Raw genomic sequence first — 72089 nt, 5'->3', positions numbered from 1 at the left:
GATTCAAATATTACTACGGAACCAAATGCTGAGGTGCAATTTTTTATGTATAGCTTCTTAGCCTTAAAGCTGACATATAACTTCTGTATGCTCAAGTAAATTGGGGATTAAATCAGCAAATCTCTTATGGTTATTTGAGGATTAAATGGATCAATACATGTAACCTCATTATAATTCTGTTTGTTACATTTAAAGTACCTCAATAAGTATTAGCAATGATTAATATAAGGAAAATGAAAATATCTCCAAAGGTGTCCTTTAGGTATTGCTTCCTGAGGATATTTAAGATCTGAAGATATATATATATTTGCATTTTTTTATGTTGGGTAATTGCAATGTGGACTTTTAAATCCTGAAATTTATGTCAAGAAATTAATATCCAGAGATTGTCTGGCTCACCTTTCAAAGGCAATACACCTCACACTTCTCATACATACACAGAAACAATATAAAAATATGTATCATTATAATGATTATGATTTTAAAAGAGATTTGCACATCCACATCTTTTTCACCTTTTAACAAGTCTGTGATGTATGTAATAGGATTTTCATTACCCATTTTATTGATGAGACAACTGAAGTTCTGAGACATTAAGTAGTTTGCTTAAGGTCTTACACATGGAAGAAGCAGAGAAAGAACTTTACATACCTGTCATTCTTAAGCCTTGAACCTCCAACAGTAAAACATATAGAGGGGTGGGCAAATGTATGTTGATAGCTGTTTGTATGGAAAATCTATAATGATAAAAGCATAATACGCTAATTAGACCAGACAGCCAAACAACCTTCCGGATGAAGCCGGGGATGCGAGGGCCGAGCCCCTTGCATGAATCTGATGCATTAGGCCTCTAGTAATACAATAATAATATAAGAATAATCTCTGTGTTGCATACTCACAAATTATAATAAAAGTTACCCTTAGGCAATAAGGAGAGAAAATATTTCTTCTCTATATATTTATACTTCCAAAATCAAGGTCATAACAGACACTCTCTTATCTCGAACTGATTGTTCTTTGGCTTTCCTTTCTCAGTGAAGAATATCATACTTCATTCCATTTAACAGGTCAAAACTTAAATGTAATCCTTAAGCCTTTTTGTCTAATCCACCCATTAAATTCATGATATTTTCTTTCTAAATATCTTTTGATTCTGTCTACTCCACGTTATCTCCTCTGGCTCTACCTAAGTTAACACTACCAACATTCCTCTCAGATACTGTTCCAACATCCACTGATGTCCTTACATCCATTGTGCCCTTTCTCCAGTCTGCAGTCGACACCACAATGGAGGTCATCTTTCACAAAGGAACTCCCTTCATTACACTTTTCAACTAACATGCTTCATGTACCAGATTTAAAAAAAAAAAAAAAAAAAAAGGAAGTCTCTAATATGCCCTCATGGCTCTGCATGTTTATGTCTTCATCTAGAAGCTTTCTCTATCCCATTCAGATTAGACTACACCATGCTTTTCTCCCTCTAAGCCCAGCACTCTTTCCAATTTGAACTTCCCATCTGGAACTCATTACCCTGCCATACCTGCTGCAGGAGCCCCCAAATCCTACTTAAAAATGTACCTCTTCTGCCCATCCTTCAGATGCCAGCATAAGCTCTGCTTTCTTGGGAAAATCACTTCTGATCCCCAAAACAAGGCCAGATCTCTCTATTACCCTTTAGCACATTTTACTATATCTTCATTGAATTTGTCTGTTTGAAAATATTTATTTTACTGGTTATTAATATTTAATACTCTCATACTAATACTTGAGATCAGTGTTACTTTTTATTGTTTTTACACAAGGCAGCAATATTGACAGGTAAATGGGTATTTAAAAGTATCTGTTGATTGAAAGAATGAGTAAATGACTGAATGAGCCCTTTATATTGTTACATTTTATCTAATTATTTACTGCTCGATATTTATTTTTTATTATAGAGGCTTGATTTCAGAGATGCTCCACTGTACTAGTAAGATTAACAATCTAAAAGATTTATTTTTAGAACCAATTATTTATTAAGAGTAGATGTAGCTGTAACACCTCTAATTTTATATACCAGAAATGACTTTATGCAAACATTTGTGTAGTAAATGGTTTCACTAAATCTATACTAATAAAAGGGTAATATGCTAATTAGACCAGATAGACCAGATGTCTCTGGACAAAGCCATGGTGGTGGGAGTCAAGGCAGAGCAGTTTGGGGCAATCAGGCTGGCAGGGGAGCAGTTAGGGGCATCAGGCAGGCAGGCAGAGGGGTTAGGGGCTATCAGACAGGTAGAGTGGTTAGGGGCGATCAGGCAGGCGTGCAGGTGAGGGGTTAGGAGCCAGTGGTCCTGGATTGCAAAAGGGATGTCCGACTGCTGGTTTAGGCCCGATCCTTGTGGGATCGGGCCTAAACCAGCAGTTGGACATCCCCCAAGGGGTCCCAGATTGGAGAGGGTGCATGCCGGGCTGAGGGACACCCCCCCACGTGGTGCACACATTTTGTGCACCAGGCCTCTAGTATTACATAATTATAAACATATGATATCTGAGAACTTCATTTTATTAATCAATGGTATTTAGTGTAACTTATTTTAATTTTTAGAGAATATAATTCAAATTTACTCAAAAATATAATTAGAATTTAACTTAAAATATGCAAAATATGATTTCAGGTTTTCTGGTTTTCCATAAATTAGGTCTTTTTTTTGTTGTTGTTAGTTTTAAAAACCTCTCCAGTGGATGATGTGGTTCAGAATATGAATGGCTATCTACTAGGATGTTGTTCTTTCTCAATTTCCATGAGATTTCAAACAACTTGAAAAATTATAAATCAGTAGGCAATTAAAAATCAAATAAAAGCCCTAACCGGTTTGGCTCAGTGGCTAGAGCGTCAGCCTTCGGACTCAAGGGCCCCAGGTTCAATTCCAGTCAAGAGCATGTACCTTGGTTGCGGGCACATCCCCAGTAGGGAGTGTGCAGGAGGCAGCTGATCAATGTTTCTCTCTCACCTGATGTTTCTAATTCTCTATCCCTCTCCCTTCCTCTCTGTAAAAAATCAATAAAATGTATTTAAAAATAAATAAATAAATAAATAAATAAAAATAAAAATCAAATAAAAATTTTAAAAGAATTAGGTATTAGATATCTGAAATGAGAGCTATTAATATTGATACAGAATCAAACTCTGAATAAATATGCCATTTTATGTTTATATGGCTCTTATTGCCCTTACCAGATTATAGAAAAAAAAGAAAAAAACTTTAAGAACATAAATGAACTTAACACTTCTTTCTGACATATTTCTGTATTTTTAGAGGATTTAAGATCCTTTTAGAATCTTCAGTTCTATTATTGCGAATATTCACTAAAATTCCACTTTAGATGGAAGAGAGGGTCAATTTCTGTGTTATAGCTGTTAATAGGTCATGGAAAAATAATTTACTCTCATTGACCTTACAAAGTAAACATGACATTCATCCCTTTTATTAATAAATATAACAAAACTTAGAAAATTTGATTAAGATTGTTCCCATTATTTAACACCTCTTAGTTCTTTTCTCAAGAAATATCCCAATGACAGCTTTAATATGTTTCTTAGTAGAAAAGTCAGTGCTTGGGATTATGTCCAGAATTTTGACAGCTATATATATCATAGAGAGGTTGAAAGGTAGGAGACAGCTTCCAGAAATAATGAATACCTAGATATCCGATAGTCATCTTAAAACAATTTAGTTATACAGAGTTGGGAGGCAGCCAGGAAATGAAATTGAAGATGCAAAAATTAATGGGATAAGATAAGGGTTGTAAATCAAAAAAATTTGCAAGCTATTGGTCTTATATAGCAAGAAGATTGAACAATGATTGACAAGATGTAGATATTAACTTGAGGAGATCGAGATGGAGATAATAGGATATGGTCACTAGATTAAATGTATGGAATTAGAATACTAAAATAGATGTAAAGCAAAAAGAAAAAAAAAAGGACCCAAAAAAGGTTATCTTGACGTAATATCTTGAGTTTTGATATTCTATGTAGATAATCACCATAGAATACATTGAAGAAATACAAATATATAAAGTATGATAAAGAGTTTAATTTTACCACATTTCTTTATCCAGTTATTCATCAAAAGACCCTTAGTTTCCACTTCTTGGCTATTGTGAATAATGTTGCTATGAACACAGGGTTACAAATGTTTTCACTCATAGTGTTTTCAAAATGTTCGGGTAGATACCCAGAAGATGGATTGCTGGATTATATGTTAGCTCTATTCTTAATTTCCATACTGGCTGTACAGGTTTACATTCTCACCAGCAGTGAATGAGGGTTCCTTTTTGTCCACAACCTCTCCAACGCTTACCATATCCTATGTTTTGGTTTTGTAGTTTTGTTTTTTTTTTTCTTCTGTGATAACTGCTTTCATTATTGTTATCATTTTCAAGACAGTACCCTACAGGCCCAGAGAGAAAAAGAGAGGCAAGGGCTGAACAACAGCTGCCATGGAGGCTACACATCAGACCCTGCTTCTCTCTCCAGGCCTGATCCGCAGCCCCCTCAGCAGTCAGTGCTGGGTCACCGCACCCGCAGGGGCAGCAGTCAGTGCAGCGCCACGGCAACCAAGCACTGACTGTAGGACTAACTTCCGGTGTTCAGTCAAGCCTTTATTCGTTATGGTCACTGCCTTTTTATATATATAGACTAGAGGCCAAGTGCATGGATTTGTGCACAGGTGGGGTCCCTCAGCCTGGCCTGCGCCCTCTAGCAATCCAGGCCCCCTCGTAGAATGTCGGCTGAAACCGGCAGTCTGACATCCCCTGAGGGCTGTAGTAGTGCACAAAGTGGCAGGTTGCTGGGCACCGCTCCCACTCAGTAGCACACTGCTGCAGAGGCCAAAGAGGCTTGCGCCGCTACAGTGGCACTCGCCAGCCTTCAGCCCAGTATCTGGCTCTAGTCAGTCAGCTGAGCAGGGCTTCTGCTGTGGGAGTGCACTGACCACCATGGGGAAGCTCCTGCACTGAGCGTCTGCCCCCTGGTGGTCAGTGTGCATCATAGTGACTGGTCAAATGGTTGTTCGGTCGCTTAGGCTTTTATATAAATAGATGAATTTTTGAAGAGTTTGTTCTAGGTCTGTGAAATGTTCCATTGGTATCTTAATGGGGATTGCATTGAATCTATAGATTGCTTTGGGTAGTATGAGCATTTTAACGATGTTGATTCTACCAATCCATGAACACGGTATATTCTTCCATTTGTTTATGTCTTCCTCTTTTTTTATCTCTTTTTTTCAATGTTTTGTAGTTTTCCCAGTACAGGCCTTTTACTCCTTAGTTTAGTTTATTCCTAGGTATCTTAATTTTTTTGTTGTAATGGTAAATGGGATTTTTTTTTTTTTTTTTTTTTTTTTTAGTTTCTCTTTCTGTGAGTTCATTATTGGCATATAAAAAAGCCATAGATTTCTGGATGTTAATTTTGTATCCTGTTACATTGCAGAATTCATTTATTAAACATAGTTTTTTGATGGAGTCTTTAGGGTTTTCCATGTACAATATCATGTCATCTGTGAATAATGACACTTTTACTTTTTCAATTTGGATGCCTTTTATTTCTTCTTGTCTGATCGCTATGGCTAGAACTTCCAGTACTATGTTGAATGGGCATGGTAAAAGTGGGTATCCCTGTCTTGTTCCGGTTCTTAGGGGAAATGGTTTTAGTTTTTGCCCATTGAGTATGATGTTGGCTGTAGGTTTGTCATATAAGGCTTTTATTATGTTGAGATATGCTCCCTCTATTCCAACTTTGCTGAGAGTTTTTATCAAGAAAGGATGTTGGATTTTGTAAAATGCTTTTTCTGCAGCTATTGATATGATCATGTGATTTTTGTCTTTCAATTTGTTTATGTGATATATCACATTTATTGATTTGTGAATATTGACCCAGCCTTGCATCCCTGGAATAAATCCCACTTGATCATGGTGTATGGTATTTTTAATATTTTGCTGGATGCGATTTGCTAGAATTTTGTTGAGAATTGTAGCATCTATGTTCATTGGGGATATTGGCCTATAATTCTCTTCCTTTATAGTGTCTTTATCTGGTTTTGGAATTAGGGTGTTGCTGGCCTCATAATAAGAGTTTGGAAGTGTTCCTTCCTCTTGAATTTTCTGAAATAATTTGAGAAGTATAAGTGTTAGTTCTTCTTTAAATGTTTCGTAAAACTCCCCTGTGAAGCGTTCCAGAACTGGGCTTTTGTTTGGTTGTAGTTTTTTTATTACTGCTTTTATTTCATCAGTTGTTATTGGCAAATTCAGGTTTTTTGATTCTTCCTAATTCAGTTTTGGGAGATTATATTTTTCTAGGAATTTGTCTATTTCATTCACATTGTCCAGCTTGTGTTGGTATATAGTTGTTCATAGTATTTTCTTACAATCCTTTGTATTTCTGTGGTGTCAGTGGTTACTTCTCCACTTTTGTTTCTGATTTTATTTATTTAGGTCCTCTCTCTTTCTTGATGAGTCTGGCTAATGGTTTATCAATTTTGTTTATCCTTTCAAAGAACCAACTCTTGGTTTCATTGATTTTTTGTTTTGTTTCTTTTAGTCTCTATGTTATTTATTTCTGCTCTATTCTCTATTGTTTCCTTCCTTCTACTTTGGGCTTTTTTTTGTTGTTCTTTTTCTAGTTCTTTAAATTTTACAGTTAAATATTTTATTGCTGATTTTTCATGTGTGTGGTTTTTTTTTTTTTTGTTTTTTTTTTGTATGCCTGTAGTGCTATGAACTTCTCTCTCAGGACTGCTTTTGCTGTATCCCAGAGATTTGGAGTTGTTGTGTGTCCATTTTCACTTTCACTTGTTTCCAGGAAGTTTTTATTTTTTTCTTGATCTCGATAACCCATTCATTGTTTAATAACATGCTATTTAGCCTCCATGTGTTTGAATGTTTTTTTGGGTTTTTTTTATTGTGGTTTATTTCTAATTTCATTCCACTGTGATCTGAGAAGATGCTTGATATTATTTCAATCTTCTTGAACTTATAGAGACCTGATTTGTGTCTGAACATGTAGTCTAATATTGTGAAAGATCGATGTGCACTTGAGAAGAATGTATATTCTGTTGCATTAGGGTGAAATGTTCTATAAATGTCAATTAAATCCATCTGATCCAGTGTGTCCTTTAGAGTCTCTGTTTCCTTGTTAAGTTTTTGTCTTGAATATCTATCCAGTGAAGTCAGAGAGGTGTTAAGGTCCCCGACTATGACTGTATTGTTGTGTATCTCTCCGTGAAAGTCCTCTAGAAGTTTTTTAATATATTTAGGTGCTCCAATATTGGGTGCCTATATGTTTACCAAGGTTATATCCTCTTGTTGGATGGATCCCTCTAGTATTATGTTGTCTCTTGTGATGGCCTTCCTTTTAAAGTCTATTTTGTTGGATATGAGAATTGCTACTCCAGCTTTTTCTTTTCCATTTGCATGGATTTTTTTCCCATCCCTTCACTCTCATCCTGTGTGGGATACATGTTTTTGTATCCATTTAGCTACCCTATGCCTTTTGATTGGAGCATTTAATCCATTTACATTTAGGGTTATTATTAATAGGCACTTATTTATTGCCATTTTAATTCTGTATGGCTAGGTTTCTCTCTCTTTTTTCTTCTCATTACAGCATTCCCTTTAGCATTTCTTGTAATGTTGGCTTGGTGGTGATGTACTCCTTTAGCCATTTTTTGTATGGGAAGCTCTTTATTTGACTATTTTGAATGATAGCTGTGCTGGAAATAGTAATCTTGGTCTCAGATCCTTGCTTTTCATTACCTTGAGTACTTCATGCCATTCACTTCTGTAGAGTTTCTGATGAGGAATCAGGTGTCAGCCTTATGGGAACTCCTTTGTAGGTAAAGCTTTCTTTTCTCTTGCTGCCTTTAAGATTATCTCTTTGTCTTTAATTTTTGGCATTTTAATTACGATGCATCTGGGTGTGGGCCTGTGTGGGTTCTTCTTGTTTGGGGTTCTCTGTGTCTCCTGAACTTGTGTGACTTTTTTCTTTACCAGGTTAGGGAAGTTTTCTGCCATTATTTTTTCAAAACCTTCTCTATGCTTTTCTCCCTTTCTGCCTCTTCTGGCACACCTGCTATTCTAATATTGTTACATTTCACATTGTTCCACAGCTCCCTTAAGCTGTCTTTCTTTTTTTAAAATTGTTTTTCTTTTTGATTCTCTTATTGATATTTTAAATTCTGTCTTCTAATTCACTGATTTGATCCTTAGCGTCCCCTAATCTGCTATGTATTCCTTCCAATGTGTTCTTTGTGTTATGTCATTCTTTTTCTCAGACTATTCTTTTTTCATAGTTACTATATCTTTTATCATGCTGTTGAGAATTTTTGCCATCATTACTCTGAACTCTGTTTCAGATAAATTCATTATCGCTGTTTTATTTATCTCTTCTTCTGGAGAATTCTCTAGTTCTTTCATTTGGGGTTGTTTCTTTGTCTCCTCATTTTAGCTTTCTTTTTGAGTATGTGACAGTATTAGGTAGATCCCCTACACCTCTCAATCTCTAGTGCAGGGCAGTGTTAAAGGCTGTTTCTAATTAGATCAGGCATAGACTCAAAGCTTCCAGAGACTGCTTCTGCCTACAGACTGATAGGATTCTGACTTGAATTTACCCCCAAACAATTATCCTCAGGTGTGGCCAAGAGTTTTTTTTTCAATAATGTGGGACAGTTGCTTCTGCCTGATGGCTAATTGTTATTTTTAATCTTTTAAGTGGCCTCAGGGCAAGGGGTTTTCCAATAGGGTTTGTCAACTGTCTTCCCCCCATGCAAGGCAAATGTCTATGTGGAAAAGATGTCCTCTGAGGGAATAACTCAGTCCAAGAAACTTGAGGTGTCTGCCTTCTGAGCTCTGTCCCCCAAGTCCCTATTCCTGGCTTCTGCTCTCAAGTTCCTCCACTTTACCCTCTCTTTGCTGGAGCACAGGGTGAGTGGCTCCACAGGGAATTTTTTACTTTGGCCCTTTAAGAGGGTGCCTAAATTTTCAGCTGTTACTCCCTGGCAGACAGCACCCTGCTGCTTTTCACAGTCAGATGTTATGTGAGTACCTTCCTCAGTTTTGGTGCTCTCTGCTGGGGGGCCCAGCTTGGGGATTAGATCCCAGAGTTCTCAGTGGCAACCCCCCACAGCTATCTCTCCAGGACTTCAGTTGCTGTCTGTGAGCACCACCCAGCCCTTTCATGCCTCTGTCTCTCTTACCAGTCTCTATGTGGTCTCCACTTTCAGTCTTTGGGTATCAGGGTTCTCTCCTGTGAGACTTCCCTTGAGTATTCAGTAAGGTTTTCTGTATTTTAGTTGTAATACCAGTTTGTTCCTGGGAGCATGTACATGCAGCTTACACTAACTCTGCCACCACTTTTAATCTCCTCCAGGAATATTCTGATTGGACAAAAACCATTGCTTCTCCACTTCAATAAGAGAGATAGGGGCGGGACTGGTAGTGTTTTGAAAGAAAGTGGCCAGGGTGAGGACAAAACTGAGACAGCCAGATGGAAGTGGGCAGTTGGTGATAGCAGCAGCCTCTAGCCATATCTTGTGTTATTGATAATAGCCATTCTAACAGGTATGAGGTGGTAGCTCATTGTGGTTTTAATGTACAATTCTCTTATAGCTACTGAATTTGAACATCACTTGCATATTTTTGTTGGCAACTTGTATGTCTTCCTTGGAAAAGTGTCCACTGTCCATTTCTTAACATAATTGGTTTTGTGTTGCTGTTGTTTGAGTTATACAAGCTTATTATATATTTTGGTTATTAGCCTTTTATTGGAGGTATCATTTGAAAATATTTTCTCCCATTTGGTTGGCTGACTTTTTGTTTTGTTGATGTTTTCTTTTGCAGTGGAAAGCTTTTTAGTTTGATGTGTTCCTATTCATTTCTTTTTCTTTTACTTTACTTGTCTTTGGTATCAAGTTCACAGAAACTCATCTGAGACTGAGGTCCATAGTTTAGTGCCTATGTTTTCTTCTATGTATTTTATTGCTTCAGGTCTTAAATTCAAGTCTTTAATACATGTTAATTTGTGTCTATGGTATCAGCAGTATAGTTTCATTCTTTTGTATGTGGACTTCTAATTTGTCCAATACCATTTATTAAGGAGACTGTCCTTTTTGCATTATATATTTGTAAAATTTATATAATTCATTTTTAAAAGAAATCTCAGAGGTTGTTAGATTCAGACTAGCTCAGAATGAGTCTGAGACATTTTGTTTATTAAATACATTTACATAGTTATAATACCATTATTTTTAGGATTACAATAACATTTAATGGTGGCTGGATAAGTTTTCCAAGCTGCCTTATAAAGCCAAATAATTCAATAAAATATAGGAAAGGAAGTGTGAAGGATTTATTTTGAATTCTGTATTTCTCACACATTATATACACGTTTTATAAAACTGGAAATACTTCCAGTTATCAAATTGATAAGATACAGATTTATATTTTGTGCTCCATCTGTTGATTACATGCTGTTGTTTGCATGCTACTTATTCTTGGTGTCAAGCAGGATAAGTATACTTTTTTTTTCTTTCTTCCTAAGAAGAATATAAGAGGGAGGTTGAATAAGTGGGAGAACAACACTATATATTGATTCACTTCTCTAACTTCAGTGCTTGTTTTATTCTTCTTAAAATGATAGACTCTTGATCTTTGATAAATGGCTGGCAAAGTTGTTTGGTTCCCTATGCTTCTGAAATAGTACATAGAAAGGTTCTCTTAACTGATGGCGAGCTCCCTGAATCAGAATATGTTTCTGTACTTTCCACAGTACTGATACATTTGTTTTTGTTTTAAGTGTAGCAACAGATTAGGACAATAGTTTTTTTTTGTACACTGAGACACAATCAGGACAGGCAGAATGACGATCATGTAACAATCCCTATCTGTTATTTGTGAAAATTTTCCACTTTTCAGTCCAGAAGAGAGATGATTCCAAATATAAAACATGAAGCAAAAAGAAGATAAAAAGCAAGCTGTCAGTGTGCAACACAAAAATGCTTGTGCATTCTAACACTAAGTTTTTTAAGTACAGTCATGCCTTGCTTAATGATGGGATTGGTTCTGAGAAATGCATCATTAGGTGAACATGATAGACTATGGTACAGTCTACTGGTATAGTCTACTATTTCTAGTCTACAAACTGTGCAGCACATACAGCCAAACCTGCTTTGTTTGCAATGTTAAAAGTAAAGGCTAGCCCTAGCCAGTTTGACTCAGTGGGTAGGGTGTTGGCCTGCAGACTGAAGGGTCCCAGGTTTGACTCCAGTCAAAGGCACATGCCCAGGTTGTGGGTTCAATCCCCAGTGTGTGGCGTGCAGGAGGCAGCTGATCAATGATTCTCTCTCATCATCGATGCTTCTCTCTGTCTCCCCCCATCTCCATTCCTCTCTGAATATTATCATGAATGTACTGCTTATATCTGGATGGTAAACTCAAGTGTCATTGCATAATATGAAAGTGAGTGTCTAGTCTGTGAGTGCTGATGTGATAGTGTTACCAAGCAAGGTCCTCTGCCCAATGTGTATAAGAGCCAATCTCTGACACCAGCTTTTGAGGAAAAGAAAGAGCTTTGCCAGGCCAGCATGGCTCAGTGGTTGAGCATCGACCTATGAACTAGGAGGTCAAGGTTTGATTCCTGGTCAGGGCACATGCCTGGTGTGGGCTCGATATCCAGTGCAGGGTGTGCAGGAGGCATCCAATCAATGATTCTCATAATTGATGTTTCTTTCTCTCCCTTCCTCTCCGAAATCAATAAAAATAGATGTTTTCAAAAGGAGAGCCTTTATTATTTGTGGGTTGACCTATGAGTAGACAGGAGATACTGCTCCAATTTGCCTACCTGATCCAGGGTAGGTTTATAAGGGGTTAGGAAGGAACAGCTATGCGGAAGTGCTGGCAGGGCAAGTTGTGATTGAAGAGTTTTGGAACTTGGCCATTTATGAATTGGCCATTTATGAAGGGGCTTTAGAATTGGATCTTCATGGATGGCGGACCCTTCACTTCTGAAAGGGTTCATGTGTTCAAGTGCAAGTCATGTCGCCAGCCTTTGGTTCAGTGGGGAAGGGGAGGCTTTGGTTCCTGGTCTAGCTGATAGATACACAGCAAAATAACTCAATGATTGTATTAACCATGGTTCTGCTTTAAGGGAGTACAATGAGTTTTGAGCTGGCCAATGTGATTTGTGTGCTGTTTCAAAAGCAGCTAAAGACTTTTTGGAAACTACATAAGCTAATTGTGGAGGAATATTACTTATCAGTATTCAGTTGGCCTCCTTATGGATAAAAGTCCTTTGAGGCATTCATTTCCAGAATAGGGAATTTTCCTCCATACTCAATAGGATGTCATTAGGCAATAGGGATTTTTTTTTTGCTTCATTATAATCTTATATGTGTTCTCTCACTGATCAAATGTTATTCAGCTCACAACTGTATAGTGTAAGACAGGACAAAAGACAATAAAAATATTTTATGTAGTAGCGATAGGAAAGAACTTTTAAGAATAATGCATTCTCAACACCTTCATTAATGAGGTACATACCAAACAGATAATATGCAAACACGAGGGAATTCACACAAGGTGTGAAATTAAAGTGAAACAGATGTATTCCATCAGGACTCCTTGGGCTCATATAATTATAACTAAAGGAAGAGACTCTTGGCCAAAAGCAAATGGCTAATGAATCCATGATATAAAACTGCCACAGCAATATCTGCCCTAGGCTATATTCCACTACCCCAGGTGGAAAATTCCTTGGGAGGAAATATTGGATAAGAGATCAGAAAGAGCATGATGGACTCTTTGGGGCTACACTCCTGGCTTGGGTTTAGCTCAAGGTCCTGTGCTATTGCTCTGATCAGGTGTGGAACTCCAGATGATTGTCCCCCAAATTAAGGAACTAACTATATAGAAACAAAGAAGTTAATTATTTCCTTCCTTTATTCTTATTTTAGTTATATCCAAGCAATTCATATTTATTTATTAAAACTTTTTTTCAGTCCTGAAAGGAATTAAGAAGGAAAAGTATTATTTTTTTCCTGTGTGTAATGTGGAATAGAGCAATATGATGATTCTTTTCATCTGGTCAATTTTCATTACTTAAGCTATAAACTGGAACAGTTTTCTGATCTTGATTCTGATATCATCCTCATTAAACTGTGCTATTTCTATTGTCTTGCACACTTGAGTTCAGAAAACATTTAAACCCTGGTGAGTAACAGAGCTATAAGAGAAGTCAGTGTCAATAATAAAGAGAGCTTCAGCGTCACTTGACAATTCTGTAATACATCTCTTGTTTGTTTTGTAAAAAACAAGATAAACATCTTGTTTGGTTGGTAGCATTGCCTTTAAATTAAGAGTTTCATAAGTTCCATATCATTTGCTAAAACAACAGTTGTTAAATTATTTGACTTTTTCTTTATGTTCTTTACCCTAACAATAGGGAGAAATCAAAATTAAAAGCCCCTTTACCAGCAGATGGTCAAATGAGTCCCAAAGAAAGGAAAAAAAAAAAGACTCAAGCTTTCTTCTTTTAACTTGGAGTGTTTTTTGTTGCATGAGAAACATGAGTTTTTGCATATAAAGCACAGGGAGTTTCATTAATATCACATCAACATCTTATCTACATATTTCCAAAGGTCACATCATGTATTTTGAATGTCTTGCATATCCTTAAATGGAGAAAAAAAATGGTGATGTTTTATATTGTTTTAACTTAAAAGTTTACATAATTCAAATCTCTGCATTATCAAGTTTATGTGCAGCAAATATAACCAATGTTGTTGACTATGTTAAATAGGTTTCCCACCATTTCCAGGAATAGAATTTGGAAGAAAAAAAAAGTATACAGCAGTCACTTAATAAAACTCACTCATAACTTGGAATTCTTATTGCACAACATTTGTAATATTGATCTAATGAAATGAAATTGTCTTAACAGTTGTTGCCCAAGACAACATTTAGCCAAGTACATGGAGATGAGTCACACTGGCATTTTAAAGGGAATAAGAAATTTGTTAAAAATACGTTCACACATAGGACTTAAGGGATCTTATTTTGAGAGAAATTTGAAGAAGGTGTTTTCACAAACCACTTAAAATTCACTGTTGTGATGTATCATACAGTATGTTGTTTTTAGGTTATTTTGGTTTCCTTCACGTGCTTTGTTGTTATCTCTCGAGTAAGAAACTGATCTTTTCATTTATCATATTTCTTGTGTTATTTCATTTGGGAATGTTATAAAACATATTTTTATTGATTATATGTAAAAATCCATTTGCCAGTATATACATGCTTTTGACAAAATATAAGCTTAACTGTACATTTTACACTAATAATCAAATTTAACTCTACTATTATACCTCAAAACATTCTAGTTTTACTTATACATTCTCTGCTAATTTACATTTAAGCAACATACAACTAGGATATGTCCCTATTTTCACCTATTGGCATTTGTATTTAAGGCCAAAACATACTTTATGAACAAAACTGTATGGATAGACTAGGTTATGTTAACAAAGCCAATATTTCAGTTGCTTAAAATAGCAAAGGCTATTTCTTGCTTATTATGTGTGTGTGTAGAGAGAGAGAGATGAGATATTTTTAAACTGTTTAAGTTACTAACCAAACCTTATTTTTTTAAAAAATATATTTTATTGATATTTCACAGAGAGGAAGGGAGAGGGATAGAGAGCTAGAAACATCGATGAGAGAGAAACATCGATCAGCTGCCTCCTGCACACCTCCCACTGAGAATGTGCCCGCAACCAAGGTACATGCCCTTGACCGGAATCGAACTCGGGACCTTTCAGTCCGCAGGCCGACGCTCTATCCACTGAGCCAAACCGGTTTCGGCAAACCAAACCTTATTTGTGGAAAAGATTTATCCCTAATATCAAATACTCAAAATATCTTGTGTATGAGAGAGAAAGGCCATCTACCACTGACACAGGACCCCAAGGGCAGTATGTCCAAAGGACCATCTGGCAAATGTAACAAATTAATACTGTATTATTGTTTATCTTTGGTTCCAAATTTCATGCCTTTGTGAGTTGAGTTTGGACTAGCTAAACTTCTTTAACCTAGGTACGTAAAACCAGTCTGCCCCACAGTCCTCTTCTCCTCATCCCATACTCAAGCCCTTGGGTTGCCAAGGTGGGACACCTCCCATAATGGGAAGCTCAGGTTTGTCTGATTGCATTTGTCAGGGAGTTCTAAAGAATAAAGAGGGCGAGATGGATCCAAAATATCAAAAATAAAACAAAAAACAGAGATGCCAAAATAGTGAAAAGGCAAGAAACTAGAAATGTGAATTACCAAGAAAGCCAGGTTGCCATTTCCATGTGTTTTTCCCAAAAGCTACAACTGATAGCAACTACTAAATGTATGATTTCAATTAGTACAAGATCCATACCAAAACTATCTGGGCCATGCCTTCCCTGGGCCTTGCAGACTTTTTGGAATCTGGAGTGCTTGTTTAAAGTTCTCTGCATTTTGTTTGCATGAAGCCTATCATAAGCAGGGAAACCTATTTGATGTGTTACCTCTTAACACAGGGGCATACCTTGACACCCAGTGGGTTCAGGGACTCTAGGCTAAAAGGAGTGCAATTAACCTTGGAAGCTGAGGAAGACAAGAGGAGACAGAGGTAAAGAGAGAATTTATGAGCATCAAGAAAAGGACTTGAATTTCCCTGGGGGATTTAATTTTTGACTTTTCGGGATTAATTTTTGTGCTAGTACTAATTTACCAGTTAGTTCATAGACATATAGAAATTACTTTCTGGATGAAGAACACTGGATGTTTTAGATTTTTTTTTTTTCACTCCATCCCCCTTGACCTCCCATTACCGAAGTATTTTTGTTGATAATCTATGGTTTTAATCATACTGACAGGACACTCCAGGGAGTACACTCCTGCTAAGAATTTAATGGAGATCAGATTAGTGTGAGGTGATTGCCTAGATTAGCATATTTATGTAAACCACTTTGGCATTCCTTGAAATAGAAAAACAGTAAGAGTGGTTCTGAAAACCAGAAACAAGGACCACCATCCTCCCTCCACACACACACACACATCTCCCTCTACACCTCCCCAAAATATAAGTGATTTGAAGAAAATGTAATAATTATTTTCTACTAGTGACCCGGTGCATGGATTCGTGCACATTGAAAGGAAATTAATTAGAAGGTGGCTGGTGGGGCAGGACTGTGCAAGATGGGCTGGACATACCCTGGAGTCAACCTCCTGCGGTCCCTCCCTGGCCAGCTGAACCTGGGGCGGCACTGTGACTCGAAGGATCTCTGTGAAGTAAGCAGGGTTCCTCTGGCAGGTGGGGTCCCTTGGCCTGGCCTGTGGGGATCAGGTCGAAACTGGCTCTCCGACATCCCCTGAGGGGTCCCAGAGTGCGAGAGGAATCTTGAGGAATTGAGCTCCCCCTCTCTGGTTCAGGGGTGTATCACCTGAGAACCACAGCTCAGCAGCTCCCGCATTGAGTGTCTGCCCCCTGGTGGTCAGTTTGTGTCTTAGCTACTGGCCGGTTGGACTGTTCCTTAACCTTTTATAGATAATTTACAGATACCCGTTCAATTTCATATTTCATTATTAGAATTCTGAGATTTTCAGTGTATAGTGTTTTTAAATTTATAACTATAATTACTAGACTTTAAGCTGTGGGTGGTGATGCAGTAGAAAAATCAAATAAAGTTTTAAAAATCAACTTTTAATAGCAATAGCAGTTCACACAATTAAGCTAGCAATTCAGTGAACTGCATCTTTTACAAATTCCAAGCTCTGACACATCATGGGGTGACTTTATAGCCTACTGTTTTCACATCCTTGTTGATATCTTGAATTAGTCAAGCATCTGTTGCCCCAATGAAGTCAGATATCTAATTCACGGTATTTATTTTCAGCATTGAAGTTGTGATCTGATTGCTTTTTATATATTTATACAAGTGAGACATATTTTTTGAATATTTTCTCATTATTATTTCTTATTTGTATTTTAATGAAAGGTACTTGTGAGGGATTGTTTTTTTTTCAAATGGGTCTATCAAAAGACTTATTCTTTCAGTGTTTCCATTTACTTATTTTCTCTTTTTTTGCTAGAAGAATACTATGCAAGTCAAAGAGAAGACTTAGTCTAAAACATAAAGGAGTAAATTGGCAAGTCATCATTAACTGGTGCTTTCACAGTCTCATTCGCTACTATCTGGGCTCTGTATCATTTCCCCTTCAACATAATGCATAGCCCAAAATGGAAGAGTTAGGCTAAGAAATCTAGATTATCTTTACTCAGAATATTTTTAAAATATTTTGATGAGATCAAAGATCTTAGGCATACTACAAAAAACAAACCAGTTTTAAAAAGCATGCTTCCCTACTGTTAATGAAATGACTCTAATCAACATATTTTTATTAAGTTGTGATTCTTTTAATAACATAAGAATGAATGAAACTTGAATATTTTCAAATACATTTCCTAAATTCAAAGCATTAGGAAGACAGTCTTGAAATGTATTCCTTTTTATATTAAACTAAACAGTTACTTGTTGAAATACTTTAGATTAAAATTTTAAAGCTGACAGAAAAGTGACTGGTATGTAAAAGGTAATAGATATACCCTTCTTTAAATTTTGTTCACATGTCATGTGACTGACTAATGGACTATTATTTAGTGCTAAATTGTTTTTCTTAATGCTAATACCTTTTTTTCTTAATAGGGAAAATATAAAACAGATACTGCCCCTCTCCCCTGCCAAAAAAAAAGTTGTTGCATACAACCATGGGAGATTTTGAGTTTTGAAATTATTCTCTCCAGCTAAAGATTACATTAATAAAGTATTGATTGTGTAAAGGCAAGTGACTTTAAAATAAAAGCAAATACTATCCATGGTTTCTAAATTCAACAGAAAATTATCAAGATGTTTCAACTAATTAAGGTGGCTTTCTAAACAAAGTGTGATGTCTGGTATATTTTACACGACCACAGACAATTCTAAAAATAGCTACCCCCCACCCCTGCCACGTTATTTTCTGTATTTGTCTCCAAAGAGATACTAAAGGGCTAAGAGGACAGAGAGAACTGGGAAAAGTAACTGGCAGAGTGGTTAAATAATCTTATTAAAATGATGAGGATGGTATTATTACTTACAAAGGGATGAAACTCAGGCTTGCCTATGAGCACATAGTCAAACTCAGGGAGAGCTGCTACTTGCACCTGGGATTTCTGCACCTGGAGGAAGAAACAAGTGAAAGCAAAATGGATGAAAATTGCTAGGAGACTTTTCCCCTCTCCTTTCCAACTGAAGTATAGCTAAGGCAAGCGGGGAAGGAATGGAGATAACATTCATTGTGTTTAGGACTCAAAAATAAATAGGCAGCTTCTTGAAGAAGTGAAAAAAAAGGATAATGAAGGCTGGGGACCTTAAGGCTTCATTAGTCATACATGGCATGCTCCCTCTCTGTGTCTTCCGGGTTTTGGAGGAGGAGTTCAATAATCTTTCCAGTAGTTTTATTTCTTTTAGGTTTGTTGTATCAATTCCGTGTATGTATTGATTTTTGCATAAGGCAGACAGGAAGAGCCAAGGACTTATTTTGTGGGAAACACATGAATAGGAGAAATGTCGGATATTTCCCTTGTTTATTCTTACTGCCTAAGTCTAGGTTGTTTTATAAGACAAATTGAGACTAATAATATTAAAAACATTAATGCCCTGACTGGTTTGGCTCAGTGGATAGAGCATCGGCCTGGGGACTGAAAGGTCCCAGGTTCGATTCCAGTCAAGAGCATGTACGTTGGTTGCAGGCACATCCCCAGTGGGGGGTGTGCAGGAGGCAGCTGATCGATGTTTCTCTCTCATCGATGTTTCTAACTCTCTATCCCTCTCCCTTCCTCTCTGTAAAATATCAATAAAATATATATTAAAAAATGTTAAGTGTATATTTGAGCAAAGATCAATTTAAACCAGGCAGCATGCAATCTAGTAGATAAAAAGGAGTTCTGGGAAGCTGTACAAAATGAAACATTTTTATGCCAGAAGAGAATGGGGAAAGAAAGTTATAGTAAGCAGAGAAGTAGGCTGCTTATGACAAAGTTACTTTCCTCTAGTCTAGGGGATGGCGGGGGTCTATCTAGTGCTGATCAGGTGATTCCTGATTGACTGGTTAAGTCTTGGCTTTGGTGATGTGGGACTTAGCATAAGCAACTCCATTTTGGGCCTGTTGTCTTGTTTTTAACAATCCCCCTCCTTCTGATCAGATTATCGGCCAAATGGAGAGATGTGGTCAATATTTAAGGCATTGGCACTATTCTTGCTACTGATCTGGAATTCTCTATTATTTTTTGCTGAGTCTCTGCGGTATTCACAGGTAATGATGTCGGGTTCACATTTTTAAGTAAGTCATTCTCTTTGCTCTTTTTCTGATGTTCGAATCTTAGGGAGATCATCTGCTTTGTGGTCTCTGGTTTGAACATGCGTTTACAACTTTTGAGGTACCAAGGAGACTAATTATTAGAAGCATGACAATTCTCAATGTCTGAAATTCATTTCAGAGCCAAACAATTGGGATAAAGTAAGTTTTAAAAAGACCCAGTTTTAAGGAGTTACTTTCTTAAGCCAACTGGCTTCTTCTTATGTAGTTGAGTCTCAACTTCCTCAGAAGTGGCAATCCAACATACGCAGTTACCTTTCTTTCTCACAAATTTTGTAATAGAGATAACATGAGCTTATTTGACTTTTAGTAAACCTAGGTGGAATAAAGTATTATATTTAATTCTAATAACTCTAAAGACATGCCTGCTTTATTTAAGCTAACAAACTTAAACTAGAAGTTTATCTTAGATCATGTGACCTTGACAAACATTTGGCAAGATTCAAAGTCTTTGCTTTCTAGGCTGATAAAAGGTTAAAAATTTAAAACAAAAATAAATAAAACCTTTTATAATCTATTATCAAGAGCAGCTCAATAGTCCAGGAATACTTTGTCCTTTTAGCAGATGAAAGAAAATTAAGTTTTAGTCTTACGTAAGTCCACTGTTTTCATTATATGTTTTTAGTAGTTTCTATATTTCTGAGGGTATATACTTGATTTAAATAGAGCTCTTTAAAAATTAATTTTGGCTATACCATTCAGAGGTAGAAAAAAATGACCTATTTTTAACATATAAGTATGCATAGACATGCAAAATTATATAGACCAATGCAACCAGAAATCTTGTAGCTTTCATTTTAAAATCTTAGCCATGAGACAGGTACAATAATGCAAAACTCACTAGTTTAAAAAAGAACAGTTGGATCAAAACTGTGGTTCTGGCAGATGGGTAAGTTAAGGTTACTTGATCAAGTAACAGATGGCTGAAGCTTTTGCTAATATTTGTGAAGGAGATTTTTAAGGTTTTTGTTTGTTCTTGACACATATAGCAGGTCCTCGCAGAATGTTTTGTTTAACATCATTTTGTTATAACATTAATGAATTGCCCCAGGGATTTAACTATTTTTTATATCAATTAGGCTATGGTAAAATTGTAATTATTATGCATCATTTTGCTGCAGTTCCAAGAACTTATTGACATTGTTAAGTGAGGACTTTTATTCTCGTCCACAGCCTTTATAAAATTATATTTTCAACAAGAGTGCCTTTATAAGAATCTATATATTTAAAAGCCTCTTTCTCCCTTTTATTTACCTCCATCTCCTGTGATTGTGGGCAGTGTTTTACTGACCTTTTGGGGTGTATACATTTCAAAGACATGGAAAGATTTATATCTTTAAGGGACAGAGAAAAAATTAATGTTTTATCCTACAAGTTTTGGGGTATATCTCTTATAAGAAGTCTAAAGTAACTACTATTTATGTTTTTTCTTAAGAGCAGGACACTTCTATTCACAAAGTCCTGACCTTTGACAATGTCTGCAAGCATTTGAGATGGATGGGAAAGGCACATGGACTTTGAATTGCTTCTAGAGCTGCATTTCTGGTTTTGCAAATTTGGAAGATAATGATAGTTGCTTTTATTATTAAGTGTAGGTACAATGTTATGTTAGTTTCAGATGTGCAAATAGTGATTAGACATGTTTAGACCTTACGATGTTGCTTTTAATTCCTCAAATAATAGGGCTGCAGCTTCAATGATATCAAGGGGCTGACTGCCCATCCAACTACATCATCCTCAATTTGCTTCTTTTTTAAAAAATTTTTAAAAATATATTTTATTGCTTTTTTACAGAGAGGAAGGGAGAGGGATAGAGAGTTAGAAACATCGATCAGCTGCCTCCTGAACACCTCCTACTGGGGATGTGCCTGCAACCAAGGTACATGCCCTTGACCAGAATTGAACCCGGACCCTTCAGTCCGAAGGCCGACGCTCTATCCACTGAGCCAAACCAGCTAGGGCAATTTGCTTCTTTCTATCGGTGAAATCTTCAACTAAGATAAAAATCAAAGGATTCCTAGATCTAGATCTGTGTGACTCTGGAGTGTTTTAGTAAATCCTCCCACAGAAGGCTTTAGAGTGTTTGTCTTTCCCTCTGGGCATATAGAATGTTTCTCCTCTAAGCAAAAATAAAACTTTCAGATACCTTGTCAGGTTTCAATTGGGACAAACAGTAAGTATCCCTAGCATTATTAAGCAATGCAAGAGGCATCCCCAAAGAGGGTGCAAAACCCACTAACTTCCCAAGACCTAGAGCCACTTTAAGATAAATTTTAAAAAAGAAAGGATTTCCTTGAGAGCTGTCAATAGATAGTAGGACCGTAGGTACAAATGGAGTGAAATCTATATTTCTGTACAGCAACATTTTGGGGGTCCCCGATCTGAAGTTTGCCAAGGAACGCTCTCAGGGCACATGACAAGACAAACAAGAAGCCAATAGCTTTTCCTCAGAAAGAATTAACAACCAATGAGTACTTCCCAAAAAATACACAAGCTACAATGTAAAGATCTAATTTTTACTCTTTTTTTTTTTTTTTTTTTGCCAGTTGGAATTTGAAAAGAAAGGACAATGTGAAATTTTACCTTCCTCTCTCAACCAGGTAAAATGTGAAAAAACTTTCCCATGAGTGGCAATATTAAATATGACATATAAAACTTAATATTTGGATATTTGTTAGAAACTATGGCTTACATCTCATTAGTCAAAATGGCATTTGCAGATTCCTGACTCCATACTTCCTTATTACAAGACAAAATGTTTTCTTCTATACCATTTGTGTATCTACAATAAGTCTATGGTATCCAACTTAAGATAAGCATGAATATTTGATAATATTATTAGTATTACTAAAAAAGATTTCAATATGATTCCTAGCAAACTAACTTATACAATTCACATTTTAAAACTCAGACTTTGTTTTGTGACTGTTTCTTTGAGCAGGCTACTCATCCTCTCTTTTGTCCTCCTACCTATCACATGAAGAAAATAATGTATAGCAAGCATGTCAAACTCGCGGGCTGCATGCCTCTTTTATTTGGCCTGTGTTAGCCTTTGAGTTTGACATGCTTGGTGTATAACATAGTATTGCAGAAGTTATATAAGCTACTTTATAAAAGAACACAAACATAATGCCTGGTATTTCATTATTGTCCTTCTCTCTACATGTCTAAAATGCTATGGTGAACATGCTTATTAGGAATTAATTTCCAGACATTAGCAGTATCATACTTTATGGTATATAGCAGGAAATAGACAATTTTGTACTTGTCTGGTGTTATGTTATTAAGTTTGGAAACTCAGACCTGCTCATCTGCAGAGCTCCTGGCTACTTACACTTTTGTAATTAATCTCTTTGGGTTTCATGAGACCCTGTCCTTTCTCATCGTGTCATCAAAGGCAAATACTTGGGTCTTTACAAGCCTAATTCTGCTTATGCAATGTGAGAATAACATATAATTTAAAGGGAAGTTGAGGTTTACAGGAGATAATCTATGTGGAGGGGTTTATAAAAAGTATAAAGTGTGTAATTATGCTGCTATGTGGTTGCTATGATCACATTTAATGCTTAAATCTGCTAGAGACTTATCAGAATTGGGAATGTTAAACATGTGTCAAATCAGGCAATTTACAGAGTAAAGACTAAAATAAAGAAGTAAATCGAATTGCCAAAATGGTATGTTTGTAAATGATTAAGCAAATCTGTTTGGTGGAGCCCAATTAATCACATAATTCAAGACATAGGAGCATTGAGGGCCAGTGGGCAATGGGGTCCTGTACCAGCATGTACTGGTTCTTGACAGCTGATTGTACCCCTCTCTTTCCAAATTCAGTGACCACCTACTGGTAGAAATCACCCATGATGGAGTAATTACCAAAGTAATTGAGACTTGTTTTGAGGTCCAGTTGTTAAATATTTACCAGCATGCCATTGAGCAGAAGTCCTGTGTGTGTCTATGGAAGACCTGACATTTGGGGTTGATGAAACCCACTAGATGTAATTGTACTAATATATAATTAAGACCAGTTTGGCTCAGTTGATAGAGCATCAGCCTGTGGACTGAAGGGTTTGATTCTGGTCAAGCGCACATGCCCAGGTTGTGGGCTTGATCCCTAGTGTGGGGTGTGTAGGAGGCAGCCATTCAATGATTCTCTCTCTTCCTCTCTGAAATCAATAAAAACATATTTAAAAAAAAAGAGAAGAAAGTAACCTTTCTCTCACTTTAAGACTAGGTTGTTCCTGACAAGATGAGTCCTTTTATATCATCATATCATGAAATAGAGAATACAGCCAAAGGGTGATGTTGTAAAGTTGCTTAAAGAATTCTTGCTTTCAAACAGTCATTAAGCTTTCTGAGTTGATCTAATTGTTGCATAAGAGGTTTAAGGAGTGATGATTAACATCGTCATTGGTATTTAGTATTTATTTTGTACCAAAGAATTATCTTTTTACTTTGTTTGTATATCTAGCATATTTTAAAATTTTGAGGTTTAAGTTAGACTGCATATTACCTCAGGAACAATGCAATTTTATTTCTAATTCATCAGGCCTCGTGAATGTTTATGTTTGAATTTATAATTGCGAGATACTTTTGTGAAAGAAATACAAGGACTAAATTTAGCATTCATTTCCTTTCTTATATTCCAGCACACCACCAATATCTAACTTCGCCTTATCATGAACAGACTTTTTAAGGAACATTGACAGCACTAATAGAAATTATTTCACAACCAGAAAACTTATTCCAATTTAAGTGGAAATTATTTTGTATTAGTTATGTATATTTAAAAATGGCATAATAATATGACTTTAATGGATAGGAATGAAATTTGTGTTCTTTCCTAAGGGATGAATCATATTCTCCTGTACCAAAGTTATTTCCTTAAAAATGTAAGTTTCAGGGTCATGACTAGCAATTCAGTAGCAAAAGCAGTTGGTAGGTACATTAATGGAGTGAATGTAAAAATAATGTTCACTCAGAAAATATGTCCTAAGTGATTATTACATGCTGTACCAATGCCCTTTGTTTGAGAATTCATAGTATATGCATTGTAAGTATTAAAGGATCAAGAAGGAATACACAAAAGTGTGACAGGAGTAAAAAGTACAAAACTGTCCTAACTGGAGTAAAGTATGTCAGATTTCTCCATAGAAACAGAAAGAGTAGGATGCAAGAGACACTTATTTTAAAGAATTGGCTCATGTGATTGTTGAGGCTGGTACATCTAAAATTTGCAGAACAGCCTGGCCAGCTGGAGGCCTGGGGAAGAGCTGCAATTAGGATCTGAATGGCATCTACTGGCAGTACATCTTCCTCCTCTAGGGAGGTCAGTCATTTTTCTATGAAGGCTTTCAACAGATTGACTGGACCCCATCCACACAATGGAGGGTGACAACACTTTACTCAAAGTCTACTGATTTAAATGGTCGACCAAAAATTGAGTACCATGGCCTTGCCAAGTTGACAAATAAAATTAACCAAATGTATTCTTTTAACTTTGAATATTAAGTTTTTGCCTCCTGTGATGGTTAATCAAAATTGTGAATTGTAAATATATGTGAAATATTATATAGGCAATAGAAAATAGATAACACTCAGAATTAAATGGTTAGGAAAGGTTTTATGGTGAGGTAGACTCTGAATTGGACCTTGGGGTACAGGTGGGATTCTAACATAAAAGTAAGGGTATCTTGTGTAGGGTAAAGTATTAGTAATATTAAAAGTATAAACATAGTTTGCAATTATTCCATTAATGGATTACTAATCTGGGTAGGTACTACCTCCATGCCAAAGGGTGTCATCTAACTGAACTAAAGAGTCAGGGATATAAGTTTTAGAAAAGATCTATCATCTTTGAAATATATGAGTAACCATATCCAGAAAGATCAGATTCACTATCTGGTTAACTTCCTGCAAAACAGACTGGGTGACTGCTATTTCACTTAACAAATAAGAGATTATTTAGAGAGATCTGCCACTGCTAGCAGGAAAAGAGTTAACAGCAAAAGAGACTAGTAGCTCATCTATAAATTGGGAATATTTGTCTCATGGCGATTATAAACATTAAGTAGTGTGTTATATGCTAGAAATATAAGAATAAGAGAGATTATATATTTATAGAGTTAATAGACTTAAAAATATTATATATGCTGTAACATAAGAATACCTATACTATATATAATAGGTGGCATCTATTAATACAAATTTTCTTAATCTATTTTTCTTGTTCTGTACCCAGACATACACAATATGTTCACATAAACATACAAATACCGTCTGTAAAACCTCCTTGACCTCCTTTAGTTATCAGTTTCAAAGTTACTCTTCAAAGTACAAAAATATCTTCAAGCTAAATAGTCCTATTGCAGAATCAAACCTGATGAAAAAACACAAAGGCTGACATTGATTTAATACCCTATCTTGCCCTTGGGTGTACAAATCACATTGCAGTGTGTGTTTTAGAAAATCATGTAGCACATTTATGATTCAGAGGCTTTGGAGAGAGGTTTTCCCAGACTAGCAAATGTGATTCAAATAATGCAAAATGCAGGAATGACTGTGTAGAGAACATGTCCTAACGACTTCTCACTCAGACAGCTTGTGTCCCCTTGGCACACAGCATGTGGAAACGTCAACCCCAGCCGTGCGTGAAAAACACGCTGCTCCTTCCCAGGTATAGTGTGCATTGCTCCCCACTGGTTTGGCTGCACGAGGGACACACAATATAGAAGAAAGTGTTTACCTTAAGCATCTGTTGACAAACTTGGGTTTTCCCTAGACAGTTATTGTGGGGTTCCTGTGGATGTAATATAATCAGGTGAGAACTCGATTCATGTTTTGCTGGCATTTTCCAATCCTACTTCTATTAGGAATACAACTTACAATTGCATCATATACAATACCCTGACCAGTAGCTCATATGTAAAATTCACCAATGTTTTCCAACTTAAAACTTTCTCTCCCAGGATCTATTTCTAAAGCAGATGACTGTTACTGTAGATTCTGGAGCATGATGGACCTGCAGCTACTTACCCTTATGTGTTTAAGTCCTAAGGATTTGACTGCTATAGGCTTGTCACTCATTTGAGTTGTTCCTCTCACTTGAGAGCAGTGATGAAAATTTTGCTATGTAAAATGGATGTGATAATGCTGTTCACTAGGCATAATCTCTTGGGGTACATTTTATCTGCATGCATAGTAACATAGAGGTTAAGAGTATTGGCTTTGAATCATATAATATAGGTTTATATCTTGACTCTAACCCTCAGTAGATTGGAAATTTCTGTCCAATTATTTAACATATCTGAATAATTATCACAGGGTTATTGTGTTAAATTATTATATGTAACAAGAATTTAGAACTATACTTGACACAAAGTAATGTGTTCACAAAATATTAGATATTAATTTATTAGTTCTGGAACATTTTGAAGGGTTGGGGGAAGCCAATGTTTTTGTCAGACTGTACAGAGTGGGGCAAAAGTAGGATTACAGTTGTGAGTACACAAAACAGAATATATCCTTGCATTGTTTCTCCATAGGAACAACTGTAAACCTATTTTTCCTCATGCTGTATACAAACATACCCTCAAATAGGACTAAAAAAACTTATTCAGGTAAGTTTTGTTTGGATTGCATGTGAGCAGCTTGGGGTTCAGATCAGAATTATATAGATCTGATATGCAAAACACATCATTTCAAAGATTTTTCAGGTGATGCTAAGTAAAAACTTTTTATGTTAGGCTTATTTGGGGTAAATTATTCAGCAAATTGGATGTTCCCCTCAAAAAGTTTTATTTAATATCAAACTTTGTGATTTATATATGTGAAAAACTATAGTGAGTGATGTCATCATCCACATTGAACATCAAAATGTTTGTCTTATTTGCATATTTAGAAATACATTGTAGAAAAAGCACTTCTAAAATTCTCTCCTTTATAAATGCAATAAGAACAAAAATTGTGAAAATCAACTTTTTCCAGAATTCTGGAAATTACCTCCTAATTTGCAACAATCTGAAGAGTTTAAAAGTAAAATGTTCAGATTATAATAAGAGAAGTAGCTTTGTGGCATTTAAACTTGCCCTATTCCCTGCTCTCCAGCACAGGAGTATCTGTGAAAGCCAGTTAATGGTGCAGAAAGAACACTCAGCAAAACCCATTTTTTTAAATAAAAACTCTGAGCCAAGTGGAAATAGAGGGATCATACCTCAACATAATAAAGGCTATATATTACAAGCCTACAGCCAACATCATACTTAGTGGGTAAAAACTAAAACCATTTATCCTAAGAACAGGAACAAAACAGGAATGTCTGCTTTGACCACTCTTATTCAACATAGTGCTGGAAGTCCTAGCCATAGTGATTAGACAAGAAGAAACATAAAAGAAACATAAAAGGCATCCAAATTGGAAAAGACAAAGTAAAATTCTCATTAATCACAGATTACATGAAATTATACATAGAAAATCCTAAAATCTCTACCAAAAAACCATTAGATTTCATTAATGAATTTGGCAATGTAGCTGGATACCCATTTTTATACACCAATAATGAATTCTCAGAAAAAGAAACTAAACAATCCCATTTACCATTGCAACAAAGAAATTAAGATTCTTGGGAATAAACTTAAGCAAGGATGTAAAAGGCCTGTACTCGGAAAAATATAGCTTGATGGAAAAAGAGATAGAGGGAGATATAAACAAGTGAAAGCATATACCATGTTCATGGATTGGTAGAATCAACATCATGAAAATGCCCATAACTACCCAAAGCAATGTATAGACTCAATACAATCCCTATTAAAATACCAATGACATATTTCAAGATCTAGAGCAAATACTCCAAAAATTTATATGGAACCAGAGAAAGAAGAATAAAGTTGGAGGAATCACAATACCAGATATCAAATTATAGTACAAAGCCACTGTAATTAAAACAGCCTGGTATACTGGCACAAGAACAAGCATATAGATCAATAGAATAGAACAGAGAACCCAGAGATTGACCCAAGGCATTACGCTCAATCAATATTTGACAAGTACATGCAACAACAACAAAAAGAAACTAGACCATCAACTTACACCATACACAAGAATAAACTCAAAATGGATAAAATACTTAAATGTAAGTAGTGAAACCATGAAAATCTGAGAGGAAGCCATAGGCAGCAAAATCTCAGGTGTCTCTTGTAGTAACATGTTTAACAATACATCTCCTAGGACAAAGGAAACTAAGGAGGAAAAAACAATTCGACTACATCAAAATTAACCACTTATCAGATGTATCATTGGCAAATATGTTCTCCCATATAATGGGCTCCCTTTTTGTTTTGTTTATGGTTTATCTCCAAAATATATAAGCAACTCATACAACTTAACAAAAGGAAGATAAACAATTCAATTAAATATGGGCCAAGGACCTAAATAGAAACTTCTCCAAAGTAGACATACAGATGGCCAAGGGACGTACGAAAAATGCTCAAATTCACTAGTCATCAGAGAGATGCTAATTAAAGCAACAATGAAGTACCACCTCACACCTGTCAGAATGATTACCACCAATTAGTCAACAAATGACAAGTGCTGGCAAGGATGTGGAGAAAAAGGCAGACAAGCACTAAGGAAAAGTGTGGAGTTTCCACAAAAAATTAAAAATGAAACTGCCATTTGATCCAGTGATTACATTTCTGGAATATATCCTAAGAAGCCTGAATCACCAATCAGAAAGAATATTTGCACCCCTATGTTCATAGCAGCATTATTTACAATAGGTAAGATCTGGTAATAGCCCAAGTGTCCATCAGTAGATGAATGGATAAAAGCTGTGATACATTTACACCATGGAATACTATGCAGCTGTAAAAAAGAATCTCTTACCCTTTGAGATAACACAGAGGGACTTAGAGAGTATAGAAAACAATAGCAAATGGAAGACAGAAAACCTATCTAATCAATAATGCATTCAATATAAATGGGCTTTACACTCCAATAAAAATTAGATAATGCAGATTGTGTAAAAAAAGAAAGAAAGATTATCCAACTATCCTGTACAAAAGTCATACTTCAGGCTCAAATGCACAAATAGAGTGAAATGTTGGAAAATATAAACTATGCAAATATTAACCAAAAGAAAATGGATTATTGTTAGTAATATGAGAAAAAGTCAACTTTAGACAAACCTTGTTAAACAAAAAAATTGTATCAATTTTTCAAAAACGCATTATAATTAAAGTGCCAAAGAAAACAACAATGAGAAAATCTCAAGACAGCAATAGGAAAACCAATGTGTTATACACAAGGGAAAGCTCATATATTTTTCCGCAGAAACTTTGCAGGCCATAAGGGAGTGACTTGCTACATTCAAAGTCCTAAAAGAAAAACTTGTTCTTTCAAAATTGAAGGAGAAATAAAGAATATGTTAGACCACAAAAGCTAAAGAAGTTCATCACCATTGGAATGGTCTTAAAAAAAAAAAGAAAAAAAAGGTAGAGGTACTTCTTATAGCTGAAACATAAAGGCACTAATTGCTCCAAAGTTAACACATGAAAGTATAAATCTCTTTAATAAAGGTAAGTATACAGTGAAACTCAAAATAATTTCATGTAGTAAAATTAGTGTGTTAAATACTAAAAGACAAGTTAAAAGTAGTAAAATAACTAAACCAAATATTTTTTTAAGAAATACAGAAGATAAAAATGTGACTTACAACATCAAAACATGAGGGTAGTACAATGTTGAGCTTAAGAATGGATTAAAATTTAATCAATTTAAAATAGACTGATATATATATATATTTTTCTAAGCCTCATGTAATCAAAAACCTATATTTGATACAAAAAATTGAAGGTAATCTAAGCATACACTAGAGAAAATCATCAAATTATAAAAGAAGAGATCAGAGAAGGAGAAAATAACAAGGATCCATAAAACAGCCAGGAAGCAACCAAAAAAAGCAGTAAGTAAATAGCTACAAATAATAATTGTAAATAAAAATGGACTAAATATTCTAATCAAAAGCCATAAATTGGCAGAATAGATAAAAACATAAGCTACATCTATATGCTATCTATGAAACATTCCCTTCAGATGTGAGGACACATACAAACTGAAGATGATGGCATGGAAAAAAATACTCCATTAAAATAGAGCTCCAAACAATGCTGGGATAGCTAAACGTACATGAGACTCTAAGACAAAGATTGTAATAAGAGTCAAAATGAGTAAGGGGTCAATACAATAAGATGATATAACATTTGTAAATATTTATGCACATAATATTGGAACCAGTAACTATATCAAGCAAATATTAACAGAACTAAGAAAAATAAACAGCATTACAATAACTGTAGGCGACTTTTCTATAACATTTACACCAATGGATAAATAATCCAAATAGAAAATCAAGGAAAACTTGGCCTTAAAAAACACATTAGACCACATTGATTTGACAGACATATATAAAAAATTCGATTCAAGAGCAACAGAATATACATTCTGGAATGTCATTCAGGATATTTTATGTTAGGCCACATAACAAGTCTAATAAATTAAGAAGACTGAAATAGTATAAAGGATCTTTTCTAACCACAATGGTATGAAATTAGAAATCAGTTACAAGAAGGAAACTGCAAAATTTCAATATGTGTGGAGAGATTAAACAACATGCCACTCTATGACCAATAATTCAAAGACGATATTAAATTTTAAAAATGCATTGAGATGAATGAAAAGTGTATACAACATACCAAAACTTAGGGGATGCAGCTAAACCAATTCTAAGAGGAAAGTTAATAGCAATAAATACCTCAAGAGATAAGAAAATCTGAAATAAGCTAACTACAATTAAAGGACTTAGAAAAAGAACAAATAAACCCCAAGGTTAGAAGGAAAGGAATAACAAAGATACGCAAAACTGACAAACCTTTAGCTAGACTCACTAAAAAAATAATAAGTGAAGCAGAAATACAACAAATCATGAGAGAACTATGATCAATTACATGTCAACAAATTGGACAGCATAAAAGAAATATAAGAATTCCAACACTGTTATCATGAAGAAAAAAATATGAAGAAAACAATTACTATTAAGGAGATTAAATCAATAATTGAAAACAGCCCTATCTGGTTTAGCTCAGTGGATAGAGTGTCGGCCTGCGGACTGAAGGGTCCCAGGCTCGATTCCGGTCAAGGGCAAGTACCTTGGTTGTGGGCACATCCCCAGTAGGGAGTGTGCAGGAGGCTGCTGATCGATGTTTCTCTCTTATCGATGTTTCTAACTCTCTATCCCTCTCCCTTCCTCTCCATAAAAAAAAAAATCAATAAAATATATTTTAAAAAATAATTGAAAACAACCAACCACCAAAAATGCAGGACAAGAGTGCTTCACAAACTTTTAAAGAAAATTTCATTCAAATCCTTCTCAAACTCTTACAAAAGAAAGAAAGAGAGGGAATACTTTCAAACTCCATTTATGAACCCAGCAATACCCTAATAGCAAAATCACAAGAAAAGTTACAGGCTACTATCCATGGTAAACATAGATGCAAAAATACTCAACAGAATATTAGAGAATTGAATTCAACAATACTTTACAAGTATCCTACATCTTGGTCTAGTCAGATTTATTCCAGGGATGCAAGAATGGTTTGAGATCCACAGATCAATTAATAAGATACACCACATTAACTAAAGGAAAGAAGAAAAATACATATGATCGCCTCATTAGATTCAGCTAAAGCATTTAACGTCAATTTATTTTAAAAACTCTCAACAAAGTGGGTATAGAGAAAATGTAACTCAACATAATAAAGGTTGTATGACAACTCCACAGCTAACTTCATTCTCCATTGTGAAAGGTTGAACATTTTTCCTCTAAGATCAGAAACAAGACGAGAATGTCCACTTTTACCACTTTTGTTCAACAAAGTATTGTAAGTCCTAGTCAGAACCATCAGGCAAGAAAAATAAAAGGTATCCAAACTGGAAAGGAAAAGGTAAAATTGTCACTATGTGTAGATTGCATAATTTTAGGTAATTATACATAGAAAATCCCAAAGAATCCACCAAAAAAAGTATTAGAATTCCATAAAATTGTAGGGTATAAAATCACTATAAAAATCTGTTGTTTCTGTTCACTAAGAATGAACTATTAGAAATAGAAATTAAGAAAAACATTCCCATTTACAATGCCAACAAAATAAATTTAAACAATGAGTTAAAATACCTGTACACTGAAAACTATGACATTGTTGAAAGACATTGAAACAGACACTAAGAAATGGGAAAATATTCCATGCTGATGGACTAGAAGAATTAATATTGCTAAAATGTCCATATTGCAATTTATATATTCAATGCAATCCATATCAAAATCCCAATGGCAGTTTTCACAGAAATAGAAAAAAAACAAAACACAATCCTAAAATTTTCATGGAACCACAAGACCCTGAAAAAAACAAAGCAAGCCTGAGAATAAAGCCCTTAGGGATATCACACTCCCTGGGGTCAAAAACACTACAACAGTATGGTATTGGCACAAAAACAAACAGAGAGATGGTACAAAAGTGAGAACTCAGAAATAAACTCACACATCCTATATAATAAAAGCATAGTATGCTAATTAGACTGGACAACCTTCCTGACGAAGCCTGGGCTGTGAGGGAAGCTGGTGCCGGCAGCCAGGGGAAGGAAGGCCTACTCTTACATGATTTTCATGCATTAGGCCTCTAGTCTATAATAATAAAAGCATAATATGCAAATCAACCAAACAGCAGAATGACCATCTGGACAACCACACTATGACACCCACTGGCGGGAACGATGCGATTGGTCAAGGGCCTGACCATTGCCTCCCTGCAGAGGGAGGTCCAGGCCACTGGCCAGTGGGGCGATCAATCAATCGGGGCTCCACGATTGCCCCAAAGAGGGAGGTCCAGGCCACTGAGCAGCGGACTGCGGTGGGTGGGCAGGGCCTCCCTCTGTGGGGGCAATCCATCATGGAACCCTGGCTGGGTGGGCAGGGCCTACCTCTTTGGGGTGATCAATCACGGGGCTCCCAGACTGTGAGAGGGCACAGGCCAGGTTGAGGGACACCCCCTCACCCCAGTGCATGAGTTTTGTGCACTGGGCCTCTAGTGTATGAATAACTAAATTTAAAAAAGAAACAAAGAACATACAATGGAGTGAAGAAAGTCTCTTCCTTAGTGTTGATAAACTAAACCCCCCCACATGAAAAATAATAAAACTAGACCACAATCTTAAATCATAAACAAAAACCAACTCAAAATGTTGCCCAGCTATTCCATTTTGTGTATTTTCCAAAGATTAATACACTAATCCAAAATATATATGTACTCCTGTGTTCATTGGAGCATTATTTACAGTAGACAAGTTATGAAAGCAACCTAAGTGCCCACAGACAGATGAATGGGTCAGTTTTGGAACAATTCAATACTATTCAGCCATTAAAAATATGAAATCTCTATCAAACCTCATAAGGAAGGCAGGGGAGGAGATGGGAGAGATCAACCAATGAAGTCATATGCATTACCCATGGACACAGACAATAGGGTGGTGAAGGCCTGGGGTGGGGGCAAGGTGGGAGAGGTCAATGGGGGAAAGGGGACATATGTAATACTTTAAACAATAAAGTTTTTTTAAATATGAAATATTACCATTTGCAACAACATGGATGGACCTTGACGCTATTATGCTAAGTGAAAAATAACAGATGGAGAAAGACAAATACTGTATGATTTCCCTCAGATGTGATAAAAACAAACTCATAGAGGCAGACAGCAGATTGGTGATTACCAGAGGGGGCGTGAGATGGAGAGAGGGTGATATCGGTGAAGAGGGTCAATTATATGGGGAGGCATAGAAACTAGACTTTTCTTGGTAAGCACAATGTAGTATATACAAATGTCAAATTTTAATGTACACCTGAAATTTATATAATGTAAACTAATGTTATCTCAGTCAAAATAAGTACTCAAAACTCATCATTTTATACATATTTTACTATTTATGCTTTTGAGGTTATTATACCTATTATATATTCATAATAAAAATACTGCATAAATGTGTTGGTGTATATCTCTATTTAACTCTGCATTGGCTGGTATCATAATGTTAAATTTAAATTGGACCCAGCTGCAATATTCATATCATGGGATCCAGGAAATTCTACAAAGGTTCTAGTGCAGGGGTGGGCAAACTTTTTGACTCGAGTGCCACAATGGGTTCTTAAACTGGACCAGAGGGCCGGAACAAAAGCATGGATGGAGTGTTTGTGTGAACTAATATAGATTCAAAGTAAAGGAGCGGAGGGGAGAGCAAGAGAACTGGATAGAACAGCCGGATCTAGCCCGCAGGCCGTAGTTTGCCCAAGGCTGTTCTAGTGTGTTGTTGATTTTTTAAGTGATGAAGAAAATATTAATAAATCAGATTAAACTTAAATAGTTGTCATGTCTGTAATAATTCACATTGTGACTGGCACACAAATGAGGACATATTGTTTTATTACTTGGAAAGTATCAGATTTTTCTAATCTACAAACCACTATAAATATTATAGTGGTGAGACCTACAGCATTAAGTAATGTGCACATTCTCACATGGGCTATGAATAATGTGGCCAGGATTTGAATTTCAATCCCTACTCCCTTAAATCACAATACATTTTTTCAGCCTTCTTATAATGTTTTAGGTCAGCCAAGCAGGCATAGATTGTGATTGAGAGAAAAACAAACAAACAAACAAACAAAAACATTATATAGAAGACCCAAGAAAGGATCACTTCAGTGACTTATGCATATCTGCATTATAATAATCTAATTAATGAACATCTGATTCAACATAGAAGTCACTTAAGTCATTGATGAATGAATAAAATTCCAAAATACACATGAGTTGTTTCATGCTTGTCTTACTAATTAATGTGAAAGAAACTATTAACCAATATTCATGTTACAAGTGCACTTGATCATCATTTGCAACCACAAGTTACCAACAAATGCAAGATTTTAGCAAAAATCAACAAAAGCATTCTCTGAAAAATCAACAGTCTACGGGCAGATATCAATGAAGAAAATTGTGTACTTTAGTACGATCTAAAAGTTGTAGAGTACACACAATTTATAGTGGCCCAATTTGTAATAAATTTATAGTATATATTGTCTTTTAGAGATTTACCAACACATGACCCTCCCTTCACTACTGTCTAAATACAACAATGTTGCTTCTTTCAATTGTCTCTCTCTGTATATCTTTAAATTTCCCTTGTTGATAGCTTCTCGCTGCTTGACTCTTTTTTTCTTATTAATACTGGTCTCTCACTCTGCAGTTTTCATAAAAACTTCATACCTACTGATCCAGCCTAGCAATTGTTTTCTTAATTTCTCCTCTTAATCCCTATGTCCCATTTTGCAAAATAGCTAGACCATGCCTTTCTAATTATAAATCAGACTCATCACTTCCTGTCTAAAGTTTTATATTATCATCTCATCACACTTATAATAAAAGCTAAACTCTTCCTGGGGCTCATAGGGCTCAGTATAATCTGGTTCCTCCTTCTCGAGCTATATCTTATTGTCCTCCTCCCCTTATCACTTTCAGTCTTGGTTTCCTATTCAGTCACATAGGCCTCTGTGCTCAGAAGGGTCTCAATTGGGCTTAATAATCTGCTATTGCTATCTTGACATGTCTTAATACTTTTAAACAAGGGGCTCCACATTTTACATCAGGACCTACTAATTATGATCATGGCCTTTCCTCAACACACTTTTTCCATCTTAGGTTGTTTGTCATCCACCCCCACTCTTCCTAGCAAGCTTTTCCCTCAGCCATATGCCAAACTGTTTATTCTTGTCATTCAAGTCTCGGCTCCATACAACACTTTTGTGAGGTCTTACTTATCACTCAATTGTAAATAGGCAGCTCCTCAGTACTTCTACTCCTTAACTCATTTTTTATTGTCTCCATAATATTCATCCTCCGCTGAAGTGATTTAATTCATTTAATAGTATACTTGCTTATTGTTTAGCCCTCTTCATTAGAATTTTACCTAAGAGCAGAGTTTTATCTATGGAATTTAGTGCTCTACTAGTAGAAGCTTCAACACTAGGAAGCACACCAGTGATTCAATAAACATCTGCCAAATAAATGAATGAATCCATTCCTTCCTATCATCCACCATGACTAACTCCAGTTGCCTCATCTGAGAACTTTTCATTTTTGACATCATTGGACTTCTCTTGTATCAGTTCTTGCACTGATCATTCAGTGTTTGTTATAGTTTTGGGTCCTTGATTGAAATGTATATATTTTTCCCTCCAGGCATAAGTTCTGTTGTCTTAGTGATGTTATAAGGCACTCTAGAAGGCTGGAGAGGAACTTTGCCATGGTTTGGGAGAAGAGAAATGGCTCTCAAATATTGTTTCCTACCTATAGCCCTGTAACAGTGGGCATGTTATTTAACTGTTCCAGGGTTCCAGGTGTTTTTTTTTATCTATAAAACCTATTAGCATTGTGCAGATTACATGAGAATATGTGTAAAATGAATTTAGGAAATAATTAGTGGGCAGAAACTCCTCAGTACATTTGGCACTGATTCTTACATTAGATGTGTATACATTTGTTTTATTACTGGAATCACAACTGTAAATGAGAGGTGAATATCCTCACTCAGCCATAAGTTAGATCTAACTGTGACCTCACTAAATTGTTAAGAATAAAATTCTACCTATACTAGAGGCCTGGTGCATGGATTTGTGCACCGGTGGGGTCCCTTAGACTGGCCTGCAGGGATCAGGCTGAAACCAGCTCTCCAACCTCCCCCCAAGGAGTCCTGGATTGCAAGAGGGAAGTTCTCAGGTGACGCACCCCAGAATCGGGCTCCCTCCTCTCTGGTCCCAGTGCATCATCTGAGAACTGCCACTGCCAAGTTACCACAGCTCCTGCGTTGAGTGTCTGCCCCTTGGTGGTCACTGCGCGTTGTAGCTACCACCTGGTCGCTTAGGCTTTTATATATATATATAGATAGATAAATAACATGTCCATAGAGATATACATCTCTATCTCAATATAGTTTGTCCCCAAAAATGTATACATACCTTAATAGCTGATAACTTAATTTTCACTTATTTTCCGGTTTAACTGATTTGAAATAATGGGTAAAGCCAGACTATGCTTTGAACAAAGAAAATTTTTCTACTAGATATTTTCATGGGGATACATAAAAGATAAAGTTTACGGTACAAAACTGGCAACAGTTGGCAAATTGAGGGCACACAAATACTGAGGGAGATGATTCTTGATATTTGCAATTCCATTGCTTCACGTTATCAGCAGTGCCTCTATCACAATGGTCATCAGTTTGAAAACAGGTGTTAACAAAAAATTCATTTCTGTAGATTCTTTTAAAATTTTAACGTGAACTGTATGTTAATAAACACTAACTTTATAACCATGCAAAGTGAGTATAAATTATTGGGGACACCCTATGTATTCTACCCTGTTAATGTTGAACTATTTGTTTATATTTTGTTAGTCTGTATGTTCTATAGACATATGTACAAATAATATTTTAATTCAGAGAAGTTTAGACATCACTCAGCTTAATATTGCTTGTAATTATGCTTACTGTCATTCCACTTTTGTAGTGCAATTCCATTACTCTTGAGTTTGAGTTTCATATTATACCTAATTATATTTGCATACCACACAAAGATCTTCTGTAAGTAACAATAATATTCTGTAGAGATGTTTTTAGATCTATGCTATTCTTGAAACAAACTTTTTCATCACTAAGTAAGAAGCAACAAAGTAAAAACAAAACATCACATCAACTGGGTTTTTTGGAATGTCGATTGACAACAATGTCATAACATTTTTAAAAAGGAGTTGAAGAGCAGAGTTGAAATGCTGAGAGCATAGTTTATTGTAAGTGCCTGAATCAAAGCAAGCAATCAGTGAAAGGTCAACATAACAGCCCATTGATCTGTACAAGCACATTTGCTAAACCTGGTAATAAATTCCCAGGAGCTGCAGCAGCAATTCCTTCAAATGTTTGTGATATCTTTTTGTATGAGGCAGCTGACCAGAAAGTATAGCAGAATTTGCCCTTTATCAATGTTAGCACATTGTCAGTAAACTGTGGGCCACCATAAGGATTTTTATTTCTGTAAATTTAATTCTATTGAACTCACATTTTCAGCACATGCCAGTCAATGATCTATGCCCTGTGGAAATAGTACCTAACAACACCATTGATAATATACTGTCCCTGTCATTCAGGACTTCAGTCTATCCAGGTAGAAATTACATGACAATGTGGCAATTACTATATTAGATGTGTAAAAAGGCTGCTATTGGAAAACATGGGTAATCTCTATATTCTTTTCTTTTGATGGTAATGTAATTTTGTAGCTCATGAAAATGTTGAGAAATTATTTTTTAATATATTTTTTATTATTTAAAAGAGGAAGGGAGAGGAAGAGATAGAAACATTAATGATGAGAGAATCATTGATTGCCTACCTCCTGCACGCCCCACACTGGGGATTGAGCCCACAACCCAGGTATATGCCCTGATGGGGAATCAAACTATGACCTCCTGGTTCATAGGTCAACACTCAACCACTAAGCTACACCGGCCAGGTGAAAATAAATTACTTTTGAGCTTGTCTTTGAAATCTATGTAGCAAAAATCCTATATAATAAAGAGCTAATATGCTAATTAAACCGGATGGCAGAACAACCTTCTGGACAAAGCTGGGGCTGTGAAGGCCGAGGCAGTGGGGGCTGCGAGGGCCGAGCCCCTTGCAAGAATTTCGTGCATTGGACCTCTAGTACAGAAATAAACATGACGTAAAAGAGGATAGGACACACTGAATAAAGAAGAAAAAATAAAGGTGTATGGTCAAGAAAACGGAAGGCTTGCTTAGAGAATAGCAGAATTGTGATGGAGAAGTACTATAGCAACTCCAGCAGCCATGCTATATTACCCACCCCCTCACCCCACAATTACTAAGCTATTCAATAGCATTAAATAGCAGTAGTAAATGAATAAACATGTGACAGCCAACAACAAAAACTAAGTCTCAAGCCTTTACTACCCAAGCATGAATAATTTCATCTCTCTGATTAAGCTGTCTTTTATTCTCATCTCCACCGCACCTGATCATCACTCAAAGCTTTCTACCTAAGGTAAAGATTTTTTTTTTAAATATATGGCATATATTTTTGGGTATTGATAGGGTTGCCATGTAAAATATAGGACACAGTTAAATTTGAATTTCGATAGATTTTCTTTTAGTTATTAATATGTCCCAAATGTTGGCTAAACTTTTCATCAGTTATCATATAGGTAAGCTTACATTTTTATTCCTCTAGCTGCTTTTAATAACTTATCTTAACACAGTTTTCTGTAATTTGATTATATTATGTACTTGGAGTGATTTATGTATGTTTATTATAATTTACTTTGGATATTCTCTGTGCCTTCAAATTCACTATTTCTGCCTAAACTGTGTGTCCTATACAATATAATTATTTTAGAGATTGTATTTTTTACCTCCAGAAATATGAGGATAATCTAAAGGATATGGATATCCACAAAGTATCAAGAAGAAATTAGGGTGTATTTTTAGCATACTATGAACTTGTTTCTGTGTATTATGAATATTCATTATTACAAAATCCTAGTGGTCATTAAATCACAAAGCACTTTGCCAGATAATTATGGCTAGAGCTCCTCACAGCACAATGTAAAAACCCATGAAGATTGTTGGCACTAAAGGCTCAACTCAAACATTAATGCAAACATGGGCATATATTTCTGCATACATACACACAAATACAACCATATATGTACATGCATATAAACACATACGAAATATATTTTCTTCTTAAGTATGAGTGTGTACTTCTAATGGTATGTCATGCTGTGACAGTTTTTAAAAAATGCTGTGTGTACTCAGTTTTGAGGCTCCGACTAGAAGCCAATCAGTTCTTCTCTTGAAAAGCCAGTGAAGTCATATCTCTTTGGTCTCACACTCCAGGACACTCTACAGCTGGCCCTGTCCCTCAGGGCCAGGTACCAGAAAACTAGGGGCAACCCCTATACCCCCAAATTAGAAATCATAAACACTTGTTAACTAGTGTCACCCCAATAAATTCAGTAAAAAGGAAAAAAAATCATAAACCGCCCTAACCGGTTTGGCTCAGTGGATAGAGCGTCGGCCTGTGGACTGAAGGGCCCCAGGTTCGATTCCGGTCAAGGGCATGTACCTTAGTTGCGGGCACATCCTCTATAGGGGGTGTGCAGGAGGCAGCTGATTGATGTTTCTCTCTCATCGATGTTTCTAACTCTCTATCACTCTCCCTTCCTCTCTGTAAAAAATCAATAAAATATATTTTAAAAAATTAAAAAAAAATCATAAACCTCCTTTCACTGTCTCACCCTTTCCTTCCTGAAGAAACACGATAAAAGCACTTGTCCACAGTCCCCCTCTTTGCCTCGGCCTTGTGACAGGCCCCTGCGCTTTCCGGGGGCGTCTCTGCGTGGCATCCTATGTTCTCCTGAGGCAAACTGCAGGTGTAACAAAACTGTCAAACTCTTCCCAGTTTCTCCCTCTGAACTGCATCTGGCCTCCCCAACCTCCCCAAAGGCAGCATGGTTAAAACACATGGCAAGTGTAATCTTTGCCCTAAGCCTTGAACCTTTATAACCAGGCAAATGCCCAGATTCCCAAACCTTGAAATCATAATTGTAATAAAATAATACATATATGAAAAATACAGTGCACTGATAAGATTTTATGCCTGCATTTTTACATGCATATTAAACATGAGAGTATATGTAACAAAGATACATATGCATGCATTTCTGTTATCTAAAGGAGAAAAATGACTATTTTCAAAATCTCTGAAGGACACATTTAAGTATAGGATAAATCAAGGATGCAGTCTAGTTTGTTAGGTAGAGAGGACTGAGTCTAGTATTTAAAGTAGATGGAATTTACATCATAAAATTAGAGGCTTACAAAATGTTGGAAGAACAGCAGTAGGAAGATAAAGGAGGGATCAAATTAAAGAAAGTAACATCTACCTTCTCCCCGAAAAAGGAGAGACCATAGCACACTCAATAACTGTTTCCATTCAAATACGTTGTTCATTTCACTAATTTTTCATTAAAAATCTCCCTTTCGTTTTCTAGAAGACATATTATTTTAACCTCCACCAGCACACCTTATATTTATAGTTTGGGGAAGAGGAGGAGAGTAAAAGTGGTTAATATATACAAATGAATGCAAAAAAAAAATGGAAGAAAATATGCTTAGTTACTATAGACCTTGTTGGAAATTGTTAATGATGCCATGATTGTTATTAATATTTTTTTTCATCTAATCCCTCACTTCTCAGTTGATTTTGATTCATTATTTTAGGAGATGATAAAAAATCTTTTTTTTCTGGAGAATCTGAGTCAAGGTCAAGATTCCTACCTTCATTACTTTCTACTTATTTATAATTCTAGAAATTACTGCCTCCATTTCTTCCATTTATACAGGATATGAGTATATGAAAAGGTGCCCTCTCAAGGTTCCAGGCATATCCCTCCATCACCATTCTGAAGCAGTGCCTATACTCCCACTTGATAAGTTAGGTTTAGTACTACAAAGTCACAGCTTTCTGCCCAGTGGCATAGAGAGATAAAGATTATCTAGTGTTTGCCCTGACCAGTGTGGCTCAATTTGTTGGAGTGTTGTTTCATACACAAAAGGTTACAGGTTTGGTTCCCCATCAGAGCACTTATGGAAGGCAAACAATCGATGTTTCTCTCTCACATCAATGTCTCTCTCTTTCTCTCTCCTTTCCTCTCTCTAAAAGTCAATTAAGACATATCTGCAAGTCTAGATTTAAAAAAAAAGATTGTCAAGTTATTCTCATATTCCTGTTTAATAGAAATACTGTATCCATTATGGTGGAAGCAATCCTATGTTGACAACTACATGCATTCATTTACAGAGTTGAGGATGAAAGGGAAATGTTTGCAATGGTGTTATTGGGCAATAATTCAAGGAACCAAATTTCAGTCTCTAATTTTTGAACCTGTGTAATTTAACAAAAAAGATATATCATGTATTGATCACTGGTTAAAACATAATAACACATCTTGAAGGATAGCACTACAAACTTTCAAGTTATTGCCTCCTTGTGGGTTCTGTCAGTAAGACTTGAATATGCTATTACATCATTCTCACCTGTTAGATATTTCTCTATGGTTTGGAATATAGTAATATTAGTTAATTCAACTCGTGTATTTATATTGTCTCATTTTTTGGTAGTAAAATGTATTCCTTGGTCAAAAGTAGAGTAATTTTATATCATGATAGTGACTAAAACATTCTATAAGAACATAGATTCTTGTGTCTGGTGGAATTATGTATGGCAGTCAAGAAAGACAAATTCATATTTAGAATAATTGCCAGTTCTAGTGACAAACTGTTCTCATCTAATTCATAGCCCTGAATACTGCTGTCTGTAGTGCCCCGTACTGGCTATCTGACCAGATTAAAGTCTATCTCATCTGATATAAATATATATGGATCAGACCCTGCTTTTTATGGTTACCATTTGCTTGAAATGTCTTTTTCCATCCCGTCACTCTCAATCTATGTACATTTTTAAAGGCTACAGTTAGTCTCTTGTAGGTAGCATATCTTTGGATCTTGGGATTTTTTTCCCCACTCATTCAATAATTCTGTGTGTGTTTTGACTGGAAATGTTTAAAACAATTATTCATAAGTAAGGATTTACTACTCCCATATTGTTGTTTTATGGCTCTTTCATAGATCTACTATTCCCTGCCTCTTATTCTACAGTATTTTTGTATATTTTGAAATGTCTTAATATCAGTATATTTTTACTTCTTTAATATGTTTTTATAAAATTGATTTGAGAGAGAGAGGAATGGAGAGGGATAGAGAGATAGAAACATCAATAAGAGAGAAATGTTGATTGGCTGCCTCCTGCACGGTCCCCACCAGGGATCAAGCCTGCAACCCGGGCATGTGTATTAACCGGGAATTGAACCAGGGATCTCTTGGTACATGGGTCGATATCAACCATTGAGCAACACCAGCTGGGCTATTTTGACTTCTTAATCACATATTTTTTAAATAATTACTACAGGTTTTCCCCTTGTAGTTGCCATAAGTACTTCAATGTTTTAAAAAATTATAACACCCTATTTTAAACTTATAAAACTAAACTTGATAGCATTTCTAAATTTTACTTTTACTTCTTGTCCTCCTTACATTTTAGCTTAATGACATTACAGTTTGTAGTTTAAAAATATAGTTTATGCAATACAAGACTATTATAGTTATGGTTATTTTTACTACATTTGTGGATATGTTTGTTTGTTTTCACTTTTTAAACTATAGTTTTAAGTGAATTTCATACCACCATTACCATTTTACAGAATCTGATTATTTTCTTACCATTACCATTGAGATTTTCTGGTAATGGTAAATAGACTTTAAACGAAAAATGGTAAAAAGAGACAAAAGAAGGTCATTATATCATGACAAAGGGGAAAATACATCAAGATGATATAAAAATTGTAAATATTTATTTACCCACCTTTGGAGTAAAAAATAATAGAGATAAAGGAATAAATGAACAGCAATATAACAATAGTTGGGGACTTTAAAACCCCATGTTCATATATGAAGTGAATAGATCAGCCAGATAGATAGTCAATAAGGAAACTGAGAATTTGAAAACACTATAGCCCAAACGAACCTAACACACATACACAGAACATTCTATCTGACAACAGAAAAACACACATTATTCTCAAGCACATGTGGAACATTTTCTAGGATAGACCATGTGTTAAGCCACAAAACAAGTTTTAGCAACTTAAAGAATATTAAGCCCTTGCCCTTAGAGCATTGTCCCGATATGCAGATCCAATTCCCAGTCAGGGCACATACAAGAATCAACCAATGAATACATAAATAAGCAGAACAACAAATCAGTCTCTCTCTCTCTCTCTCATCAATAAATTTTAAAAAATTAAAATTATTCAAAGTATCTAGTCTGACCATTTTATTATTACAAACTTACAAATTAGTAACAGGAGGAAAACTAGAAACTTAAAAAATACATGGAAATTAAAAAACATTGCCTGAACAAACAATGCATCAAATAAGAAATTAAAGGGAAAATAAAGAATTATTTTGAGACAAACAAAAATGAAAACATAACAAAATATACAGGATATAGCAAAAGCAATTTCCACTATGGAAAACAGTAAAGAGGCTCCTAAAAAATTAAAAAAAGAACTACCATTAGCCCAGCAGTTCCACCTCTGGGTACACATCTGAAGGAAATTACTGCGCTGTGTCAAAGAGTTATCTGAACCCCATGTGCAAGCAGCATTATTTATGACAGCCAAGACATGAAAACAACCTAAGTGTCCACTGATGGATACATGGATAAAGAAGTTGTGGTATGTATGTTTAATGTCATATGATGGGATATATATGTAATGGAATTTTATATATATAAATTTAAAATTATATGTTATATCCTATATAATAGAAGCCCAGTGACTGAATGGCAGAACGACCAGAATGACCGGTCAACCAGTCGCTATGATGTGCACTGACCACCAGGGGCCAGACACTCAATGCAGGAGCTGCCCCCTAGTGATCAGTGTGCTTCCACAGTGGAATCACCACTCAGTTGACCTGAATGAGCAGCGCCCCCACAGTGGGCTAATCCCCGCAGGACATGCCCCCACCAGTGCATGAAGCCTGTGCACAGGGCCTCTAGTATCCTATCTAATAAAGAGGGAATATGCTAATTGACCATCACTCCATCACAAAGATGGCTGCACCCACAGCTGAAGCCAAGTTCCTATAAGGAGTCTTAATGAGCAATCAGCAGGGACCTGAGGCTACACCTTCCCCCACCCCTGTGGGGCTTGATAGGGGACCTCAGGCCGCATCCCCCACCCCGCGGGGCTTGACGGGGGACCTCAAGTTGCGCTTCCCATCCTGGTGCTGGGCTAGGGGACTTCAATCTGCTCCCCTGCCTCAGCCCCAGGGTGGGGGACCTCAGGCCACACCCCCCCACCAGTTGAGGCTTGACAGGGGACTTCAGGCCGTGCTCCCCACCCCAGCACCAGGCCGGGGGACCTGAGGCTGCACCCCCCTGCCTGGCTGGGCTTGACAGGGGACCTCAAGTTGCACCCCCAGTGCTGGGTTGGGGGAACTCAGGCCACGCCCCCCTGCCCAACAGGGCTTGATGGGGAACCTGAGGCTGCACCCCCTCCCCCCCCGCCCGCCTAGCAGGGCCTGACGGGAGATCTCAGGCCATGTCCCCCACCTGGCGGGGATTGACGGGGGACCTCAAGGCATGCCCCCCGCCCCGGTCTGGGCTGGGGGACCTCAGGCCACGCCCCCCATCCTGGCACCGGGCCAGGGGACCTGAGGCTACGTCCCCTGTCTGGCAGGGCTTGACAAGGGTGGGACTGGCCGGGTCTGGATCTAGCCCAATGGGGGCGAGGGCCGGCCGGGTCTGGGTCTCAAACGATTTTGAGGCACATGTGGGTGGGCAGGGACTTGACTCTAGGTCCCGTGGTGTGCCCCAGATTCTGACAGGAGGAAGGTTTTCATATACATTTTACTACTTTTCTTTCATCTCTGACACTTCTATTATAGAGAAAGGGCAAATAGCAATATTAAATTATTTCCTCTAATTAATCCCCTTTTAATGTGCACGAATTTCGTGCACTGGGTCACTAGTATTTATTATAAAAAGCCAATGGCCATAACGCTGGAACGACCAAACAACTGGTCATCAGGAGATAAATTGATGGGTCCCGCAGTGGCGGCAGGAGGGACTCTGGGTCCCGTCCGATTTTGCGTGGTGGGCCTCTAGTACATATATATGGCTGAAGACTATATATAATCCAACTGTTAAGTATTTAGCCATAAAAATAGGGAAATCCTGCCATATCCTATCTAATAAAAGAGAAACATGCAAATTGACCATACCTCCACTATGCCCACAAGCCACAACCACCAGCCAATCAGGAGCGAGTATGCAAATTAACCCAACCAAGATGGCAGCGGCCATGGAGCTGGAGCAAGCAGGAGGCTTGGGTTGCCCCTGGCGATGGAGGAAGCCAAACTTCCTGCCTGTCCTGGCAGGCCCTGGCCTCCGCTCAAGGCTACAAAGTTTCAATTATAGAAGATAAATAAATCCCAGATACCTGCTTCCAGCCAGCCCTGGCCTCCGCTCAAGGAGGCACTAAAAAAAAAAAAAAAAAGCAAAAAAAGGAGGGGCTGGGAGCTTGGGTCGCCAGGGGCTGTGGCCAGCCTGCAAACAGCCATCAGCCCCTCACCCAGGCTAGCCACACCCCCATGGGGTGGGGGTCCCTACTGGGGGGCTTGGCCAGCCTGCAAATAGCCATCAGCCCCTCACCCAGGCTGGCCAGGCACCCCAGCAGGGACCCCCCCCCCCCCGATCCAGGACACCCTTCAGGGCAAACCAGCCAGTCCCCACCCGTGCACCAGGCATTTATCTATACTAATAAAAGGGTAATATGCTAATTAGACTGGAAGACCTTCCAGGAGACCTTCCTGATGTTCTTCTGGACAAGCCATGGTGGCGGGGCTGAGGTAGAGGCGGTTAGAGGCCAAGAGGGTTGGGCAGTTATGGGTGATCAGGACAGGATGGGATGGCAGTTGTGGGTGATCAGGCCAGGATGGGACGGCAGTTGTGGGTGATCAGGCTGGTGGGGGGCAGGGCCGTTGGGGGTAAGCAGACCAACAGGGGGGCCAGTTGGGGGTAAGCAGGCTGTCAGTGGGGGTCAGTTGGAGGTGATCAGGACAGCAGGGGGGCAGTTTGGAGTGAGCAGGCCGGAAGGGGGGCAGTTGGGCGAGCAGGCCAGTGGGGATGGAAAGTGGGGGTGAGCAGGCCCAGCAGGGGGGGCAGTTGGGAGTGAGCAGGCTGGCAGGGGAGGCAGTTGGGGGTGAACACACTGGCACGGGGGCAGTTGAGCGTGATCAGGCTGGCGGGGGGTGTCATTTGGGGGCAAGCAGGTCAGTGGCAGGGGGCAGTTGGGGGCAAGCAGGCCGGCAGGCAGGCAGGTGAGTGGTTAGGAGCCAGCAGTCCCAGATTGCGAGAGGGATGTCCGACTGCCAGTTTAGGCCCAATCCCTGTAAACCGGCAGTAGGACATCCTTCGAGGGGTCCCAGATTGGAGAGGGTGCAGGCCAGGCTGAGGAACAACCCCGCCGCCCCTGTGCACGAATTTCGTGCACTGGGCCACTAGTATATTATAAAAGCCTAATATGCTAAGTGTCCAACCGTTCATGCAACCATTCAACCAATCGCAATTACGCACACTGACCACCAGGGGGCAGACACTCCAACTGGTAGGTTAGCTTGCTGCTGGGGTCTGTCGATTGGGACTGGGCCCTCCTGCTGTCCCTCCCCGGCCCTGATCATGCACCTTGGCCTGGCCTGCACCCTTTCACAATCTGGAACCTCTCAGAGGATGTCGTAGAGCCAGTTTCAGCCTGATCCCCACAGGCCAGGCTGAGGGACCCCACTGGTGCACGGATTCGTGCACCGGGCCTCTCGTTTTTAGTAATGTGGATGGACATTGAGGGCCTGATGCTAGTGAAATATTTAAGACAGAGACATACTTGATATTTATAGTTAGGTCCTCTAATGAGAGAAATTCTTGTTGTCAAATAATACAGGCCTACCATGGCTGGTAAATATGCAAGAATAGTTCTAATGACAATGGTACACACTTCTTTTCAAGAATACATCTTTTTTAAACAAGCTATTTCTTATATTTCAAATCTTACCTATTTTTGCCTTTATTTCAATTTTATTTTTTTACTTGCCAAACATTATCTTTTGTATTTAAAAACTTTTATCAGCCCCTTTCTGTGATGTATTTAAGTTCTGCGTGTTGTTCATGAATAAAACATTTTGTTCATCATGCATAAAAATGTTTTTTCATCTTAACACCAGACAGGTAAGAGATGCCTTGCCTTCACTGTTTAGTTGGATTAATGTTTAGACTAAAATCAAACTCTTAATTATACATATATTTTTTGCAACAGAAACTATTATTTTCCTGACTTAATTTCTTTTATTTTTCCAAAATTAGTTTTCTTTTTTCCCCCTGAAATTGTTATCTATTATACTTTCATGCCCTGTTGTATTATTTCTTGTGGTCTACATCTAATTTTCCACTCACTGAATATTTTACCTCTATGTTTAATATCTCCTTTTGAAACAGATGTGCTTTTACTATTATTAATCTACTTTCTTCTCTCTTTTTTGCTTTATTTGCTCTTTGTTCTTCCCACAGTGAGTTTGAAAACTGATGGTACCTTTTATAATTATAGCTGCTTTTGCATACATCTTGTTTGTCAGAGAATAAGTATTTGCTAAGGACAATGGGAATTTCCTCATGTGATATTAATAATTACAACTAGTATTTATAGATTATTTAATACTAGAAGCCCAGCATGTGAAATCACACAGCCACACCCACCCACGTGTGTCCTGCCCACACGCCCACCACCCCGCTGCTGCGCTCGCAGACCCACCCACCCACATGCGCAGCCCTGACCACACGTGCCAGTCTTTGGTCATTACACCGTTAGGGCCACAGGCTTTTTATATATATAGATATTCTGGATATGATGCCAATCATTTTATAGGCAATTTCCCCCTTAACCTTTAAAAATATTATGAAGTATTACTATTGGCATTTAAAGGTGAGAAAATAATCTCAGACTGTGGTGCAGAGCCAATGCGTTTTTCCCCCATCAAATTCTATTTCATGTTTCTTTCTGAGCACAGAGGAAGTCTATGTTACCCAATATTCCTTATAGTTTATAGGCATTTAACTGGGTTCTGGCATAGAGAGGTGAGCAGGGGTCATACATGCCACTCTAGATCAGTCATGATTTCCTAAGGGTTTTTTATTATGTACTAGAGGCCCATTGCATGAAATTCGTGCATGGGGGGGGGGGGTGTCCCTCAGCCCAGCATGCACCCTCTCCAATCTGGGACCCTTTGAGGGATGTCCGACTGAATGTTTAGGCCCGATCCCGGTAAGATTGGGCCTAAATGGGCAGTCAGACATCCCTCTCACAATCCAGGACTGCTGACTCCCAACTGCTTGCCTGCCTGCCTTCTTGATTGCCCCTAACCACTTCTGCCTGCCAGCCTGATCACCCCCTAACCACTCCCCTGCCAGCCTGATTGATGCCTAACTGCTCCCCTGCCAGCCTGTTTGCCCCTAATTGCCCTCCCCTGCAGGCCTGGTCACCCCTAACTGCCCTCCCCTGCAGGCTTGATCACCCCCAACTGCCCTCCCTTGCAGGCCTGGTCCCTCCCAACTGCCCTCCCCTGCTGGCCTGATCACCCACAACTGCCTTCTCTTGTAGGCCTGGTCCCTCCCAACTGCCCTCCTCTGCAGGCGACTGCGCCCCCAACTTCCCTCCTCTGCCACCCTGGTCACCCCTAACTACCCTCCCCTGCAGGCTTGATGGCCCCCAATTGCCCTCCCTTGCAGGCCTGGTCCCTCCCAACTACCCTCCCCTGCTGGCCTGATTGCCCTCAACTGCACTCCCTTGCAGGCCTCATCCCTCCCAACTGCTCTTCCCTGCTGGCCATCTTGTGGTGGCCATCTTGTGGTGGCCATCTTGTGTTCACATGGGGGCAGCCATCTTGTGTTTTGGAGTGATGGTCAATTTGCATATTACTCTTTTATTAGATAGGATAGAGGCCTGGTGCATGGGTGGGGGCGGGCTGGTTTGCCCTGAAGGGTGTCCCGGATCAGGGTGGGGGTTCCCTTGGGGCATGGGGCGGCCTGGGTGAGGGGCCTGTGGTGGTTTGCAGGCAGGTCATGCCCCCCGGCAACCCAAGGGGAGGCCTTGCTATCTGGGATTCATTTATCTTCTATAATTGAAACTTTGTAGCCTTGAGCTGAGCCAAGTCTCCTGCTTGCTCCATGACTGCAGCCATTTTTGTTGGGATTTATTTATCTTCTATAATTGAAACTTTGTAGCCTTGAGTGGAGTCCACGGCCGGCCAGGGTGTGCGGGAAGCTTGGCTTCCTCCATTGCAGGGGAAACCCAAGCCTCCTGCTCTCTCTGTGGCTGCAGCCATCTTGGTTGGGTTAATTTGCATACTTGATCCTGATTGGCTGGTGGGCGTGGCTTGTGGGTGTGGTGGAGTGATGGTTAATTTGCATATTACTATTTTATTAGATAGGATACTTTCCTTTTCCAATGACCTTAGAGGCCACATAATATAAAGACAACAGCATTACATGACAAATGCCTAGATTCCTAAGCCCTCATTTGGAAAAGTGTTATTTAATAAGCATGAAATATAATTATGTTACGCTGTTGAATTTGGGGCCGTTTAAATGACTGAAGTCTATTCTGACTGCTAGCAAGTGAAGACTCCAGTTCCATAAAAATTTAAACAATGTAAAATTGTTCATGCTGGACTGTTAACAGGATTCCAGGGCAGAGGAAGAGGGAATCTGAGATGGGAAATTAAAACAAGGCCAAACAGTGTGGGCAATGTGCAGGCGGCTTGTAACTAACAAGCCATTATCTTCCCCAGCCAAGGACACAAGAGCAAATGGTTACAAAACCTCCGTGTCAAGAGAATGCAGAAAGGGAAGGGGAAAGGGGAAAGGAGAAAAGGGAAAGGGGAAAAGGGCGGTTTTACTCCCTAAGCAGAGAAGCCAGCAGTCCCAAGGCTTGGTGAGACAAAGTTGCCAGGCGCTTCTCATGAATTCTGAGAAAGCCACAACAAAATAAAAAAGGGGAGCTTGAGAATGAATCTGTACCAAGATATTCAGCAAAGGAATTTTGAAGCCTATAAACAGGAGGGTATATAACACCTCAGACCCCCACCCAACCTGCTCTTCAAATTAGCTCAGAGCCTGTCTGCACTTCATAAGCCAGATGTATAGGTTTGCTTGCTTTGCTTTTTCAATAAAGGTGCTTTAAGAAACCGGTTTTTCACAATGCAGTCCAGGTCTCATATAAATTCATTTATATGAGAAAACAAGGATCCAGGCTGGGGACAGCCCACTCCCACTGATTCAGGGGGCTGTCTGGTAACACCTCTCTGTGTTTGTGTCAGTGAGAGGTGCCCATAGCATGACAGGCAATTACAAAGGCTTTGCCTGCCACGCCTCATGGGGAAAGGTGCCCCCCTATAGATGTGATGACACTGGTACATTACGTATAGTACTGAATGGAGTTGCAGTTAAGGACTCAGTCCCTCTGGGCCAGCCATGCTTAGACACATATCTGGATGCCCGCTCAGCCACCTATGTGGAGATTCCTTATCAAGAGCTGCAGCTCAGGCTCTATCATGGAGGACTCCTTATCAGGAGGTCTTGACTACAACACTTTTACCCACTCCTAGTCTCTCTACCTATCCCTCCCTTTTCTTCAATGCCCCTGAGAACTGAGACAAGTCCCTCCATCTGCACTGGTCCATCTGCACTGGTCCATCTGCCCCTCCCCTGGTGCCCTTCCATCGGGGCAAATGGAACATGATGGAGTCACGATCGCCTTTTGCCTCTTCCTTACGCTGTCAAAGCAAGTGAATAAAATCTTAATTATTATTTTCAATTTTGCTCATTGTCTTATTTGACCACCTGGAAACTGACAGGGATAGGTTAAATAACTTGACCAAGAATCACAGTTCTTAAGTGCCAAAGTTGTGACACCAACACCCCAATTCTGATTCTACAGCCATTTTTCTTAGCAACTTCTTATTCTTTACTCTCTGTAAAAGGAAGCATTAAATTAGTGTATCTCTGACTCTTGCCCAGACTTACCGGTCTCTGTCATGGTTGTCAGAGTTGAAAATTTATGTAGATTTGGGCTTTGAAAGTTCCTAGCAAGGTGAATGTCAATAGCCACCTAAAATGCTCTTGTCACTTTGCTGCTAACCTTTTTTAACAGTTACAGAATGCATGGATTAGGATGGCAACATTATAAACAAGCATCCATTTCCTTTAAAAAAAGATAGCTGTTCAATGATATTCTTTTCCTCAAAATAAACACATTTGACTAATTATGAAGCACTGGAAATATAAATACTTTTAAAATTCAAAAGAGAATAGTTGGACTGTTCATAAAACTGCTTTTACTCTTTCAGAATAAAAATTCATCAGATATTCATTACTCTGATTCAGTTCTCATTATGTGTTGTCCTTTGTAGGTAGTATCTGTTGTTATACTATTCTTTGGTAGAAGAAAAGCTTAATACTGTCTCCTTACATTCTTATAAAACAACAACACACTAACAGCGTAAAAGAAGCAAAAACAATTTTGTTTCAACCCACACAGGTTATTGTGTTAGGAAGACTGGGAAGTATGTGGATTAGGGAAACATTCTGCTTAAAATGTCAGAACTAGGTAGACTAGTGCCTGAGTGTCAAATGAAGCAGCTTTTTGTCTTGTGAACCATATCTAATTCTGAAATAACATGACCTCAGTCTAAACAGTCTCCTCCCAGTTACAACCTTTCTTATGTACATGTACAACACAATCTCAGCTCTAGCCATAAGACAAGTGAGCCAGAGAGAAAAACAAAATAGTGAACCAACCTCAAGTCATTTCAATAAGCAGTCTACAATGGCTTACTAGAATTCTTTTTCTCATTAAACATCTTAAAACGCCACATTTATCCCTGCAATCTACATTTCCAGAGATTTACTCAAGTGACGTGCATAATTGATTTACTATTTAGTGATAATCTACTATAGGCAAGGTACTATGTGGCAGGAAACATTCGCCCCCATCCTCCTGGACCTTATACTTTCAGCATCAGAGGTGAGAAGTGAAAGGGCGGGGAGAGACCAACTCCATGTTCCCTTTGTTCCATGTCCTCCACCTCGTGGAGTCAGGTTCCCACCCTAGAACCTCTCCAAGAGCCCAAACCACACTTTTGAATTAGCCAATAGAAATGCAAGAGGAAAGTAAGCTGCGCCCTGCCCCCATGTGCAACCTGACCCCGACCAATCAGCGGAGGCCACACTACCTCACCCCTCCTGCCTCTCCCAGGCCCCCTATAAATCAGCGCGTTTGGAATCTGGGGCTCTCTCTCTCTCCACCTCGCCACTGCGCGGGTGTGTGTGTGTGGGACTGAGCTCGAGCTAGCTCGATGAAAGGCTTTTTGCTTTTGCATCGGACTCGGCTCCCTGGTGGTCTTTGGGGATCACGAAATCTGGGCATAACAAGAAGCAGAGAGAGAACAGGGGATATATAAGGGAGATTTATTGATTTGGTTGAACTCTCCTGAGATCCAGGGCCATAACTCTCGAAAGCAATGCTAACATGCTTTTGTCTGAGTTCTCTTTCAAGCAGGTCCTGAGAGGGGATGTAAGTATAGACTTTTAGTGCATGTTGCCCTTCAGATTAGCACTTGTGGAAGGAAAGAGAAGAAAGTAAAACAGGAATTTTAGGGGTAAAATAAGATAGGTTTAGGAAATTTTAGAAATGTTGGAAATTAAGGGGACCATGGAGGAAGCATAGGGCTGTAGAGCAGCAGAAGGTATATTTCCATAGAATAGGGAAGCTGAGGAGCTGCAACAGGTACATTTCCATAGAATGAGGGAGCTGGGAACAGCAAAAGGTCTATATTTACAAAATAAAGAGAAGGAAGCCCTTCATCCAGAAGGAGAGGAAGGAAGCCCAAAGGGAATAGAAAAACAATAAGGAAGGAGGGAGGAAACCTCACATGTTCCATGTGAGTTTCTACCTTTGAGCCTAGGAGTTACTATAGTAACCAGTCTAAGGGAATAGTGACCAATCAGAGGGGGATGTCAAGGCACCAGGATCTGCAGCCTATATAAGCCATAGGGGAAAGGAACTCAGTGGTACTCTTCCCCCTCCCTACCTGGGAGTCCATTCTGTGGGACTCTTTCCCTCTCCCCACATGGGAGTCTGTAGTTATTCTTCCATAAATCTCCACCTTTGCTATACCACTTTCTGTCCATAGATTCATTCTTTGATCCCAGCGAACAAAGAATCCAGGTTCCAGTCCAAAAATTCCGATTCAAAAGCAGTATTTGGCAGAAGGAGAAGCCACACTGTAATATGTCGTACCAGAGCTCAGCTGGTGTCCTGGGAGCTCCTGAACTGAGTGGACACTGGGAGGTATCAGAAGTTAGGGGCAAATGGCTGGACCACTATACCACAATGTCATTCAATGTGAGCCAGCCTAGGGAGAGACATGCCTTCAAGCAAGATGGCCCCTGAGGCAATCCCCAACGCTAAAATATGTTTGCCGACAATACTCCCAAAGCTGCGGTCCATTCCTTCCTAAAGGCATATCTGAATTGCCTATCACCATAGGCAGTACAGTCTACTTTTTGTTCTGCTTGGGCCCATTTCTTCATACATTTTCAAGTAGTAGTTATTCTAGGGTTCAGTTGGGCTTCAGTCCCTGGGAAGATTCTTAAAGAATAAGAGTGGGAAAAAACTACGACCACTCCTGCATCAACTGGTCTCAGGATCTCAGCAGAAGCTCATTTTTTCCTCCTCCCCTCTCCAGTTTAGATTCACTTTGCCTGCCTAGACAACTATTTCTGAGACATGGCCTCTGGTCACCATACCTCTCTCATACTGGATTAGTGTGATTGCCTATTTACCATCACAATTGGTCAAAGAAGTACCAAAAGGCACCTGAGTGGATCACCTGGGTGCAGACCATACCTCTCCCTTTCTCTGTTATGTAACACTAGAGGCCCGTTGCACGATATTCGTGCAAGAATAGGCCTTCCTTCCCCTGGCTTCACTCCCAGCCGCCCAGGAGCTGGCAAGTCCCCGCTCCCTGGCTGCCCGGGAGCCGGCAAATCCCCGCTCCTGGGCCACCTGGAGCCGCAAGTCCTCGCTTCTATCTGAAGTACCACTACAGTAGCTCCCTCCACCGCCCTCCTTCCCCTCATAGCAGGCTTCACTCCGCTCCGCTCCACGCCTGCATATGCAAATTAACCTCCATCTTTGTTGGGTTAATTTGCATACTCACTCTGATTGGCTGTGGGCGTAGCAGAGTGATGGTTAATTTGCATGTTTCTCTTTTATTAGGTAAGATATCCCTCTAATTTTCTGATGATCAGGATCAGTTACTCCTGTCAAGATGATAATGTTTTTCCTTATGGTTCCAGGACACAAATGCTATGTCTAGGCCATAACCATATCTTATAATTGAATCAAACTCTTATTTTTTTTCCATAGCAGAAATATTTCCTTTAAAAATATATATCTTTTATTGATTTCATAAAAGAAGGGAGGAGAGAGAAATAGACACTTCAATGATGAGAGAGAATTATCGATCGATTTGCTGCTTCCTGCACGCCCCCACTGGGGACTGAGCCTGCAAGCCCAGACATGTGCTCTGACCAGGAATCGAACCATGACCATCTGGTTCATAGGTCAATGTTCAACCAGTGAGACACACTGACTGGGCAATATTTCACATATTGGACCTGGATTTCTAATCCTGCACAGTGCAGGATTTCAAGGACAGGAAACTCATTTACTCAAGTAGCTCACTGCAGTGAGAATAAATGGGCTGCTACTGCTCCCAAACGTGCTTCCCGAACCATGTAAGTTTCCATTTAGAGACATAGCAGTATATACAACTTATGGCAGTTTCTATGGCTGTTGTAATAAATTACCAAAATCTTTGTGGCTTAAATGACTCACATTTGTTCTTTCACAGTTCCAAAGACCAGAAGACTGAAATTAGGTTCATTGGAATGAAATCAAGGTGTAAGCAGGGCTATGCTTGCCCCCCACTGGAAGCTTTAGAGACCTGCTCCTGCCTTGTCCAGATTCTGGTGGCTGCAGGCATTCATTGGCTTGTGGTTGCATCAGCCTAATCTCCAACTCCAGCATCTTCAAATCTCTCCCTTCTCTGCTTTCACATTGTCTTCTCCTCTGTGTGTGAGTCTAATCTCCCTTGGCAGACCTCTTATAAGGACATATGTGATTGCATTGAGGGCCCACCTGAATAATATAGGATGATCTCCTGATTGCAAAATGCTATATTTAATTATATGTGCAATGACACTTTATATAAATAAAGTGTCATTTACTAATTTTATGTATTGGAGGCCATATTGGGGGGAGACTGCTCAGTCCATAACACATGTCTTTGAATCAAGATATATACTACTTCTTACAGGATGGCATATTTTCCTCATATATCATTTCCAAACTGCTGCTTCAACTTTCTCCATAGTGAAGTATGTACTATCTACACTAATAAAAGATAAACATGCAAATTGACCATACCTCTGCTACACCCACAGGCCACGCCCACCAGCCAATCAGGAGCGAGTATGCAAATTAACCCAACCAAGATGGCTGTGGCCACAGAGCGAGCAGGAGTCTTGGGTTTCCCTGGCAATGGAGGAAGCCAAGCTTCCCGCCTGTCATGGCCTGCCCTGGCCTCCACTCAAGGCTACAAAGTTTCAATTATAGAAGATAAATGAATCCCAGATACCAGGGCCTCCACTTGGGTCGCCAGGGGGTGTGGCCGGCCTGCAAACCAACACAGGCCCCCTCGTCCAGGCCACCCCATGCTCCAAGGGAACCCCCACCCTGATCTGGGACACCCTTCAGAGCAAACCAGCCGGCCCCCACCCGTGCACCAGGCCTCTATCCTATCTAATAAAAGAGTAATATGCAGATTGACTGTCACTCCAACACACAAGATGGCTACCCCCATGTGGTCAAAGATGGCTGCCCCCATGTGGATACAAGATGGCCACCATAAGATGGCCAGCAAGGGAGGGCAGTTGGGAGGGACCAGGCCTGCAAGGGAAGGCAGTTGGGAGTGATGCCTTCAGGGGAGGGCAGTTAGGGGTGACCAGGCCAGCAGAGGAGGAAAGTTGGGGGTGACCGGGCCTGCAGAGAGGGCAGTTAGGGGTGACCAGGCCTGCAGGGGAGGGCAGTTAGGGGCAATCAGGCTGGTAGGGGAGCAGTTAGGCATCAATCAGGCTGGCAGGGGAGTGGTTAGGGGGTGATCAGGCTGGCAGGCAGAAGTGGTTAGGGGCAATCAAGAAGGCAGGCAGGCAAGCAGTTGGGAGCCAGCAGTCCTGGATTGTGAGAGGGGTCCCAGATTGGAGAGGGTGCAGGCTGGGATGAGCAACACACACCCCCGTGCACAAATTTTGTGCACCGGGCCTCTAGTCCTATATAATAAAAGGCTAATATGCAAATTTTCCCCAAATGGGGGCAGGGCCGGCCAGCCAACCTCACATGTCACCTCCCCCCAGCTGGCCCGGCCTGATCAGCCCCAATCAGACGGGGCTGGCCGGACCCCACCCGTGCATGAATTCATACACCAGGCCTCTAGTGACTAATAAATCCTATAATTTCAGGACCATTCCCAAACCTCCTTTGGTGTAGAATGCATCCCCTATGCCAATGTAATGTTATGTTGGATCCTATGCTGGTGGATCAAACAAAATTCATCAAATACTCATGCTGGCTCAGGTCCTATGGGAATAAAACAAACAAACAAAAAACAACTCACACACAACTATATATCTGCTCCTGTAATGCCCTGGCTGGTATGGCTCAGTTAGTTGGGTGATGTCCCATGCACCAAAAGGTTGCCAGTTTGATTCTCAGTCAGGGCACATGCCCACTTTGTGGGCTTGATCTCCAATAGATACTTTTTTTTTCAATTGTTTAAGGTATTATAAATAGTAGTACATATGTCTCCTTTTTTTTCCCCCATTGACCTCCCCCCGGCCTCCCCTACCCCCTGGCACTTGCCCTCACCTCCCCCGCAGTGTCTTGCGTCTAGTGGTTGTGCTTATATGCATGCATACAAGTCCTTCGGTTGATCTCTTAACCCCCCCAACCCTCCCCTGCCTTCCCGCTGTAGTTTGACAGTCTGTTTGATGCTTCTTTGCCTCTATTTTTGGTCAACAGTTTATAATGTTCTTTATATTCCATAAATGAGTGAGATCATGTGGTATTTATGTTTCACTGACTGGCTTATTTAACTTAGCATAATGCTCTCCAGATCCATTCATGCTGTTGCACACGGTAATAATTCCTTCTTTTTTTTTTTTTTTTTTTTTTTTTTTACAGCAGCATAGTATTCCATTGTGTAGATGTATCACAGATTTTTAATCCACTCATAGATTTCCAGTTAGGGGCATGCAGAAGGCAGCTGACCGATGTTTCACTCTCACATCAATGTTTCTCTCTCTCCCCCTCTCCCTTCCTCTCCCTCTAAAAATCAATAAAAATATATTTCTTAAAAAAGAATAAATTCTGACCCTTTTCTATCACTCTTCAAATATATCAAGGTCATAAAAAAAGACAAGGAAAGACTAAAAAACCTCAAAGATTAAAGAAGACTAGTAAAATACCACAGGATACCTGTAATTTGGTATCCTGTTTTAAGTTGGAACTAGAAAAAATAAAGAGGCTAATTTAAAGAGTAGGGATATGAGTAAAGTATATAGTTAAATACTATATCAATGCTAATTTCTTAGTTTTGATAATCGTGCTATAATTATGCTTACATTAGAGGAAACTGGGTGAATAATGTATGAAGAATCCTGTACTATCTTTACAACTATGCTGTAAATCCAAAATCATAATAAGACTAAAAGTAATATATTTTGGGGCTACTCCTGTCACCAACTGTCTTAGGTTTGGTAGCAGAATCTAAGGTAGAAGTAAGTGTTTGGGTGTTTATTACCCTTAGGATCAACAACTGTAGACAAAAGAGAAGGAAGTATAAATAAGTAGAGGGAGAAAGCAAACTGTGAAGACCGTATATGCAGAATTCTGGAGATAAAATGATTCAGAGGGTACTCCCACTTTGAGCAGAAGTGACTGGGCCTTTGTTCTTCAGCCTTGATGAGTGACTTAATGTGCACTCTCTTGCAGGGTGCACACCTGAGTATGAATATTTCTGTGACTGAGGCACTGATAGTTTAAGGTTGCCTACTGATAACACACTAGCCCCTTGGAAAAGGTTTCTTCCTTGAAGAAGGATGAAGATGAGGCATCTCCTTGTCCAGACTAATTACTGTATAGGCAAAGGAGCTATGGCAGTGGGCAAACAATGACACCATCCACTGCCTCTCTCACATAGCACACCACTCAGGAGATTCTGGTCTCATACAGTGAAGAGATGGCCTTTCTCATCTGCAGCTAGAGTAGCTGATCTCACAAGGGAGTCCCATCCTCTAGGTCATGAGTTAGTATACAGCCTAAAATGAACAACCATTACCTAATTTTGTTTCTTTTTTGGGTAACATACAGATCTGAAACAAAACTGTGGAAATGTGAGTGATTCATTTCTCATCCTTTCCGTAATCCAGTTGGGAAATTTATTCTTCTGGTTGATGTAGCTGTAGACTCCGCACAGGCAGAAATCTTGTTTTTCAGAAGGGAACCATTCCACCAGTGACACAGAATGATTCCCATTAAATGTTAAGTATTGGCTCCAAGAGGCAGTGGGCAAGGAGAGGAGTCATTGTCTAGCAGAGGGTGACTGAGCCCGATCATCAGGAGAGGGTAGGTGGTAGAGAAAATATGTTTGGTGATGAGGCTAATTTACTTGTTTCTTCCATATGCCTCCTTTTTTGTTAATCCTCACCTGAGGATATTTTTCCCATTGCTTTTCAGAGAGAGTGGAAGGAAGGGAGGGAGGGGGAGATAGGGAGGGGGAAAGAGAGAGGCAGGGAGGAGAGAGAGAGAGAGAGAGAGAGAGAGAGAGAGAGAGAGAGAGAGAGAGAGAGAAAGAGAGAGAGAGAGAGAGAGAGAGAGAGAGACATTGATGTGAGAGACATATATCAACTGGTGCCTCCTACATGCAACCCAGCTAAGTACCCTTGACTGAGAATTTAACACATGACCCTTCAGTGAATAGACTGATGCTCTAACCACCATGCAAGCCAGCCAGGGCTTCTATGCCTATTTTTTTAAATAAATTGATAGATCCAACAACCATAGACTTAGGAAGGCATTGTGACCAGCACTTAAAACCCCTCAAATATGAGGGGCTATGTAACCATACCAATTAAGCATAGACCACCAGAGATACTTGCTGAGGTTGAGGGGGATACATAATAGGTATTAGTAAGAGAAATAACATGTACCAGTTATAGCCCCAAGATCAACTACAGTGATGGCAGCTAGACTCCATTTCATTAACCTTCCTTGCATGTGTGCCCAGCAAAGGCAACAAACCAGGTGCTATTCTCAGATGAAGTGAACTTATTACTATGTAAAGCAAGTACACTTATGAACTCAGATGAAGACTCTAGTCTCTGTTGTATCATGCTTCCCAGATTCTTCCTCTTCAGTATTGAAGCATCCCTTTCCCCACCTGAGAGAAGTATTGCCTGTCTATGCTTCACAACCGCATTTCTTTCCTGGATTTGACCAGACGCAACCCAGTCTCATGCCCCCTCCACCAGGGAATGCCGCATAAATGCCAGGACAACATGTGGGTATAAACTGCACAACTTGCTTCGATTTCGGATAACTCTGAAGGGTCAACCTAGTTTTTTGAATTCTTTGTGACATTGACTAAAGCCTCTGTCACAATGATGCTGAATCAGAAAGATAATAAATGAGAACAGAGATTAATCTGAGTGTCAGATCATCAAGGATCTTACAGGTCATGATACAAACTTTGGCTCTTATTCTAAGAGGGATGAGAAGTCATTGAAGATTTTGATCACTCTTGCTACTTTACAAAAAAATAATCTCAGGGTTGGAGAAAAGGGTAAGAGTGAAACAAGAAGCTCAGTAAGAAGCTATTAAATATTCAGGGAAGAGATAATAGTGACTTGAACTAAAGTGGTTCAATAGAAGTGATGAATATTGAGTTGACCAATTTAAATAATATTTCAAAGTCTGTGCCAACAAGATTTTTAGTGCATTGCCTATAAGTTGTGGGACCAAAAAAAGTGATGGACAATTTTAATATGGTTGTGTATGTTTTATCACTAGACCAATTTTTAAGGTCAGACTCCTACCTGTCTATGTTTGTATGTTTTCTGGTACTCAACCAGAGCAGAGAATGTGATTCCATCATAACTACATAGTTATTGTCTAATACATAGGAGAGGTGGTGAAACATGAATGCTATGACAATGTTTTAGTCACATGTCATACACTTCATCCCTGTTTCTGCCACCCAGAAGGACTATAAAAAGGAATTGATCAAGTAGGAACCTTCAAGGCAGTTTTCTGACTCAAACTTTTGAGAGCTATGTATTCCCAGAAGCACACTTAGTATCCCTTTGTATTAGCTACTATGACATCAACACAAACTGTATAGGAGATGGTATCAATGTTACAGGACTTCTACCACTCATTCTGTTGCTTTGATCTGATAGAGTCAGCGTATGGCAATGGCAGCAGCAGCAGAGGAAAGTAGGTAAATTGGGTCACTCAGAAGATCAGGTTTATAGTGAACCCTCACAGACCATAAGGAGCCTGAGCCACATAGTGGCAATGGGTATCAAGAAAGTACCAGAAAGAAAAGGGGAGGCAAAGGAGAAGAAAGGTGCTTTTTTTATTAGTCACATTCAAGTCAGCTTTACTTGGCATTCCGTTACTGATATGGATAATGAGAGTGCCCAAAATACATGTGTATATTTGCAGACTCATGAGAAATATGGCTCTTAGTAAGAAATGACAACATCAGGAAGTGGGAGGATAAGAGTTATCTAGCTGTGGCTTAAAAACAGAAAAAGGCATCACAGAAGAGGCTAGACTAGAGATAAGTCTCCTTTGGGTCAGAACATGCTTACCAGTATTTCCAGTTACTCTGCTAAGGCACAGAGTGGACTAGGGAATGGGGAACAAGAAATTTAGTATGATTTCAGGTTGAGTAGAGTTGCTCATATTTCCTGAATTGATAAGAAACCTACAGTCTCTTCAAGGGTGTGTGTGTGTGTGTGTGTGTGTGTGTACAGGTGCTTAGAAACAACTATTACATAAGAATGTTAAATCAGCAAAACTATATCCAAAATTATGAACCTAGAATACATTGGGGGTTGGGGGAGGACTTTATCCATAAGAGAATATCTGGAAAAAAATCATGATAATTAAAAATAATCAGAAATCTGCTTTTCTGTGTGTGTTTTTCAAGTAAAATATAGTTAAAAATTGGAATTTATCATTTTGATATAGTAGAAAAGGAACAATAGATTAGAACTTGGCAGATGCAGTATGTCATCTGTCTTTGATGGATTTTATTGTAGGAGGTAAAGTGAGTCACTTCATCTTTCTAAAACTGATTTCATTTGAGTAATCAAATTTTATAATTATTTTCAGCAAAATATTCAGCAACTTATTTTACTATTTCTGATATAGTGAATGCAAATTAACAGTGAAAGCTGTTGTTTTTCTTGCACATCCTCCTCACACATTTATAAAATCGTTATAACCTGAGAGAAATGCTAATTATATTGGTGTTAATGCAGAACAACATAGGAAAGAGAGAAATATATGCTGAAGGAATGGGAGGGTACTGGAAAGAAGTACCTTATAAAATTAAAAAAGAAAAAAATCAGAATTCACACAAAATCCTCAGAGGAGGTTCACATCATATCTATACTAATAAAAGGGTGATATGATAATTAGACCTGATAGACTCCACATCTACTGTAAGTCCTTCATCCTACTGGACAAAGTCACAGCAGCTGTGAAGGCCAAGGGCCAGCAGTCACGGCAGCTGCAAGGGCCAAGAGGTGGCGCCGCAGGAGAGAGGCGGCGCCAGTCCAGCACAGGTCCAGAGCTGTGGCCCCTTCCACAGAGACAGCGGGAGAGGGGGCTGTGTGGTCCCAGTCCCAGTGCTGCCCCTCCACAGAGGCAGTGGCGCAGGCCCAGTCCTGGTGCCATGGCTCCGCAGAGGCTGGACTGGGTGCGACCTGCTGTGCCTCAACCTTCCCCAGCCCCTTCCCCAGCCGGCCTGGCCCCAGATCGCTCCCCACCCACCAGTGGGTGGGGGGGAAGGGCGGTGCCAGCACTAAGAAACAAGGGCCCAAAGTATGCAAGTTGCCTCCGCGGCCCCGGCAGTGGCAGCAGCAGGGGAGTGATGGGGGCGGTGCCTTCCCCTGATTGGCTGGTCGCCTCCCACAGAGGGAACCCAGACTGAGGCTTAGGCCCTCTCCCAGCGGGGAATGGGCCTAAGCTGTCAGTAGGACATCTCCTGAGGGCTCCTGGACTGTGAGAGGGGGCAGCCCGGACTGAGGGACCTACCCCCACCCAGTGCATGAAAATTCGTGCATCGGGACTCTAGTTCTTTTATAATGATAAAACTAAAAAAAACCATAATCTTTAATAATTAATTCAAAAGCCAGACAATAGCATTTATTATTTTATAGAAATAAAACATTGTATATATAGGAATCCATGGTAGCTAAATTTTGAAATGATTTGCCCAGCACTTAAAACCCCTCAAATATGAGGGGCTATGTAACCATACCAATTAAGCCTTCTAGACCACTAGAGATACTTGCTGAGGTTGAGGGGGATACATAATAGGTATTAGTAAGAGAAATGACATGTACCAGTTATAGCCCCAAGATCAACTACAGTGTAAATCATTTTGTATAAATATCACTTGATAAATAAAATTCCACAAATCACCACAACATTTTAGGTAACTACTATCCAGGTTCTTTCCACATCATTCTCTAGATATGTGCTGTCCAATATGTGGCTATTAAGATTTATTAAAATAAATGTCAAAGTTCAGATCCATAGTCACATTAGCTATATTTTGATTGTTTATTATGGCTAGTGGCTTTCGTATTGGACAGCATAGCAGTAGCACATTTCTATCACTGGCAAAAATTTTATTGATTACACTGCTTATTAAAAGTAGTGACTTTTCTCTCTCAACCTCATTCTTCCAAATAAATCAGTTGGGCAGGAGGCCCTTTTATACCTTCTTCAATCTATATTAACCAGAATTTTAAATTTTATAGATAAATAGAGCAAATATTGACAGAATTATAGTACAAAGAGTGCTCATTCTTAACATGTGTCTTATGGCAAAAACAATAACAAAAATATAGTCTTCAAAAGTTAAAAATATAAATGCTACATGGCTCAGCGATTCCACTTCTGGGTACTTATCCAAACACTAATTTGAAAATATATACACATCCCTATGTTCATTGCAGTATTATTATAGACAAAATTTGGAAGTAACCTAAGTGTCCATCAATAGACAGCTAAATAAAGAAGATGTTGCAATCCAGTGGTGAGCTGAAACTAAAACCCAGCTTAGGAAACAGGGTTATTCTTCCTGTGGATGACTCTGTGCCGAAAGCATGGGAACAACCAGGACAAAAAAAAGAAAAAGAAAGAAAGGAAGGAAGGAAGGAAGGAAGGAAGGAAGGAAGGAAGGAAGGAAGGAAGGAAGGAAGATGTGATACATATATACAATGGGATACTATTTGGCCATAAAAAGAATGAAGTTTTAACCATTGGTGATAGGGATGACATCGAGGGTATTATTCAAAGTGAAATAAGTCAGATAGGGAAAAACAACTACCACATAAATTCACTTATATGTGGAATCTAAAGAACAAATAAATGAACAAACAAAACACAAACTCACAGATACAGAGAAAAAACTGGTGGTTGCCGAGTAGGGAGAGTTTAAGAGGATGGGTGAAAAACGTGAAAGGGATTGAGAAGTACAAACTGTCAGTTATTAAAATGTTCACGGGGATGTAAAATACAGCATGGGAAATATAGTCAATAACATTGTAATAACTATGTAATGTCAGCTGGGTACTAGACTCAATCGGGTGATCACTTCATTAAGTACCTACATGTCTATTCACTATATTATACACCTGAAACTAACATAAGATTATATGTCAACTGTAACTGAAAGATACATTTTTTTAAGATGACATAGTAAAAAAAAAAAAAAGAAAGAAAGGAACACTGACATACAATATTAACTGTAAAAAAAAACAAACATTTGAGATGTTCACTGTTAAGTTTTCAGTGCCTAGAGATTTTGGGTATCCTTTACAATCAGAGATCTACTGAGATTCATGGTAGTTAATACAATTTACATTATATCTCTAAGAAACCAAGAAACTAAAGGACCTATTCAGCTCTCAGGTGGTTAGTGCCATGGGAAGGGTACACATACTGAGAGCTCAGAAAAATGTAGCATAAGCTTAGGTCAGGGCCACTGATTGGCAATTGGCAAGAAGGTACATTTTCTAGCTGCAAAGTCTCTTCCAGGTCACTTTATTTGCACTGAGACTATTGTGCAATTTTTTTCAGAAAGTCCGACAATTAAATTGTAAGCACAAGACCTGTTGTAAAAACTGAACTCGTGAGCATGTTATGTGGCACAGTGACACAGGAAAACAGCCTGGGTGTGAATGTGTTCCTCTGCTTTCCTTTCTCATTCTCCTAGTTAGAGGTTAATGGATGGGATGAAATGCGGAGGTATAGAATGTGAGCACTGAGTCTATCATGACAACATTAGGATAATAGAAATTGAATCTGCACCTCCACCAACCAAAGGAGGGTGTTGAATTGGGGAAACAACATAATAATTTAGAGGTAATGGAAGAGAGTCTTTGGGAAATATTTTAAAGTTAGAATGCTATTTGAGAATATATCAGAGAGATTACCTAAATGGGATGAGGTGAATTAGGTCTGTAGTTTTAGAGTCTTTCCTCATCATGTCTGCAGCAGATACTTTTTAATTTAAATTTTATTTCTCAGGATTAATGTAACAATAATCTCAGAGTTTTCAGGAATAACCTGAATGCCTCTTTCACAACTGAAAGAGTGTTTTGCTCCATATTGTCAGGACATATTACTTATGTGAAGAGGAGTATTCCTGAGATGCACTTGTGTAATTGATATAATGTATCTTTACTTAATCTAACATAATTCCCTTTATCTATAAATTAAGTCCCTGATTTCCAAATTTCCATTGTCTTCTCTTTTTTTAATATATTTTATTGATTTTTTACAGAGAGAAAGGGAGAGGGATAGAGAGTTAGAAACATCGGTGAGAGAGAAACATGGACCAGCTGCCTCCTGCACACCCCACACTGGGGATGTGCCCACAACCAAGGTACATGCCCCTGACAGGAATCGAACCCGTGACCCTTCAGTCCGCAGGCCGATGCTCTATCCACTGAGCCAGACCAGCTAGGGCTCCATTGTCTTCTTGAAGTCAACCAGATTCCTCTAGGTTTCAGAGTGGCATATCCAGCTTGGGTTTACAGTTTAATTCAGGTATCATTTGTTTTGAACCTATTTCTTTCTCTTCTGTATATCACATTTGATATTCACTTGTATACTACAAATATGTTGAGTAAAAATAAATGTATTAATTAAATCATATTAATATGTTAATTATTTAGAATGGATATCCCATTCTTCAAGGGGAAAAAAAATTGAATAAGATGGACCAATAGATACTAGGTCTACTGATGTTAAAGATCGATAACTGGAGTTAATGGACTTACTCAGGAGAGTTGCACTTATATTCTACATATATATTTTCTAAATAATGCCCCAGAGTCTATATGATATCACTCTCTAGGATTCTTCCATTTTTGACGATGAAGTCTGAAGAATGACCTCATGGCATAAGAAGAGCAATTTATACTATACCCACCTTTTTTTGATATAATAGAACTTTACAGTATCAAATCCTAGGATCAAGGTTTGCTAAAAGGAGGCTGGGTGTAGTTTCTTTTTCCCTCCAAGAACTACAAATAAGTGTGTGTGTTTTTCTACCATAAGCGTTTGGGTATAATCAGTATTTAGTTTCTTCCCAATGAGTGGTTTATAGAAAAAGGATAAATAAGATGCTTTGACAAAGGATGTTAATCGTTCATTGATTTCTTTCCCCAGTTCAGAATAAGCTAAAGGATATTGCCTAGGTTTGGCTAATGTCAACCAGACACAAAAGATTTATTGGAAATCCTCATTGAGGAATTGAGATTCATTAGTATATGAGATTTTCTAGAAGGGCTCTGGATCTCTCGTGTGTTATGCATCATCTCTCAGTAAATGACTTAAACTACATCTCCATCTCATACATATCTAGTTTTGCATTTAGCTACCTCTCAAGCAAATTGGTACCAGATGAGGAGTGGGACATACTCTAAAAACCAATTTGAAAACAAATGGATTATTTAATACAGAACCTGGTAAAAAGGGTGAACTGTATTAATGTGTTGTATTTTTTTTACCCTAAAGAAAAATCTGTCAATATCTCACCATATTTAAATAAATAGCTAGACTGTGCTTAGTGGTATAAATCAAGAATTATAAATAAAAAATATTTATGTTACCTTTGAAATGAAGTTATAGTATGCATTCATGATTTTCTTTCTTTAAAAAATGTGTATAGCATTCCTATTTTTGCCGCTAAAAAAAAAAGCTATAAATGATTGACAACTCCAAATTGATAAGCATCTCTATTGCCCAGATTATAGTATGTAAATACTATTTCTCACTAGGAGGAACCAGGATTACCTGGAAAAAAAAGGTTAAATCAAAGTCTGAGATAGAAAATATATAAGCCTGAGAAATTTTGTGTTAGAAAGCAAGGGTATGAGATTCTATAAAATAAAAATGAGTCACCATGAAAGGGTATGGTGTAAGGTGGGACAATTTAATGATTTCAGTTTATCAAAACATAAAATATATATAAACACATAAAATTATAATAAAAATATTTTAAATTTTCACTGTGCACTAATAAATATGGCTAACAACTCATTTTAAAAATTGAGAAAAAAGGGAAAGGAATCAAGCATGTACCTTTTATTTGCTATAAAACTATATTTCAAGGAAACTAAATAATTGATGAGGAACAATTCTTAAAGAAAATGCTAGTAAGGTAAAAGAAAAGCTAAAGCTAGAAAACTGTTTTATTCACTCCTGATTTTATAATACAAACTGGCTGTAATCCTTAATGCATAATGAAGCTATTAGGCAAAAGTTGATGGGGAACTTTATAATAGATGGATCAGCTGACAGCATCTAAGTCCTATGACCACTATTACCATCAGTATTAAAGGGAGAGAGTAATGTCCTCAGGATGATGACATAGGTCCTTTCTGACTTCAGGTGTCCCAACAAGACCAACTAGGAACTCTCCATAGTGCTGATTTTAGAATCTGAGGGTGACACCGAGGCACCCCTGTGCACCACAGAGACTGAGAAGGACCATGTTGGAAAATTAAGAGAAGCAGCTACACTCTGACCATATCACACTTTCCCAGTGAATGCCTCACCAAGTGGGAGCCCTTGAGCTTATGGGTTTTCCAGTGGGGGAAAAAAGGAGCCCAAGGTGAATATCCAGCACCCCAGCATTGGGAGGCTCACTTCGCAGACATTACTGAGGAAATCTACTGGGCTTTCTCCCTGAAAACCAGGTACAAACATGGACTGTAGGCAGGGCTTATAGCAACCAGTGCACAAATCTTGGCAGACTGCCTTCTCCCTTGAGGTGCACCTGAGCAGAGATCACAGCCAGCCTCTCTGAAATCTGCAGAGCCAAGCTGGTGACATTATCTGGAGAAGGAGTTTGATGAGAAGTTCTGCCTGGTACAGAGGACTAGCCAGTGAGCGGTGCTGGCTGTGGATCTTGTTCCATGGCCTCCCTGGGCAGGGAAACACATCTGAAGCCCCACCTACTGTTAATTATGACCCCCAGCCCTGCCAGACCCAGAAGCCTAACCAGGGGATCTGGGCAGCTGTGCAGCTCATCCTGTAGCCATGCTTGCAACAGCAGCTGAGCAGAAATCTTTACCAGTGGCCCCATGTGTCCATCCAGAGCACCTGTTGGGCAGTTCTGCCTGAGTTAGGCCCCCAGCCAACAGTCAATACTGGCTGCAGGGCCTGCTCTGTATCTCCACACAGACAGGAAAACACATCCAAGGCCCCACTCAGCTGCACAGTATAGCCACAGAGCCTGTACCACACTTGGTAGGGAACCAAGCCAGCAGTACTGTCCAACTGTGAGGTCTAGGCTGTGAGCCTACATAACCTGGGAGCCTTAACAATGATTCTGAATAGCCTCAGAATACATCCTAGGGTACCACCCAGCCAAGAAGCACACTTATAACCTGTCCAGCTTATGACCTTGGCCAACTACTGAGTGCAAGTTGAAGCCTTGCCCAGACAGGAAGCCAGCTAATGATCAAGTCCAATGTAAGAGCATAGCATGTGACCCCACCCTATGAGGATTCCCAAATAGTGACTCTGCTCAACTGCAGAGCATGAGTATCTTGCCTCACCCAAGTGCAGGGTTATAGCAGGAGGCCCCTCCTGACCAAGACACCCAGCCAATGACCTTGCCCAACAGCCTGTACAGTCAGTGGCCTACATGAACTTGAAACCCAGCTTGCAGCTTTCCTCTAATTCCGGGCACAGTCTGTGTCCCCACCTGATTGCATAGCACAGCTCAAGTTCCTGTTCAAATATGAAGCCCTGCCTGGGGCTCTGCCAGGACACAGTCCAGCCAATGGCCCCTCCAGTCACAGACTGAGATTCCAGCCAACCAGGAATGACTGTGGAGCCAAGCCTGTAGCCCTGCCAAAATGATAGCCCATCCAGGGGCACCACACTGCCAGGGAACACAGCCAGCAAACTCACCCAACCAGAGTTTATTGCGGAGTCCAGTAAATGGCTCCACCTGACCAGAGAGAGCAGGGAGCAATTCTACCCCATTCCACCCACAGGCCCTATGTGAACATGGTACTCAATCAATAGGCCCACTCAAATGCAGAGACCACAACACGAGCAGTGGCCTTGCCCAAATAGAGATGCCTGCCAATGATGCTACCAGCTGAGCCATCCAGAAACCTAAGCTGAGCTGACTGATGAAGGACTATCCCTGCCAAAGGGAATCTCTAACCCTGGAAGATATCAGCACAAAGAAGAAATGGTCATGAAAACTTAGGTAAATGTTATACCGCTGAAAAGAAACTAAAAGTTAATATCACTGGTAAATATAAATGCAAAAGATATTTAAAAAAATTAGAAAACATAACTTATTAGAACATTAAAAGGCTCATATACTATCAAGTGTGATTCATCCCTTGGAGGCAAGGATGTTTTTAACAGGCAAATCAGTAAATGTGATACATCAATTTAATGGAATAAAAGATAAAAATCACATTGCATCGATAGGTGCAGAAAGTACAGTTGACAAAATGTGGCATCTATTCGTGATAAAATTCTCAACAAATTGGTTATTGAGAGAATATACCTCAACATATTGGAGGTCACACAGCAAGTCTACAGCTAATGTTATACTTAACAGTGAAAGGTTTTCCTCTAAGATCAGGAACAAGAAAAGAGTGACCATTCTCATCACTCTTATGCAACAGAATAGTACTTAGAGTTCTAACTAAAAAAGAAATAAAAGGCATCAGAATAAAAAAGGAATAGGTAAAATTGTCTCTGTTTGCAGATAACATGATCTTACATATATAAAATCCTAAAGGCTCAACCAAAATCTTGTTAGAACTAATCAATACAATTAGTAAAGTTGCAGGATACATAATCAATATACCATAATCAGATGTATTTCTATACATCAATGACAAATTATCTGAAAAAGAAATAAAGAAAACAAGCCCAATGTACACTAGTATCAAACACAAAATGTTTAGAAATTAATTCAAGCAAGTAGGTGAAAGATATATACACTAAGACCATGCCATCGATTAAAGAAATTGGAGGAAACATACCCCAAAAGGGAAACTTCCTTATGCTCCAGGATTGGAAGAATAAATATTGTAAAAATATTCACATTATGAAAAGCAACCTATAGATTTAATGCAATCCCTACCAAGATTTTCAAAGGCATTTTTTTACAGAAACAGAAAAAAATAAACCTAAAATTTACATTAAACCACAAAAAGAACTTGTATAGCCAAAGCAATCATGAAAAAAAAAAAAAGTTGGAGGCATCACATGTCCTGAATTAACACTATATTATAAATTTATAGTAATCAGAAGTGCATAGCACTGGCATAAAAACAGACACATTTACCAATAAGAAAGAATTGAGAGGAGAGAAACCAAGATGGCAGCATAGGTAAGCACCTAAACTGCTGCCTCGCACAACAATTTCAAAACTACAACTAAAAGACAGAATGGACACCATCCAGATCCACAGAAAAGCTGGCTGAGTGAAAATTCTACAACTAGAAGGAAAGAGCAAAGCTCACAGAGAATTGGAGGTACGGCAAAGGGTCTTTGTGCGTGCAGAGAGGAAGGGCAGCTGAGAGCCTGGCTGACTTTCTCTGGTGGAAGGGGGAAGGAAGCCCCCGACCGCACTGAACCCCAGTTCTGACTGCACTGAACCCCAGTCCCGGGTGAAACCCTGTGGACCCAGGCTCATACAGGGGGCGTCTGGACTGTCAGGTAGAGAGAAAGGCACCCGGAGACTTGGAGACCCTGGGGAGCCCCGGTGGGCAGGGGTCTGCAAACGCGCGCGCGCGTGCCAATGTG

Source organism: Plecotus auritus (genome assembly GCF_963455305.1).
Source record: "Plecotus auritus genome assembly, chromosome: 9".
Classification (NCBI taxonomy): Eukaryota; Metazoa; Chordata; class Mammalia; order Chiroptera; family Vespertilionidae; genus Plecotus; species Plecotus auritus.
This window is presented reverse-complemented; position numbering follows the sequence as displayed.